Source organism: Mus caroli, unplaced genomic scaffold, assembly GCF_978045245.1.
Source record: "Mus caroli unplaced genomic scaffold, Mus_caroli_1 scaffold_52, whole genome shotgun sequence".
Classification (NCBI taxonomy): Eukaryota; Metazoa; Chordata; class Mammalia; order Rodentia; family Muridae; genus Mus; species Mus caroli.
Window position 1 is genome coordinate 52,198 of NW_028227307.1, and position 70,303 is coordinate 122,500.

Consider the following 70,303-nt stretch of genomic DNA (forward strand, 5'->3'; position numbering starts at 1 on the left):
TGCATTTTTGACAAAAGCTAAGTATTTGATTAGTTTGAAATATTGCACCTAATTCACTCTTCTAAGAAATGATTTATCTTATGTAGTAATAATGTTACTTACACATATATTCACCACTGAAAAGAATGCAACATGAATGTTACATGTGAGGTAAGTTTTGTTTGACACAGAAGCAATGTGTGAAACAGATGAGAGAGAGAGGGGTATGCCAATGTTTAGGTCACTTGATCAATCTGGACATTGTGTTTTAGTATTCAGGAAAATTTAACACAATCTACATGGCTTCAAATGATTTAAAGAAATTGGTGAAAATGGGAGTGTGGGTATGCTTATGCGTAATGTTACATTTTTAAGGAACTACAAGAAAATGACAATGTCTTACTACACCAAGTAAGTAAAAGTTATTTAAAGGGGAATTATAAACAGAGTCTAGAAATCTCTAGAGCCTCATTCAGTCCTACAATGGGCAGAATGTCTATCCATTCACCAAGAACTCTATAGCAAACATAATCAGATATACTGAATTCTTACATCTAAAATACTCACAGATTTTTCACTGTCATGCCTGGGAATTTTAACAAAGTAAATGTTTCTAGTAATTGCTTTTACAATCATTGTTTTTAAGCTTAAGTTAGTGTTCTTGTACTGAGAGCAGTAGAGACTAGCAAGCAGGTGTTATAGAATACTTGTGCCTGTACATATATGGATGAATTACTTATTTCTAGTTGACAATTGGATATGGAAAGAGTACCTTAATTGAAACAAAAAAAATTAAAAAGAATATACTTACATAGTAGGGAAGTCACCATGATCATGATTGTGTTTTATAAGGCAGGGTATATCCATTGCTCTCTTAATATAATGACTGTGTTCTTTTACCCATGAGAGAAATTCAGTAGTGTTGGAGAGTAGGAGACTGAGAGACTGATCCATTATTTACAACACAAAAGGCAAAAAAACTGTGAATGTCAAATAATCAAGATTATGTTAACAAGAATTTCTGAGTAAATATTTTGAGCAAAGACCCATGTCTATCAAGCAATATTCAATATAAATTTGTATATGGAAAAGCCATTAATCCCTCTATCTATCTCTCAGTGTTCCATCTATGGTATCTCTGAGCAATGCCCATGTATACTTTGTTCTTGAATATAACCAAGTGTTTCTATACAAAACTCATTGTAAAGAAGTGTTTTTCTAAAACTGTGTCACCGTTGAGATTATTGTTATTAGCTGTCTCATTCAAATTCAAAGTAGTCAGTCTTCAATATATATCCACACAACAAATATAAGCAGGGTAGCATATACACATATATTTTTATATATAAGTATATACAATTTAATTGCATTATATAAGTTACATATTTTATCAAAAGGATAGTTATATATTCTAAGTGTTACAGAGAGGTACATGGACAAACCTGATGAAAAATGGAAAAATTATTCCTATAATTTTATTTAAATTGAGACTTTAATATTTTTATTTATTTATATGTAAATAAATATGCTCTGCTCAAATGTAAAAATCCACTTCATTCTTAAGAGTTTTATAAGAAAACATTCTGTTCCACACAATTGTGTACTACAATTGTCTGCTATGGTGCATCAACAAAGCAAGAAAATGTTTGTAACTCTTGTAGTGCTACAAGTACCTGTGCTTATTTACTGGGACAAAGTAGCCTGATATGTGCAAAAGGAATTTATTCAGGCTCTATTCAAAGGACCACATCAAGACTGAGGGTGTGATGTTATTAATGAGAGCAATATGAATTTTTCAAACCTCATCAGAAATAGAATATAATGGCAATTGTCTCTATTTATACTCTTATATTTGCTAGGATAGTATGACATTTGAAAGTTTCTTGGGATACTCAAAGTTAGTGTCTATGACCAAATGTCTTTTGAGTTTGGCAACATTTGCAGTCCAGAAAGTATGAATCACAGATTCAAGACTGATGAAAACATATCCCTAGGATGCAAGTTTGTAACATATTTCCACATTATACTGTACACAACTGATACTATTTTAAATTTTTGTCTGTGAAGCAGAATTAGGAAGAGTGAGTTAATAAATGAAGTCATATGCACTTTGTGTAACTATTAATAACTAAGAAGTGCCAAAGGCATATTATATCAGAAAAGTATGTGTTTGACATCCATAAAATCATCTTATATCATTCACTCTAAACAGTATAGCTTCCTTCCACACAGACCCATAGATAATTACTCCTTAAAGAAAGAATTTTCTGTCCATGTTCCAATGTACTCATTTTGTCCTACTCTTCACACGTTAATTCATATAACAAAATTTACTCACAATAAAACCTAGAACATATTTGAAAATCTTGGAACATTCGGAGAGAAGCTCTTTAGCTTAGAATAGAAAGAGTAGAATGACAATGGTCTGGATTATTCTTATCTTATATATTTCAGTAGTAATCTAATATACTAACATAAAATTATATGTGGAATAATAACTGGTGATGAATATTATTTTTCTTTATATTTAGAAAACATGGGAAATGCCAACAGCACACATTTACTGCAGTTAGACCCAATTTTGCCAATTACAAAAATATATTTTGTGAGTATTGAACTTTCAGGACTTCATCTTGAGACAAGTATTAGTCTGGATGCACTTCTCTACATTATTTCTGTACTGGCTAGTTTTGTGTCATCTTGACACAGCTGGACTTATCACCGAGAAAGGAGCTCCAGCTGGGGAAATGCCTCCCTGAGATACAGCTGTGGGTCATTTTTCTCAATTAGTGATCAAGGGGGGAGGTCCCCCTATGGGTGGTGGCATCTCTGGTCTGGTAGTCTTGGTACTTTAAGAGATCTGCAAGCCAGGTAAAGCAAGCCAGTAAGGAACACCCCACCATGGCCTCTGCATCAGATCCTGTTTCCTGACCTGCTTGAGTTCTACTCCTGAATTCCTTGGTGATGAACAGCAGTATGGAAGTGTAAGCCGAATAAACCCTTTTCTACCCACATTGCTTCTTGGTCATAATGTTTTAGCAGGAATAGCAATCCTAACTAAGACACTTTCCTTTTGAAGAAAGTAATAAAATAGATAATATAAGCAACAATAGATTACAAGTTTCTTTTTCTCATTTTCTCAGTTTATCTCATGCACAAAGAATGCGAAGTTCATGATCCTAAGGACGCTATTATTGGTTACTGGCACTTGTATAATGTAAACCATTATTTCCCAAATATCCGTACCAACAAATACAAAAATGGAGACAAGATCATGGGTAGGTATAATTTCAAAACTTGGTAGAATTTACTCATCAATAGGAACCTCAGTTCAAATCTTTTTCAAACTCCCAACATTGTGCAAAATGCAATGAAATAAGCTATTATAGTCATGAAGTGCTTGAAGGAATAGATAACACAAGTATTTTAAACATTTGTTCTAATATTATGTAATATCTGAATCCAGAAATATTATGATACTTGATCGATCCAAAAGCTACTTTAAAAATTAAGTAAACGTTTTATACCTTTATATTAAACATATTTGGTAGTCATTTTTCTAATGGAGTGAACTAGGAAAAAATTAAAATATTTAAATGGAACAAAACATGAATACTTGTGATAGTGGGTTTTTGTGTATGAAAATGTCATTAATTTTGATTTAAGAAGCAATTTTTAGCTAGTATTAACAATTAGCCTATTTGACATTAACACATGGGTATATAAAATGAGAATTTTTCTGTCTTATATTTCCATACTGAATAATATCCACATGAGATGTGTAAGTTAAAAGAAAAAACAAAGTATGAGTTTTGTTTTCTAGGGGTTCAGTGATTGCATGCCATATTGAAACCAGCTTGGGGGTCTGGTCCTCCAGCTTAACAGTATATAATCACAAACAAATCTGGAATCAGATGAATTCCTATCTATTTTTGGATAAAAAATGATATGACCATGAAGCTGACTTACTCTAATTAGTTCATTGAAATTTACACTCCTCAGAACTTAAATGTAAAAAAAAAAAAAAAAATTGGTCCAATCAATTGGAATTTCGAACACATTCAAAGATACATGCATATTGCCTATGTAGTTATCAATGAATTCCTGTTTGAATGCTATCATATTTTTTTTATAATATACACAAAAATTGACAACAGTATTTTGTCATGTATTTCCTGTACAAATGATCCATAGTAGACTGCAATTGGTTGGTCTGATGCTGTTTGAATTCTAATAATAAATAGTGGTTCCTCAAGAGGTGGTTGCCCACCAAAAACAGATTTCATGTACTCAAGTGATGCCTTGTGAATTTTTCTCCCCAATTTAACTGCTCAATAAAAGGCTAAAGCCTGTTATTGGGCACTGGAGAAATGTGGGACTTGAGGATCATATGAAGGTTGTTACAGCTAGAAATAGGAGGAGAAGAAGAGAGGAGAGGGAGAGGGAGAAGGAGGGGGGAGACAGAGAGAAAAAGGAGAGGGGGAGAGAGGGAGAGGGAGAGGGAGAGGGAGAGAGAGAGAGAGAGAGAGAGAGAGAGAGAGAGAGAGAGAGAGAAAGTCTTCACAATATATGCATATGTCATAGACGTAAAATATCTGTATTGGATATTTTTACATGGGTTTATTAGGATTCTGAATTCCAACAAGATTAAAGTTTGATGCAAATGTACATAGATGATATTAAAATGAATTTATTCAAATACTAGTGTGTCATGAGAAAAATCACAACACTCCACTTTTCTAGATATGGGTGAAGTTTGCAAGTCTGTTTTTCATCTACAATTTACACTTTTTAAACTCAGATATAGGAAGTGCAAGATGAGTTAGACAACAATTATATTACAAATCTCTGGACCATTTTCCTATAACAGGACATTCAGATTTATTTGTCTCTCTATGTTCCAATCAAATATCTTCGATATGATATTAATTTGAAAGTATATGTGCCTAGTGTGTATTTATTTACTAGAAATAGCAAATGGGGATGACCATTGAGTAACTGTTTACAATCAAATAAACAGCTTTCCTAAAGTAATTGGATCACTTGGGACATTAGAACTTACATATATATACATATATACATATATACATATTTACATATATACATATATACATACATATATATATATATGTACTTCTACAAGGTAAATTTTAACATGTAATAAAAAAGGCTTTTGTTATATTTGAGCAAGTGTAGCTAAAATGGTATTTTATCTATTGCATTGTTGAGTATACAGTGCTTTTCTTATCATGATCCAATACTTAAACTTTAAGTGTAAAGTAATGTTACGGTTTTATATACTCTGGGATAAATATGTGTGTCAATAGAGAATGATACTTTGAGAAAAGACAACTTATATCAAAATGTTGTATCAATTAAATGACATAATGTTCTATATTCTTTTGACTGTTGCACTTACATTTGTACTTACAATTACTTATATATCAGATACAACAATGTTATTTAAATTACTGTATATTGATGTGGAATGGAGATGCATAAGAGTGACCATAGCATTGTGTAAGTACATCTGATACTGCAGGAAACAAAATTATTTTTTTCTTTATTTTTAATTAGAGTACAAAAGTTTAGTTTATATGCATCTTTAAATGCAGGAATTATCTTGGTATAATTTTTGTATATTTTTAAATACAATCATGAATTCATGAAGTTGACAGGCTCTCCTTTCAATACATATGAAACTTCTCAATACATATGCAACATTGAAATGGGAAAAAACAACATCGGACACTGACAGAGCAATTTAGATAAGAACATACCATGCCACCACATAGAGAAACTGAAAAAGGACAACACAAGACTGATTGCAAACCAAACATAATCTACCCTGTTTCTGAACAACACTAAACAGCATATAATAGGAAATCCCAAGGTTATGAAGAAATTAGAAGGGGTCCTATAGCTATATTAGACATGAGCAAATTAAGAGAAATGATTATTTTGTATGACATGCATTCTTCCTGTTGCAAGCAGATACTAAATACATGAGCAAATTAATACAGAATTATTCCCCAAGACTTGAAATATTTGACAGCAGCAGTATTGGAAGCCAGTCATCAGATACAATGACAAACAACGAGGAAAGAAAAAGCTATGACCATAGTTCTACAAAATAGTGATAGAGGTATGAATATTTACCAAGGTCAGTTGTTAGTTGAGGGTCATCTTGCACTTCCTATATCTGAGTTTAAAAAGGGTAAATTGTAGATGAAAATAAGACTTGCAAACTTCACCCATATCTAGAAAAGTGGGGTGTTGTGATTTTTCTCATGACACACTAGTATTTGAATAAATTCATTTAATCTCATCTATGTACATTCACATCAAAATTTAATCTTGTTGGAATTCAGAATCCTAATAAACTGAGTTACAAAGACATATTAAATTTCACTATCACACCTTGGAGTTATTCATTTAAAAGTATTAAATGCTTTTGACAAGGCTGAGGAATCAGGTAAAAATCTGAGTCATTTACTAAAATTTTATAAGGCAAAAATAGGCCTTCACTGATTTCTTGTAAAGATTGCCTACATTTGTAAATAAAATAGTATTAGGTTCAGAAGACAGAAAAATACTAAAAGAATCTTGGGCTACTAAAAATGCTACTTCAGAATGCAAAAGGCTGAGAGGACCTTTAAAGCAAGATCAGAACCAAGAGATGAAGGGATTAGGAGCACAGCCTATATTGAATCTCACATTTATGATGCCATCATGTTGGGCAAGAAGTTTCTCACAATTTTGAGAAAAATTCCAGATGGCAAAAGTTTGAATTGCAGTAAACAGGGTCATTTGAGAAGGGATTGTAGGCAATGCAATCATAGAAATAATTCTTTTTTATAGAAATAATATAAAAAGATGACCTCTCATTGGAGAAACAGCCACAGAACAATTAAAATTTTAAAGTCTGCTCTTTAAAAGAAGATTGTTCTAGATACAATCAAGGATAGGACAGCTCTAGTAGATAAAACAAAAAATTTATGAGAGACCAAAGAAACAAGTATTGTAACAAGGTCCCATAAATGCTAAGATACCAAAGCTAAAAATACCAATAAATGATATTGAAATAGAAGGTTTAGTAGACACAGGAACAGGTGTAACATTAAATTCACCTAAACCGTAGCATCTAGATTGGGCTTTTAAGGAAGTAGATATTCAACTTCTAGGAATTGGTGCTCCATTTTGGGAAAATAAACTGCAAGTTGATCTAAGATTATAGAGCCAGAAAGAAAAATAGAAAAATTAAAATCGCAAGTGGATATAAGAGATGGGAATTTGGCAGGGATATGGAATGGAAAACAAGGATAAACATTTCTGCAATCTCAGAAGGATGCCATAAAATAAAAAATGCTTTGAAGTAAAATATTAAAATCTATTATCAAGAAAATTTACTGACTGCCCAGAATGACCATTAAAATGCCACAACAGCTGTTGGCCTTCCCAAAAAATCAAATGGTGCTACCTTTAAAATTGTTAACTGAAAAACATCTGTGGGTAGAACAATTACCATTAATATCATCAGGATGTAAGATACTGGAAGAGCTGTTACAGAATGAGGTAAATGCTGAACCCATTGAAGAATCTATGAGCCCAAAGATAGTTTGTTTCTTACAAAAACAATTAAAGTAAAGGGAAAATGTTAACTGATTCAAGAACCGTAAAAAAAAAAAAAAAATCATCCTATATAAATATTTTGCTCAAGAACTGTTATAATAAGTAATTTGTAATCAGTTTCTGCAGTCTGAAATTTACCATTATGTGGATGATATTTAATGGTTGATTAGACAGAAATACCATAGAGATAAATTATTAAGTAGCTAGGATTTTACCAAATGGTAATAAGGAATTACACATGATGATATATAAAGAGGGTATGCTGTAGGTTATCTAAGACATAAGATAGGTTTGCAGGAACTTTGCAGGCAGAAAGTAAAAATCCAGGAGATATCATTTATAAACTATTAAGCATTTTCAAACGTGCTGGGTCATAGTACTGGCTTTGAACCATAATTGAGTAAACTACTAAAGAGCTAAAGAATTTCTTTCAAATGTTTTGTGTTGATGAGGAATAAATTGTCTGAGAAAATTATCAGCTGAAGCTGAGAGAGATTTGGCTGTAATACAAAAGTAATTACAGTATCCAAATCTTAATTGCATTTTAATTATTCACCCTCTACTCACTCTCACTAATTTTGGATATCAGAATCATTGATAAATTGGCAGCTGGTGATTCTTCATGGAAAAAAAAATGTCCACCAACATTTGCCTCTTGGCATCTACTGCAAATATGTTCCATTTCTGGAGCATATATATTATCTACTTGAGAAACAAATCTGGACTTCTTTGATTGTTTTATTGGTTATTTAATTTATTTGCATTTCACATGTTATTCCCCTTCCTATAAAACAAGGAAGGCAAATACATTATCTCTATCATCTCCAACTCATGTCTCATATAATAAAGTCATCAAAACAGGAAAAGTAACTGCCATATAATTGGTAAAGATCACTGTTCACTGGAGGCATTAATGGAAATGGCCAATCCTAGCAAAACTTAGCAACTACACCAAATTATACAAGCAAGAAAGACAAAATATCTAAACAAATTGAAAAGGGTGGGGGAATTGGCATCAAGCTTAAATAAGAAAAATTATTAAAATTTGCCATGGAAATTTTTCAAGAAACATCAACAAAAATTGTAAATTACACATTATTTCTTTTTCTTTTATTGGATATTTTCTTTAGCGACATTTAAAATGTTTTCCAATTTTCAGGTCTCTCTGTCAGGAACCTCGTATCCCACCCCCCTCCCCTGCCTCCAAGAGGGAGCTCCCACTCACCCTCCCACCAACCCTCCCACCCACCCACCTGTCTACTCCTCTCTTCCCACACTGGCATTCCATTACACTGGGTCATCAATTTTTCACAGGATCAAGAGGCTCCACACCCATTGATACATGACAAGGCCAAATTCTGCTACATATGCAGCTGGAGCCATGGGTCCTTCCATGTAAACACTTTGGTTGGTGGTTTAGTCCTTGAGAGTTCTGGGGGTACTGGTTGGTTCATATTGTTGTTCCTCATATGGGGCTGCAGACCCCTTCAGCTCCTTGGGTCCTTTCTCTAGCTCCTTCATTGGGGATCCTATGCTCAGTCCAATGGTTGTCTGTGAGCATCCACCTTTCTATTTGTGATTCTCTGGCAGAGCCTCTCAAGACACAGCTATATCAGGCTCCTGTAAGCAAGTACTTTTTGGTAACCTCAGTAGAGTATGGGTTTGGTGACTGTATATGGGATAGATCCCTAGGTGCTGCTGTCTCTGTATGGTCTTCAGACTCTGCTCCACATTTTGTCTTAATATTTCTTCCTTTGAATATTTAGTTCCCTCTTTTAAGAATTGCTTAAGCATCCATATTTTGGTCATCCTTCTTGAACTTCATATGGTCTGAGAATTGCATCTTACCTATTCTGAACTTTTTGGCTAACATACACCACCTATCAGTGAGTGCAAACTGTGTGTGTGTGTGTGTGTGTGTGTGTGTGTGTGTGACTGAGTTACCTCAAAACAGGATGCTATTTTCAAGTTCCATCTATTTGCTTATGAATTTCACGAAGTCACTCTTTTTAATGGCTGAGTGTAACTGTGTAATGTACCATATTTTCTGAGTATCCATTCCAACCTGTCACTTCTAGTATCTGTGATTCTAGGTGCTTCATTTCCCACTGAGGCCAGTCAAGGAAGCACAGCTGGCAGAATATATCTGACATTCAGCAACAGCTTTTGGGATAGCCCCTTTCCTGTTGTTCAGGACCCACAGGAAAGTGAAGCTGCAAATCTGCTACATATGAGCAGAGAGTCCTAGAGTCATCCCTTGTATGTTCTTTGGTTGGTTCAATTCTGAGAGCACTGAGGATTTGGTTAGTTGACTCTCTTCACCTTCCTCTTTTGTTTCTATCCCCTTTGGGGCCTGCATTCCTTTTCCATTTATTTCCATAAGAGTCCCCATGCTCCATCCAAAATTTGGATGTGGATGTCTGTATCTTTCTGAGTCAAATCATGTGTGGAGACTTTCAGAGGTCAAAATTCTCCTGTATGAAAACATAACAGAGTATCATTTAAAGTGTTAGGGATTGGTGAGACCTTCAAGATCATTCTATTTAGCATAAGCAGGATTAAGTAAAGTCAACATTAGTTCAAGAGGTGGTGTAAGCATCCAGGTGTCAGGGAGTAAACTGAGAAAAAGTAGGATAATGGGGGACCTGGAGGACACATAGAGAAATTCACAGGAAGTAGAAGGTAGGGGCATTTAGTTTGTGCAGATTTTGAGGTGAGTTTGTGAAGGTTTTTGTGATGTTGTGGAAAGGAGAGATACTTTTGTGATGGTGGGTGATGTAGTAGATCATCAGGGTGCTTTCTGCCTCTCTGAGTTTGCAGGCTTTCAACTGAGCATCTCTATCCTGAGACTCTACTGGTAAAATTAAACATTTGATGTTTTGTGGAAAACAACAGATAGAGGTTATCACAACTTCATCAGACAACTATCCATCGTTTCTGCTATCACATTAATGCCAATAAGGATCATGTAACTTTGCAGGAAATATTTACCATCATTCAGTAGAATTCATATCCATAAAAAACCACAAAAGTTATTAATATTTTCCTTTGGTCATATCTGTAATCTAATTGATTTAATTTTCCTAAAACTTAATATTGTCAACATTATATGTAATGGTTTGAAAATTATTCAGGTCCATAAGACAGGCAAATCTGTGAATGATCTTTGCTAAGTGATCATTTCACTGAATTACTGTGTCTTTGGTTTTGTGACACATATATTTTGTGTTAGTTTTTTCATGAGAGAAAGAAGTATCATGAATGTCCTAATATTTCACTTTTGGAAATTTCACAGAAATCATTGACAAGTCCTGAATGGTGTTTAACTGCTAAATAGTTTATAAAATAAAAATACAGAAAAATCACCTTGCAAGATATCAATTTACTAGGAGCAGAAAAAGGAATATAGTGATAAATTCTGGGTGTGTCCTCTGTTCTGTGACACAGTTTTGTTAAGATTTTCATGACTAGCATGAAAACAGTAGGCTAGAGCTTGCAGAAGGATTTTCCCTTGGAAAGTTCGATGAATAAACACTTGAGGCAAGTTCTCTGGGCTATCACGTTTATCTTTTCCCCCCTTAAATATAGCAAAAGGAACAAATCTTACTGAAGAAATGAAAGAAGTATATATGAAACTGACAAGAACAGTTGGAATTCCAATAATAAAAATCAGAAATCTGTACCATACAGGTAAATTTACTGTTCTTTGTTCATAAAAAATGAAGAGAAATTACTAGCCAAGAATCTTCAATGTCCCTCTACATGAAAATATTAGCAAATAACTTCCTTGAAAATGATATGATCAATTTCTTATTTCATTCTGTCTATTTGCTATATTCACAGACATGTGTCCTAAGTAAAAACCTAAACCCAGTTAAACACTACTCATCTTAACTAATTTTAGAATGTAACTCACTCATGTAATCAACAATAAAAAGCATTCATGATTGAAGAGTGGATTATGTTTTGCTTTACAACAATGCACAAAATTCATACAAAAAAAATAAACCCAATTTTATTAAAAGATGGGCTTTTAAAATCATTATTTTTTATAACTGCTTTCTTCATAATAAATAATAAAACACAACTATCTTCTCTTAATTTTATCTTCCATCTACTTCATAAGTCTTAACACTACATCATCATAATAATAATTAGATTCTTCACTGATTTATAATAAAGATTAACAAGAATATTTCTATATTGTTCACCTAGCCTTTCACAAGTTCATGCACTCCAAACCCTACTCCTGAAGAAATTAATCATCAATTAAGTACAATCCCAAAATATAAGTAAATATCAAATAATCACCCTTATATGAATTTTTGCAATGAACTCTATTTTTGAAAATTGCTTCAACCCAAATACATTCAATAATTGTTTTATAAAGGCCTTTGATACCATACAATTTAATTTAATTTTTATTACACAGGAGTAAGATTAAGAGGATTAAAAATATGTGTATGAACAATGTCTCCATAGGATCACAACCATACACACACACTTGGAAGAACTTTTCTTTCCAAATTGTACTTTCATGTTTCTATTGGAATCATTATAGTTCATTTTGGTTTCATCATCCCATGTCATTACTAGGCCGTAGATTTGTGTGTGTGTGATTAAGTGCAAAAATATAATAGTACACCTGATTACGCCAGAGGTGAAAGTTAAAATCCCAGTTAAAGCTGAAATATCATGAGCTTTAGAAATAGCCATGAAAACTTTGAGCTGAAATTGACCTCAATTCCTCCCTTTTGAAAACTAACTTCCAAGGTAACAAACAAACTTCAATGGATGCAAGCTTCGAAAGGAAGAAGGCAGCCAAAATTCCTACTCAGCTGAGAAAACTATAAACTATATACAACCATATACAAGACCAAATTGACACAAAACCCCTAAAGATGCTATAGTTATAGGGGTTTTGTAGTGGAAATAAAACAGTATGCTCTTATTTCATTTAAGTTTTGGTAGGTTTTATTTCTCTGTTTATTTTTTATTTTATAATTCATATACATGTCAAATGATATCCCCTTCCATGTCACCCCTCCACAAACCGCCCATCCCATCTATCCTCTCCATACTCCCCTTTACTACTATGAGGTTGATCCTCTACCCACTCACACTCTCCTTCCTCACCACTCTAGCTTCCCCCTATTCTTGGGCATCAATCCTACACAGGAACAAGGGACTCCCCTCCCTCAGATAAAGCCATTTTGTGCAAGATATGTATCTAGAGTCATGGGTCACTCCACCCTTTGGCTGGTGGTTTATTCTCTGGAGGCTCTGAGTGGTCCAATTAGTTGAAACTGTTCTTCCTTTGAGGTTAAAATTCCCTTCAACTGCTTCAGTCCTTCCATTATCTACACTTTTATAGTTCCTGGATTCAGCCAGATGTGAATACCTGCATTTGTATTGGTCAGGTTCTGGTAGAAGCTCTCATGGAACAGCCATTTGTAGCTACTGTCAGCAAGTGTTTCTTGGAATTAGAACTAGTGAGGGGTTTTGATGTGTGCAAAACAGATGGGATGGGTACCTATGTGAGATGGTCTCTGGATGGTCTTCCCTTCAGTCTCTCTTCCCTTTTTCGTCATTGTCTTTCCTTTGGACAGAAGGAAGAAACTGTTTTAGTGGAACCTACAGTTAAGAGACTTTTAATTGCAAAAATACTTTGGATTTTAAAAGAGATGGATATTTTAAAGAGATTGAAATTTTAGGTTTGAAGTTCTGGTCGTACAGATATTTCACTTACATGGTGTGTTGGAAATTTGGACCTTGGAGCAGCCTGTTCTTTCAAAACTAGTCAGACAGTGCTTATCACTGTGAGCCCAATCCTTACTTTTTATTCTGAGAGTGGAGGGAAACTGGTCTTTCTTGTAGGGTCTTGCAATTAGATATTCTGGTGTCAGCAGGGCTTACTTGTCCCCTATTTATGTTGCTCATCTGTAATAGCAAGGGAAGGGGAGAGGGGCATCAGTACACTGGTGGCTCAAAAGAAGTCTAGAACACACTGAATTCTGCCCCATTGTGGGTGCCATCCCTGTCACATTTTGAAGAGAAACGGTGCTCCTCTAGGAAGCTCCAGGCAATTGGACTGCATTGCTCTGGATGCTGTCAGACCCAGCCCCAAGGACTGGACTGTCTATCCTTAAGGACAGTCATTATCCTCCAGGACCCTGTCCCTGCTTCTCTCTCAGTTCTCCACAAAACAAGAGACTTTCTTTATCTTATGTGCTGAGTGATGTCAGTCTTGCTTCACATGTACTGATTAGATTAGTTGGGCCTTAGAAGAATTTCTTTCTCTCAACTGTTTACCAGGAAAACTCTCAGTGAGAATGGCTCAGACATCTAGTCTTAGCGTGGTTCTTATAACTAAGGGCAGGGAATATGAAGATAAGGCAGACTTATCAATATATTTCAAAAGTCTAGCTTTAATTGACATCTCTAATGCTTTGCACAAGAAACAGGAAAGTGTAGGTGGACTTCAAAGAGTAATATATGCGGTCCATGTGAAAATCAGGAGATTTCTATTGAGAAATGTGCTGGACTTTAAAGAATTTCTTCCTCCATGTCAGTCCCACTATGTTCCCATCTTAACAAGTACATTGTGAAGGCAGAGGTGGTATAAGAGTGTTCTCATAAGCATCTAGATCTCCAAGAATGCTTGTCCACTCTGTGACTTCAAGATATCTGTGTCACAGTGGTACCTGGTTAGCAACGAATTCTTTGTAGTACCACAGAGCAGGAAGTAGTGGCTCAAAGCAAGGAGTAGGAAGCATGACCATGGCCGTCCTTTCAGGATTTACACTTTAAAGCTGAGACACACTGTAAAAACTCATGTCTTTCTGACATTTAACCAATGGAATGTACAGAGATTATCTTAGTCCCTTGGTGTGATGGTTTTAGACATGACAGGAAATGCTTTATGTTAATCTGATTGTGCTAGTAATCTTATGCCAACTAGTTAAAAACCTATAGTCACTTATGAAGAGGAAACATCAAATAGGATCTGCCTACATTAGATGGTCTATAGGAATGCTTGTTGGGATTTAAAAAAAATCATTTAAATTTTGTTCATATAATATGGTTTTAACAAATTCTTTCCCTTCTTTACCTCCCTACCATTCAACTCAGAGACACAGTGAAAATTATAGAAGTTATGAACCAAATGAATTTAACAGATACCTATAGAACATCTCACCCTAAAACAAGATTACAAATGATATGCACTCACTGTTAAGTAGATATTAGATAAAGAACATGGAATACCCATGATACAACTCATTGGTACTATCCATCACCTACAACTCTGATCAGGATTGTCTTTCTGACTCATCTTTGCATAGATTCTTGAACCTTGAAAGGGAGAGCTTGATGAAGAAATCCTTTTTAAGCCCTAACATTCCAAGTATCTCACTCTCTGTGGATTGTCAAGTTGTGGCTATCTGTGTTTATTGCCACCTTCTGTAGAAGAGTCACCTCCGATGAAGGCTGAGTAATATACATAAACATATGGGTAGAGCAATTAGGATTCATTAGAAGTCATTATACTGATGTGTTCATTTAGCACAATTAAAAATAGCAAAATTTCAACTAGGGTTTTATGAACTGTCTAGTGTCAGAGGCTTGCCTGAGATTCACTCCCAAATTAACCCTTCTTTAGTAGTTTCTTTTTTATTCTTTATACCACTGTACTCTATTTCCCTTTCCTTAGAAGAGCTCCTCCTCCTTCATGTTCCCATACTAGATAGCTCATCTCTCTTACTCTAAATGAAACACACACATAAATAAAGCTTACAAGCTAATTCCATACATAAGTGAAAGCAGGCATTTTGTGCCTTTCTGGGTCTGGTTTGCCTATTGGACATTTTCCTGATTAACAGTTGATGGGAGAGGATCCATTATACAGTGAGTGGCGCTATCTCTTCAAAGATGTTGATAAAATAAATAAGAAAGCAAGCTGAGGGTGGGGCTTGAAAGATGACTCAGTGTTTAAGAGCACTGGCTGCTCTTTAAGAAGGCCAGGGTTTGAATCCCAGAACTCAGGTGGCAGCTCATGTGTAGCTCCTGTATCAAAGGACCGTGTTCCCTATACTGGTCTGTGAACCCTGGACAAACAAGGCCCACAGATATCCACCCTAGCAAAACACTCTAATAATGTATATGTACATTAATGTATATATAATGTTATTAAAATAAAAGTTAAAAGTAGCTTATATATTTTGTAAGAAGAAAAGCTGAGAAAACTGTGCTGAGAAAGCCAGCAAAAAAGTAGCCTTTATTCATTTGCCCTTCCTATTGTCCGACATGAGTTCCTGCCTTGATTTCTCTTAGTGATGGAGTGCAATGTAGAAGATTAACACAAACTAAGCCTTTTTTCAAAGGGAAGGGAGGAAAGGGTGGATGGGATGGGGATTTGTTGAAGGCAACCTGGGAATTGAGCTATCATATAAAATGTAAATAAATTCCAAAATTAATGAAAAAAATTAGTCCTGTGCAGAAAACCAAGGTGCAGAACACATGAAATTGCTTACCTACAAACTCCTAAACTCACATGTGTGGAGCTTGGGCATGCATGTTTTCCATCTGTACCTGTAGGCCACCGAAATCCTCATCAATCCTGTGGAGTTCAACCCTGACTTTCTGGCACAGACGCTCCTCAAAGTGAAGTGGGCAGTGCTTGTGCAGACAGCAGACACCTCAGTATTGGCCGAGGTACTAAAGAGCCAGCTGACAGCTATGAAACGGACAAGATGTTTTTGAGGAAGGTGTACCCACATGTGACTTGAAATTGATGTCCTGGAGGGTGCCTCGCAATGCCCAGAATCTGGACATCTTTTCCCCATCAGCCGCAGGATCTGCAATATGTTGAATGATGAGGAGACAGAGAAGTAACCTTGCTAACCACCACACTGATAGGTGGGAATGGGTGCGCAGGTGGAGGAACACGCTCATGGAATCAGAGGCACAGGGGATGTGACAGGGGGTTTCTGGGAAAGTGGGAAACTGGGGAAGAGGTCAACATTTGAAATGTAAATTAAAATATATATATACAATTAATAAAAAAGACCAACCAAATAATACACAGGGAGGGGCCCATGGCTGCAGCCGCATATGTATTGGAGGATGGCCTAGTTGGACACTAGCAGGAGAATAGAAGTATGGCCCTGGAAGACCCCATGCCACAGTGTAAGGGAATGCCAGGACAGGAAAGCAGGAGTGGTTATATTGGTGAGTAGGGGGAGGTGGGATGGGATAGTTGGTTTTCGAAGGGGAAACCAGGAAAGGATTTGAAATGTAAAAATAGAAAATATTTAAGAAAAGAAAAGAAAAGAAAAGAAAAGAAAAGAAAAGAAAAGAAAAGAAGAGAGGAGAGGAGAGGAGAGGAGAGGAGAGGAGAGGAGAGGAGAGGAGAGGAGAGGAGAGGAGAGGAGAGGAGAGGAGAGGAGAGGAGAGGAGAGGAGAGGAGAGGAGAAGAGAGGAGTGGAGAGGAGAGGAGAGGAGAGGAGAGGAGAGGAGAGGAGAAGGGAAGAGAAGAGAAAAGAAAAGAAAAGGAATGAAAATTAAAGAAAAGAAAAGAAAAGAAAAGAAAAGAAAAGAAAATAAAAGAAAAGAGTAAAATAAAACAATGAAATTAAATAAACCACCTTGGGAACAATAAGTTAATACCAAAATAAAAAATCAAAGACGCTGGGTGTGGTGATATAAGCCTTAATCCCTGTACTTGGTAGGCAGAGACAGGCGAATTTATGAGTTCCAGGTTAGCCTGATCTTCAGAATGAGTTCCATGACAGAGCGCTACACAGAGAAACCCTGCCTCAGAAAAAAAAGAAAGAAAATAAAAAAGAAAGAAAGAAAGAAAGAAAGAAAGAAAGAAAGAAAGAAAGAAAGAAAGAAAAAGAAAGAGAGCAAAGCACCAAAGCACTCACATGCATGCAGAGTAGCACTGGTTCCAAAGACAGCCCTGTCCTAATGATACTATAGCACATGGTTTCACAAGATGGATTCTGATCATGTTCTCAGATAGGGCATTTTACTATACTATCTAGGTTATCCCCACATGGTCACAAGAAACAAAAGGAAGCCAAGATCAGAGTCAGAAGCAGGCCTTATACTGATGCCAAGCGCAGGCTGTGAGGCACACCATGCTTTCTGTTTTCAAGCTTCCAGAGAATGGTTCTCAACCTTCCTAATGCTGTAGTTCCTTCACATATATACTTCCTTAAGCTATGGTGAGTCCCTCAATATAATTTTTTTTTGCTACTTTATAACTATAATTTCCTACTGTTATAAATCCTAACATAAATATCTGACATAAAGATAGTTTTAGACAACTCCCATGAAAGTGTCACAAGGACTCACAACCTACAGGTTGCCATTCAAGGTGCCAGGCACAAGTAAAACTAGCCAGTCCCTAGATTTTCACACTTTCTGCCTTCCGGAACTGTACTAGGATAGATGTGCTCTATTTTAGTTGTCTAAGAATGTGATCATCTGTAACACTACCTGGAAGCACACATGCCCAAGTGGATGAGGGAGTCTCTTTTCCTGTCCTGGAATCTTGGCAGTGTTGAGTCAGTTCTAATCAAATAGAAGAAAAAGGATACTGGATGAATTCCTACTCAAAGGCTTTGGAGACAACAGCGATTCAGTTTTGTTCTTAAGGAGAATGGAAGAGGATTTCTGCTCCATGAAAATGGTCCATACATTCACTAATTTGATGCCTACCTGTCTATTTGTGTGTGCTTTGTACTTTTGTCTGCTGTGTGTCATGCTCTGTGTTCTTGATTATTAACTCTAGGGTCCTCACAATACCTTCAAAATGAAACTCTTCTCAGTATGAAAAACTTTCATACTTGTCCTCTGTTTACAATATGACTCTTTAAAAAATAAGTTTCTATGTCCTTTGTACAAACAATAAGATCAACATTTCTGTGAAGACGCTTTTAATTGAAAATACATCTTTTCATTCAATACATTCTGATTACAGTGCCCCCAAATCCTTCTACATCCTCTCCATTTCTTCTCTCACCCAAATTCACAGCTTTTTCTTTCTCCCTTTATTAAAATACAAGCAGGCATCTAAATAATAATGATACTAGTAATGATAATAATAACAACAATAATGATGATTAAGATACAATAATAAAAAAAAAGAACCAGAATAGAAGAAAGCAAACAGAATAAAACTAGCCAAAGAAAAAGCACAAGAAATACACATGTAGACACAGAGATATACATGTTCACAAACACTCTGAAATCCCATAAAAAGATAAAACTGGTAACCATAATATATAAACAAGTGGCCCTTAATGTTTTCTTTAAAGAACCCTGCCAATACTTTATTACATAAAGAACTCCAAGATTGTCATTAAGTTTGATTTGCATTTGACAGGTAATGCTGAACTAGAGGCTTAGATTTAAGAATGGTTTGCATACCCAGTGATACCCTATCACTGAATATGCAAAAAATGGGGAAAAAAATGGAAGAACATTTTTTTTTCCTTTCCAAGCTACAGACTGGAAATAATTTCTGAATTAAAGGTAGGGGCATTTATCCCCTTCCCTCTCATTGCTTGGACTCTTTCTGTCGGAGACCTTGCAGGCACTGTGCATGCAGATGCTGCTACAGTCTCTTTGAGTTCAATGCACCTGTGCTTAGAAGGCCTTGGGGTGAGAGTTTTAACCACATCCATCTATGAAAGTAACAGGATGATAAGAAATATCAATGGTTCATTGAAACTTTGGTTGTTTCATTTTCTATTCTCATGCTGGCTTGCAGCATGACCACCTTCATAGTCTCTGTGAGTTTTGACATGATGAATGAACAGGTAATCTTCAGAGAATATATAGAAGTAAAGCTCAAGGAATGTATGAGATGGATCACTGTGAGTGCCTGAACTTCATCTTTGAAACATAGACATGGTAGAAGAAGAGGATTGGTTTTTCCACATTTTCCTGAAATCTCTACAAATATGCAGTGGTGTGTGCACAGTTACATACATATGTACACACTCAAACAGGTGTACACACAATGAGAATACATTAAAATGTATAAAATAATATAAAAACAAGCAGACCTCCAACCGGAAGTTTCAGAGCGACTATAGATATTGGAATTAGAGGGTGTTTGTTTCCCACAAGCCTCCATGCAGACGGGAGGTTTTACACCTACTTTCCCACAAGTAAGACTTGCCTTGAAGCACTTGCTTGAGATTCCTAAGAGTTCGTTTTTCTCGCCACATCTGCAGAAGACTCTGTATATTCTGAGTGCCCTAGATGCTGGAGAATCAGGAAAATGCACATGCAACATAGACTTCCCACAACTGCTGAAGGCAGGACCTCCTTTCTTTCTTTTACTGAAGAAGTGTCTTTTCCATTTTCTGAACAACAGACTGTAGTAGTTTCCTTGCTAATGAACATGGCTCTGGTTTAGTTAAATAGATTTATTAGTTTCAAATCAGATAATACCATACAAGTTTATTTCCAGAAGGGTTAAGTGGAATAGAATTTGTGTTGTTTATTGCTAACTTAGATGCCAATTTATAACCACAGAGCACTTTGAGGTGAGTGGAAAATATTTTAAAATTATAAAATACATAGTATTCCATACCAAATTTTAGGTCAAATTGACTTTTTATGTAAGATCAACCAAAAAATAACAGACAACTATCAAACAGACAATATGGAAACAAATTGAAATAAAATGCTTATTTAGAAATGGTAAAAGATAAACAAGCTTTTATGCAATCTGCTTAATAGTATAAGTAAGAGAAACATCAGTTTTCTTGACACACTCAGAATTTAAGAGGGCGAAAACATCCATGTGATAATGCACTTATATATAAACAAAATTAAGCAAGATCCTCATAATTAAATTATGGGTGAGTACACAATGCCTGACTCAAATTCTGTCACGGGAGCTAAATTCCTGTCACTGCTGGCTTATCAGTCTCACTGTATTATTATTATTATTATTATTATTATTATTATTATTATTATTATTATTATTATTATTATTATTGTTTGTTATTGTTATTGTTATTGTTATTGTTATTGTTATTGTTGTTGTTGTTGTTGTTATTGTTATTGTTGTTGTTGCTGTTGCTATTGTTATTGTTATTGTTGTTGTTGTTGTTCTTCTTCTTCTTGTTTTTCTTGCTCTTGCTCTTCTTTTCTTCTTCTTCTTTCTTCTTCTTCTTCCTCTTCTTCTTCTACTTCTTCTTCTTCTTCTTCTTCTTCTTCTTCTTCTTCTTCTTCTTCTTCTTCTTCTTCTTCTTCTTCTTCTTCTTCTTCTTCTTCCTCTTCCTCTTCCTCTTCCTCTTCCTCTTCCTCTTCCTCTTCTTCTTCTTCTTCTTCCCCTTCCCCTTCCCCTTCCCCTTCCCCTTCCCCTTCCCCTTCTCCTTCTCCTTCTCCTTCTCCTTCTCCTTCTCCTTCTTCTTCTTCATCTTCATCTTCATCTTTTTCTTTTTTTTATTAAATAATTTAAACTTAAAATTTATTAAATTTCAGTAGATGACATTCAAGAAATGTATAAAACTTTTCATATTCCACAGGGACAAATGTCTCTCCTCTAAAGCACCAGCTCTTTTTTTTTCCATTTTTTTTTCATTATTTTATTTATTACCATCCACAGAAACTGTGACTAGGTACTGTGTTTTTACTTTATTCCTCACGATGAAGGAACAGCTGAAATTAAGAAACTGATGATCTAAAGGGCTTACCAAGATACCTCTCTGGGCAATACTGTTATGAAAAAGTTTAATTTAATTAAAGAGCACTGTTTCAACCAGGCTTGGAAGATGTAGAAACTTTAATTAGATTAAAGAGAAAAATGTAAAGCTGTCCTTGAAATATAATTATGAGTGTATGGTTACCGAGGGTAAATTTTTGTTAAGATTTGTTCACCTAGCCTGCATTCCACTGTGTTCTATTTCCATAGCAAATGGGATGCAATTCTGCCAGGCCTTTTCTATCATCAATAGGAGAGGATGAGTAGTCTTACTGCAACTACAATTGCCAAGACTGGGTGTTACTATGGGAGATCTACTCTTTTCTGAAGAGAAAACGAGGAAGAGTGGATTGGGGTAGCAGGAGGGGAGGAGATAACAGGGAGCAGAGAAGAGAAGGAAAACTAGGTTTGGGATGTTAATTGGATAATTAATTTAAAAAATTCAGCTCCAGAACAGATTTTTTTTTCTGCTGTTAGAGAAAACTCATCTCACACAATTATTAATAAAGGAGCTTATTATTCTCTGAGTTCCTAGAGTGAATTCACAATAGTGTGTGTGTGTGTGTGTGTGTGTGTGTTTGAGTGTCTCTGTGTGTCTGTGTTTCTGTGTGTCTGTGTGTCTGTGTGTGTGTGTCTGTGTATGTGATGTTGTGTGTGTCTGTGAGTCTGTGTGTGTGAACCTACCCTGTCACTTAAAGTATCTAGCACAATATAATTCATCTTTCATGAACTCACAAGCCTGGATTCACTTCCCTGACTCCATGGCAATCTTTTGAACAATCCTCCTGGCCAAGCAGTTACTATTTTATCATAAACCTGGGATTCGATCTACCCTATTTCTAATGGGGATCATAAGTATAAGCTACATGTGTTTTTCTACCAGACTACTTGTGGATGAGCCCTTCTAGTGTTAGATGCATAACATGTTGGAGAGGGTACATAAGCTCCCATGCATTGCCCTTATCAGTAACTTAAATGCTAAAACTTTTCTATAGACAAACCTTCTATTCTCCTATAGAATGAAGAAATCACAAAGTGGATATCCCATTAGTAACAGGAGTGGTATGCACATGTTTAAAATTTTTCATTGTTTGTATTAAAGGTCAAAATTTTCAAAGTAACTTTACTGCTTTCTTGTTTTTCCACACACATGGATAACTAGTGTTGACAGAACTGCAAGTGGACTTCAAATGCTTACATGTTTCTTACGTTTGTGTTGGCTTTCAGATCTTCTTGTGTTCCTCAAGCTTCCTTGAAAATAATCAATGTCACAGGAAAAACTCTGGTTAACAACTACAGTGGTAACACTCAAGGAAGACAAAGTCTTCTCATTTTGTACATAAAGTTACCCAATTCTTTGTTTTGGTCTTCTATGGCAATCAAAATTATAGCCACTGAAACTATGCAATAAATACTAATTCTTTCTGAATTCAAGGGCCCTTCTGAGAAAGAGTGTAGAATGATACCTGACACCAGAAGATAGGGTCTTAGAAAAGCATAGATATGGACACAGATTTCAAACAAAAACATAACACCAGAGGATAGGGTCTTAGAAAAGCATAGCTATGGACACAGATGTCAAACAAAAACATAACTATGGACACAGATGTCAAACAAAAACCCATTTCTTTTATTCCTAACACAAACAAAAATTGTGTAGATAACACTGAAAATGAAAGACAGTGGGAAGCAGCATAGATTTTCTATCATATCATTTTTATGATATGAATTATAACTCTTCCAAATTTTCTAGACTTTTAACTTTCTTTACATTCTGTCCCTGCAATATGCTAATTTTCCTTAGTCTGGGAATTCTGAGTTTTCTGACTATGTATGTTCATAGTGAGAAGGGTCCATCATCTGTTAAATGTATTCTCACACAGGTTACATGTATAGGGACTGTCAGCAATGTGGGTCAGCTGGTGTTTATTGAGGTGTCATTTCTGAAGGAATAGTCTCCCACATTCAATACTGTTAAAAGGCTTCTTTCCTGTATGGAATCATTGGTGTTTTACTAAGTTTGTATTACGACTAAAGGTTTTCTGGGCAGTAAGAACACTGATGTATTTTTATTTATTGGTGAGTCAGGTAATTCATTTTAAAATCTGTATTGTGTTCTTCTGCATGTGTGTATGTGTGTGTGTGTGTGTGTGTGTGTGTGTGTGTGTGTGTGTGTGTGTGTTTAATATGTGTGCACGGCCCAAGGAGAACAGAAGATCTGGAGATACAAGTGGTTTTTATGTCTTTGTTTTTCGTCTGTTTGTTTGGTTTCGCTTATTTTTTTCTAGACGAGGCTTGTTTGTTTACCCCTGGTTGTCCTAAAACTCACTCTGTAAACCAGGGTGGCCTCAAACTCAGAAATCTCCCTGCCTCTGCCCTCAACAATTCCTGGGATTGAAGTGTAACCACTGCCTAGCATCAGGTAGTTTTATTTTATTTATTTTTAACTATATTTGGGGCTATAAAAAGAACAGGAAATTTAACATGTACTGTTGACCATTGAGCCGTCTCTCCCATCACAATGCAAAAAATAACAAGGATGAATCAGGTAGAAAAATTATGTATAATGGATATGAGGGCATATAAATAATTGTATAAGAGTTCTATAATCACAACAAAAAGTAAAACATCTTAGTCTAGACATATATATACAAGATGCCAAGTAACTTTCAACAAAACACACAAGAAATTCAATGAAGGAAGGCTAGAAATTTCAATAAATGATGAGGCGCCAATTGGAAACGGGGATGAATGTTCTTGGTTTTGAACTTGACTACATCTAGAATTAACTAAAACCCAACTGACTGGGCAAGACGGTAAAGGAATTTCTTCTTTATAATTTGAAATGGTAAGATCCACTTTGAATCTGTATTTTTCAAATGGGAAAAGTTACCTTCAACCTGGCACACAGCTATATAAAAGTCCTGCAGCCTATATAAAAGACATGGAAAAAGAAAATTATTTTGTTGTTGTTGTTGTTGTTTTTGGTTATTTTTTTTTCTGGTTTTTTTTTTTTATTATTATTTTTTTATTTTATTTTTTTTGCTTGTTTGCCCTCATTGGCAAGTCCATTTCTTCCATGGTATTACAGGCCATTTTTCAGAATTACAGAAGACACTGAACATGACCTGAGACATCCAGCCTCATTGACTGAACAACTATTAGATTTTTTGAACATCATTTGGTAGAAAGCAATTGTTGATTCACATCATGTAACTTTAAAGTATATTTAAAGTATATGTAAAGTATATTATATAACAAAATATTACAAATGGTAGAAAATATTACATACCTCTAAAATGCTCAGCATCCTTAATCATCTGAGAAATGCAAATCAAAACAAGCCTGAGATTCCATATCACACCAGTCAGAATGGCTAAGATTAAAAATTCAGGTGACAGCAGAAGCTGGTAAGGATGTGGAAAATCTGGAAAGAACTCATATGCACCTCAACAGAGGAATGGATACAAACAATGTGCTACATTTACACAATGGAGTACTCAGCGATTAAAAAGAATGAATTTACGAAATTCCTAGGTAAATGGTTGGACCTGGAGGGCATCATCCTGAGTCAGGTAACCCAATCACAAAAGAACTCACACAATATTTACTCACTGATAAGTGGATATTAACCCAGAAACTTAGTATACCCCAGATATAAGAGACAATTTGTAAAACACATGAAACTGAAGAAGAACGAACACCAAAGTGTGGACACTTTGTCCCTTCTTAGAATTGGGAACAATCACCCATGGAAGGAGTTACAGAGACAAGGTTTGGAGCTGAGACAAAAGGATGGACCATCTAAAGAGTGCCATATCCAGAGATCCATCCCATAATTAGCCTCCAAACGATGAAACCATTCCATACATTAGCAAGTGTTTGCTGAAAGGACCCTGATATAGCTGTCACTTGTAACACTAGGCCGAGGCCTAGCAAACACATAAGTGGATGCTTACAGTCAAAAATTGAATGGATCACAGGGCCCCCAGTGGAGGAGCTAGAGAAAGTATCCAAGTTGCTAAAGAGATCTGAAACCATGTAGGTGCAACAACATTATCAACTAACCAGTACCCCGGAGTTCTTACTCTAGCAGCATATGTATGAAAAGATGACCTAGAAGGCCATCACTGGAAAGAGAGGCCCATTGAACAAACAAACTTTATATGTCCTAGTACAGGGGATGCCAGGGCCAAAGAGTGGGAATGGGAGGGTAGGGGAGTGGCGCAAAGGGCATGGGGGACTTTTGAAATAGCATTGGAATTGGAATTGAGGAAAATATGTAATAAAAAAAAAAAAAAGAAAACAAAACTGCCAGTTGAGGTTGAGCATCTATTTAATATTATCTCAAGAGAACTCTACAGAGGAAAATTAAAAATAAATAAATAAATAAATAAATAAATAAATGAATAAATAAATAAGTAATATATAATATATACATCATAGTTTTATAAAACCATACATATATATATATATATACATACTATATATATATATATATATATATATATATATATATATATATATAATTTTTATTTTTTATAATCAAACTCAGGGGTTAAATCAACCAAGTGGAAACAAGAAGAACAATTCAAAGAATCAACCAATCGAGGAGCTTGTTCTTTGAGAAAATAAACAAGATAGATAAACCCTTAGCCAGACTCACTAGGGGGCATAGGGAAATTATTCTAATTAACAAAATCAGAAATGAAAAGGGAAACATAACAACAGACCCTGAAGAAACCCAAAACACCATCAGATTCTTCTACAAAAGGCTATAGTCAACAAAACTGGAGAACCTGGATGAAATGGACAAGTTTCTAGACATATACCAGGTACCAAAGTTAAGTCAAGATCAGGTTAATGATCTAAACAGTCCCATATCCCCTAAAGAAATAAGAAGCAATCATTAATAGTCTCTCAACCAAAAAAAGCCAAGGACCAGATGGGTTTAGTGCAGAATTCTATCAAACCTTCAAAGAAGATCTAATCCCAGTTCTTCACAAACTATTCCACAAAATTGAATCAGAAGGTACTCTACCCAACTCTTTCTATGAAGCCACAATTACTCTGATACCTAAACCACAAAAAGACCCAACAAAGATAGAGAACTTCAGACCAATTTCCCTTATGAATATTTATGCAAAAATCCTCAATAAAGTTCTCGCTAACCAAATTGAAGAACACATCAAAACAATCATCCATCCTGACCAAGTAGGTTTCATCCCAGGGATGCAAGGATGGTTTAATATACGAAAATCCATCTATGTAATCCATTATATAAACAAATTCAAAGACAAAAACCACATGATCATCTCGTTAGATACTGAAAAAGCATTTGATAAAATCTAACACCCATTCATGATAAAAGTCTTGGAAAGATCAGGAATTCAAGGCCCATACCTAACCATGGTAAAAGAAATATACAGCAAACCAGTAGCCAACATCAAAGTAAATGGTGAGAACCTCGAAGAAATCCCACTAAAATCAGGGATTAGACAAGGCTGCCCACTCTCTCCCTACCTATTCAACATTGTACTTGAAGTCCTAACCAGAGCAATTAGACAACAAAAGGAGATCAATGGGATACAAATTGGAAAAGAAGAAGTCAAAATATCGCTTTTTGCAGATGATATGATAGTACACATAAGTGGCCCTAAAAATTCCACCAGAGAACTCCTAAGCCTGATAAATAGCTTCGGTGAAGTAGCTGGATATAAAATTAACTCAAGCAAGTCAATGGCCTTTCTGTACACAAAGGATAAACAGGCAGAGAAGGAAATTAGGGAAACAACACCTTTCTCAATAGTCACAAACAATATAAAATACCTTGGCGTGACTCTAACTAAGAAAGTGAAAGATCTGTATGACAAGAACTTCAAGTCCCTGAAGAAAGAAATTAAAGAAGATCTCAGAAGATGGAAAGACCTCCCATGCACATGGATTGGCAGGATCAACATTGTAAAAATGGCTATCTTACCAAAAGCAATCTACAGATCCAATGCAATCCCCATCAAAATTCCAACTCAATTGTGCAACGAATTAGAAAGGGCAATCTGCAAATTCATCTGGAACAACAAAAAACCTAGGATAGCAAAAAATCTTCTCAAGGATAAAAGAACCTCTTGTGGAATCACCTTGCCTGACCTAAAGCTGTACTACAGAGCAATTGTGATAAAAAAAAACTGCATGTTACTGGTATAACGACAGACAAGTAGACCAATGGAACAGAATTGAAGACCCTGAGATCAACCCACATACCTATGGTCTCTTGATCTTTGACAAGGGAGCAAAAACCATCCAGTGGAAAAAAGACATCATTTTCAAAAAATGGTACTGGCACAACTGGTGGTTATCATGTAGAAGAATGCGAATTGATCCATTCCTATCTCTTTGTACTAAGGTCAAATATAAGTGGATTAAGGAACTCCACAGAAAACCAGAGACACTGAAACTTATAGAGGAGAAAGTAGGGAAAAGCCTAGAAGATATGGGTACAGGGGAAAAATTCCTGAATAGAAGAGGAAAGGCTTGTGCTGTAAGATCGAGAATTGATAAATGGGACCTCATAAAGTTGCAAAGCTTCTGCAAGGTAAAAGACACCGTCAATAAGACAAAAAGACCACCAACAGATTGGAAAAGGATCTTTACCTATCCTAAATCAGATAGGGGACTAATATCCAATATATATAAAGAACTCAAGAAGGTGGACTGCAGAAAATCAAATAACCCCGTTAAAAAATGGGGCTCAGAACTGAACAAAGAATTCTCACCTGAGGAATAACGAATGGCAGAGAAGCACCTGAAAAAATGTTCAACATCCTTAATCATCAGGGAAATGCAACTCAAAACAACTCTGAGATTCCACCTCACACCAGTCAGAATGGCTAAGATCAAAAATTCAGTTGACAGCAGATGGCTGTGGAGGATGTGGAGAAAGAGGAACACTCCTTCATTGTTGGTGGGATTGCAAGCTGTTACAACCACTCTGGAAATCAGTTTGGCGGTTCCTCAGAAAATTGAACATAATACTACTAGAGGATCCAGCAATACCTCTCCTGGGCATATATCCAGAAAATGTTCCAACCGGTAAGAAGGACACATGCTCCACTATGTTCATAGAAGCCTTATTTATAATAGCCAGAAGCTGGAAAGAACCCAGATGCCCCTCAACAGAAGAATGGATACAGAAAATATTGTACATTTACACAATGGAGTACTACTCAGCTATTAAAAGGAATGAATTTATGAAATTCCTAGGCAAATGGATAGATCTGGATGGCATCATCCTGAGTGAGGTAACATGTTCACAAAGGAACTACACAATATGTACTCACTGATAAGTGGATATTAGCCCCAAAACGTAGGATACCCAAGATATAAGATACAATTTGTTAAACGCATGAAACTCAAGAAGAACGAAGACCAAAGTGTGGACACTGTGCCCCTTCTTGGAATTGGGAACAAAACACCCATGGAAAGAATTACAGAGATAAAGTTTGGAGCTGTGAAGAAAGGATGGACCATCTAAAGGCTGCTATATCCAGGGATCCATCCCATAATCAGCTTCCAAACGCTGACACCATTACATACAGTAGCATGATTTTGCTGAAAGGACCCAGATATAGCTGTCTCTTGTGAGACAATGCCGGGGCCTAGCAAACACAGAAGTGGATGCTCACAGTCAGTTATTGGATGGATCACAGGGCCCCCAATGGAGGAGCTAGAGAAAGTACCCAAGGAGCTAAAGGGAACTGCAACCCCATAGGTGGAACATTATTATGAACTAACCAGTACCCCAGAGCTCTTGACTCTAGCTGCATTTGTATCAAAAGATGGCCTAGTCGGCCATCACTGGAAAGAGAGGCCCATTGGACTTGCCAACTTTATATGCCCCAGTACAGGGGAATGCCAGGGCCAAGGGGTGGGGGTGTGTGGGTGTGAGACTGGTGGTGGATTGTATTGGGGACTTTTTGGATAGGATTGTAAATGTAATTGAGGAAAATAGCTAATAAAAATAAATAAATAAATAAATAATATATAATATATACATATACATCATAGTTTTATAAAATCATGCATTATATATATATAATTTTTATTTTTTATTTATTTACTTAATTATTTTTGCTGTACGTTTTGTTTTCCTAGAGAGCCATGACACATAATAGGTAAAAGAATCAGCCTCAATCTCATCTTCATACTGTTTGTAAATTAATTCACAAGGGCATGTATTTAAATGTAAGAACAAAATAAAAGATTTAGGAAAACTGGAAGATATCTATGACTAAGTGAATTAAGAGTTCTAGATTTTATGGAAGAAATATTCATTCTAAAAGGAATAATTTATCCTCATTAAAACTAAGAACTTTTATGCTGAGCTGGATCGTCGTGGTGGTGGTTGTGGTGGTGGTGGTGGTGGTGGTGGTGGTGGTGGTGGTGGTGGTGGTGGTGGTGGTGGTATTACATGTTTTAAACTCAGAACTTGAGAGGCAAAGGCAGGTGAGTTTGTAGTCATGCCTATGTACAGAGTTATCTTGAAGATGGCCAGGGTTATGCAGAGAAAATATATCTAGAAAAACAAACAACCCCCCCAAAAAAAATAACATAGAAAAGAAATATTTTTTTCTGTAGCAGTTCCTGATTCAACAGTGAAGAAGCAATCTAAATCAATTATAACCCAAAAGGTAATTTCTCCCAAGGTGTATTTTTCATGAGCACAGTCCAGGTTACACAGTGCATACACAAAGGAAAGGAGTTATTTTTACCTACAGAGGTGGTTAGCTTGTAGATGTCCAGCATTAAAGCACTGTATAGTGCCTCCTTGGATGGGTTAAGTATAGCCCATTCTTCCTCAGATAAATGCATTTGTATACCTTCAAATGTTAACAAGTCCTAAAGAAAAGAAAGGACTTGAATTTCGTACTGAAGCAGAAGCAGTTCTAGTACCTGCCTGTGAATCATGTCATAGGCTGCATGCTGAAGAAATTATCAGTAAAGGATTTAGGTGGAGAAATTGAGATGACCAGAGGTAGGCAAGTGGACAAGTTAATTGGTTGTAAAATACCCAGTTTCCACTCTGATCCTGCCAAGTATAGTCCCATGGAGATCAGTAAGGTCGAATGTACCCGATAACATTTGGTGTCTTAGCAGCAGGGAAAAACTAAATGAGACTGCCTGAAAAAGGGAAATGTTAAAATAAAAGAAAACAATAACAAAAAGCAATCTGACTTTCTCCAGCCCCTCTAAGGTCCAGTAGCCTTCATGGCTACTTAACACCACCAAACCACTAGGAAATACTAGTGTTGGGCACATTGTTGTGTTGCCATAAAGCTGCCCTGATCATTTGCTTTCTTGGGTGTTATCCTTCATGAAGTGATATCTCTCTTTTCCTTCTCTGTAAAATATAAAAGACTGAACTTAAAAGCACTATCTGAAGTGATACATGCGTCCCAACCTCTCTCTATAAGATCCGGTTACCATGAGTCAGCCAAAATAAACTCCGCCTGACATTCTTAGGTTAGTTTATGAAAGAGGTGGTTTCTGTTGTCACTTAGTTCCTCCATCACTAGCAGCACCTAGAACATGGCACTAGGGTACACAGGCCAGTGGAAGTCCTCCTCTCTCAACTCATGGATGTATTTTCATAAAAGCATACGAATCCCAGTATCAGTTCTGCCTCTAGAGAACATAAATCCTAGCCCATGCTCCTATACTGAAAAAAACTCTCAATCACCATAGACAGAGAAAATAATATATTCCATGACAAAACCAATTTTACACATAACGTTTCCATAAATCCAGCCCCAGAAAGAATAATAGATGGAAAACACCCACTGAAGGAGTGAAACTACACCCTAGAAGAAGCAAGAAAGTAATCTTTCAACAAATCCACATAAACATACTTCCACCTCTAACAAGAAAATTAATATGAAGTAATCATATACCTTAATATCTGTTAATATGAAAATTAATATTACCAACATAACCTAATTAATTGAAATTCATAAATGTGAGTATTTAGAAATTAGCCGTGTGTCATTCTGTTGTCCCTAATTTGGAAAATGGGATTAATAGGTCCAATGTTGTACAATCCATATAGTCTTTCTGCTTTTTTGTACATAACACAGTCTTGCTGTGTGCCACATAATGGTCTTGAAATTATACTTCTCCTATCTCAGCCTCTCTATTTGTAGGATTGTTTATCTGTTGTTTTTACACTATACTATGGTTTTCAAAACAGGTTATATATTTCAAAACTGTTTATAAACCAAAATTAATGTAGACAATTAATTTGGGAGGTGGCTTATAAGAGAAAAACAAAGAGTGAGACTGAAGGTTTTGCTTGATATTTATTATTATTGTATCAATTCTGAAGAAGAGGACTTTATAAGTTACTACTATTCTGAGATGAATGCTTTTGAAAACAAATCACATCCAATGAAACTGAATCCTACCCTCAACTAACTTCTGTGACACCCTCCAAGCAGAACCATTCTTCATTGAAACAGTTGATGAATGACTTCAGGGATAGACCATCTTAATACACACACCATTCCTTAAGTGAATGTACCCTGTAACATGTATTCTGAGAATGACAACAATCACTCAAGTCAAATAGCTTTGACCATAGCAGGAAATTAGTATCCAAAATCATGCCTTCAATTCATTCCTTGGTGCAGCAGAATTGTGAACTCTTATCTTAGCTACTATGGAGGTAAAATTCTTTGGTGATGTGAGGGAAATTCAAGTAGATCCTTATTACAATGAAATCCAGTGTTCATAAACTGTTCTTATTTTGTTTGAATCACAGTAAGCCAAGATTTTTTTTTAATTTCATTTTTTGTTAGATATTTTCTTCATTTACATTCCAATATTCCCCTACACCCTTCCCCGTCCTTGCTCCCCAGCCCACCTACTCCCAACTCCTCTCCCTGGCAGTACTCTGTACTGAGGCATATAACCTTCTCAAAACCAAGGGCCTCTCCACCCACAGATGGCCTACCAGGCTATCCCCTGCTACATATTCAACTACAGACACAAGCTCTGGAGGTACTGGTTAGTTCATAATTTGTTCCTTATTTAGGGTTTCAAATCCCCTCAGCTCCTTGTGTACTTTCTCTAGCTCCTCCATTGCAGGCCATGTGTTCCACTCAATAGGTGACTGTGAGCATCTACTTCTGTATTTGCCAGCCACTGGACTAGCCTCACACAAGACAGCTTCAGAGTCCTCTTAGCATAATCTGTATGTCAAGATTTTTAAGCTCAACTAAATACAAAACAAACAAACAAACAAAAAAACAAAAAAAAATACTATTTATGTTCATTAAAAAAACCAATAGTTATATATTATTTAAAAATATAATACAGTTAATATATTTGGAGTTACTTATAATTTATATTGAGAAAAATGTATTTTCAGTATTGCTGCAGACAAACATCTACATAAGACTATTCAATTGATTGTTGTTTTATATCAAAAAAACTTTATAATATTCATTTTATTGTTACAATATTTTATAAATATTAAGGAATATGATAAAAAATGAAAGGTTTAATAGGTTTTGAGTGGGCATCAGCTAGAGGAGTTGTGGTACAAAAGAAAAATAAGAATGTGATGTAAGTCTGTTTACTTAAAATATGCTTTTAGATGTTAACAAATTCAGATAAATTGAAATTATGTATATTTTCTTATCATAATGCATTAAAATTTAAATCAAAACTATTTCTAGAACTGGTGGGATTGCTCAGCAGTTAGGAGCACTGGCTAATATTTTACAGATCCTGGGTTCATTTCTCAGCAAAAACATGGTGGCTTACTACTGTTTATAAAGTGATCTGATGCAGCCTTCTGTCATGTAGGTGACCACATAAAGAGAGTACTCACACATTTTAATAATGATAGACTTAAAAACTTTAAAATTTTTCTATTATTGTTTTATTATTATTATTATTATTATTATTATTATTATTATTATTATTATGCCTAACTTCTTCCTTCCATTTCTTTCCACCAAACCACCCCATATATCCCTCTTTCGTCTTTTTTAAAGTTATAGCCTTTTTGAAAAACTAATATACAAGTAGGAAAAGATTGAAAGTAAATGGGCAGAATGCCCTAGGATGCATGAAATACAGACTAGTCTAGTTGAAAAAAAGAAAAGAAAAACTAGCTATTAAGAGCAACTGTTGTTTCGGCAGTAGTGGTTCATGCCTGCATTTGGGAGGCAGAAGCCAAAGATTTCTGAATTCAAGGACAGCCTGTTGTAAGTTCCAGGAAAATCAGGGCTACAGAGAGAAACCCGGTTTAGAAAAAAAATAATAATAATAAATAAAACAAAAAACAAAAACAAACAAACAAACAAAAAAAAGCACCTGTTCTATGCAGAGGACGGGGCACAAAGCACCCACATAGTGGCTCACAATTTGTGCACAGTCACGTTTTCAGAGAATCAGTGCTCTCTTCCAGCCTCTGTATGCAACAGAGGCATAAGTGAGAGAGAGGGACTGCCCAGTCAAGCACATAAGTGAAAGAGAGGGCCTGCAAGGCCTAATGTATGAGTAAGAGAGAGGGCCTGAGAGGCTAAGCACATAAGTGAGAGAGAGGGCCGGCACTGCCTAGCACACTCTTCTAATACAGCTCAATACTAGGAAGGTGGAGACAGGAGGGTACCAGAGGTTGTAGGGATTCTGGATGCTCCTTTCTGAACTCTTAGGACAGCATAGACTCTTCTGGTTTGCGTATGTACATGCAGAAGTCCACAACATTAAATGCTTTCGCACATAAATAAATAAAATCCAAAAATGCTTACAAGAGCCTCTACAGTTGAAAATAACTAGTGTCATTTGCAGTGTTTCATATGTTACACATTTGTTCAAGTTTTTCAAGTTTGTAAGGGCTTATCAACCTATAAACAGGAAATCATTTGTCTTAAAGCCAGCAGCTTATTCCCACCTCCTGAAAACTCCCTTCAAAATGATGGTACCTGGTACTCAATGTACGCATGCGCAGGGTATATTCAGCCAATCAGAGCAGGCCTTGGGTGAGACCTTTTTTGTCCATTTGGCATCACAAAGGGTCCTTAGAGACCTCCATCCGGGCCTGGCTCCTGACAACGGTTTTTTTCCTTTGAGGCTCTGATCACGGAAGGGTGCGGTTGGAAGGTGTTCATCTCTTAGATGATCTGTAAGTGATAGTTGGCTCTGATCATGGTTGTTGGACAGTTAATCGAGGTGTTACGGGGTGGGGCATCTCAGGCCCAGGTGGCCATTATGTGAGGAAAAGGCTCCTCATAGTCATTTCCTCTGGGATCTGAGGGTGAATGGAAGGTGGAGGACCGTATTCATGGAAGAGGATTGAACAGGTCAGGGGCATAGAGGATTGGGAACCCTTTGAAGAGAAAAGCTTGGGGCCTTGGGATAGGATCAGAGAGCTGGCTGCAGGACTAGGGGTCGGGGGCCAGGGAGCCATGGGTGAGAAGCCTTTGCGCTTGTCCTGTGTGCTGTTCAGGATCCATTAGAAACACACTGAGGATTCCTCCCTCCTCGTTGTCTTCTCTACGGTGTGTTCCTTTGATATACACTTTATGGACATTGCAGACAGTAGAGTTGTATAAGAAGAATGAATGAAAAGAAGAAGAGGAGATATTGCAAGAGATTCATAAGTCAACTGGGATGGATTCTGACCACGGATCCTTCCATCTCAATTGCCCATTTATTGGGATTAAAGACTTGCACTACCATGTTCAGCTTTTTCTCTCAATTTTATTTCTGTAGGATGGGATCTATCTTTGTAGTTTCGGCTGCCCTGTCTTGGGCTGACCTCGAACTTACAATCTTCAGATGTTTGAAATCCTCGGCTTCCCCAAATCCCCATTTTCTCCAATATAAGGCCTTTATGTGTGGGTGGTGGTGGTGAGTGTTTCTTGTAGACTAAGCGTTGGGTCTTTTTGATATGAACATACAGTTACCATGTTCGTTATCTTTCTGGATAGAACTATGAGTTTACCTTAGACTGAGATAAACTGATAAACAGAATTGCTATGTTTCATTTAAAAAGAATGTATGGGAGATACGACCAAAATTCAGATGCCTCAAAGATTACAGGCGAACAAATTTTGCTCATCGTTTTCTGGAAGGAGGGGAGGAATCACATATTGAAGTGTGGCAAGGTTATGTCTTTTTTAAACTGAGAAATGGCAGATTGTTAACTTTGGTTCTGAAGGAGGTTTTTTTTTTTTTTAAATAAGTTAAAGAAGTTTTTGAAACAAGTTGTGAGGGAAAGGGACATGATAAATAGGATACATGGAGAAAATGTTCCTGGGAAGTATATATATATATATATATGTGTGTGTGTGTGTGTGTGTGTGTGTGTGTGAGTGTATGGGTATATGTGTGTATGTATGTGTGTGTGTATGTGTATATTTGTGTATATATACACACACACATATATATGCATCACCATATTGAATATGTATACAGAAGTCTCTGATAAAGACAAATGATTAAAAATACTATATGTTAAAAAACAAAAGAAATGATCTTTCATTGAGCTAAGATAATTATTTGATTTTTTGTCATTTTAATTATTTAAATGATACCTTTTATTCAGATAACTAAGTTCTTTTTTTTCTTTTAATTTTTTTTTTTAAACTAAGAGGACTATTAAGTTCTTAAGAGAAGAATGGCACTTAAGAAAATGATGGTGATACCAAAGGAAGGTTACTTATTACTTTTGGACTGTGATGATGAAGAAGATGACATAAGTGTTTCAGAGGAGTCTCTTACTAAAGGTATAGCATATCCAGTGTTGGGCATTAATTGTGTCCTGCATTTCATTAGACCTTTACCTAGTCTCCTAAAATGGAAGAAATCTTTGTTAAGAGTTTTCATAGACTTCATTTCTAATTTTACCTATATTTATCTATTCTTATACATGAGTTTTAGCAGCACATATAGCTACTCTTGAAACTATAGTCACAATATGTTGAGAAACAATAACTTGCTATGATTTTGCCCCAGGAAAAAACCTGAACATAGTTCCTATAATATGTTTGCCATACATGAATTTATTTCATAATACCTGCAAATAAATTATTTCATTTCTTTTTCTATTATATACTTACTTTATTTACATTTCACATGTTATCCCCTTTTCTACTTTCCCTTCCAAAAATCCCCTGTCCTCTCCCCTCTCCCCCTGCTCCCCAACACACCCACTCCCAATTCCTAGCCCAGGCATTTCCCAATACTGGGGCATAGGACCTTTATAGGAACAAGTGGCTCTCCTCCCATTGATGACCAACTAGTCCATCCTCTGCTACATATGCAGCTGGGTCCATATGCCCCATTATTTCTTTTCTTTGATTGGTGGTTTAGTCCCAGAGAATTTTGGGGGTACTTGTTAGTTTTTTGTTTTTTTTTTCCTCCTAAGTTCCTGCAAACTCCTTAAGCTCCTTGGGTACTTTCTCTAGCTCCATATTTGGGGATCCTGTGCTCAGTCCAATGGATGTCAGTGAACATCCACTTCTTTATTTGTCAGGCACTGGCAGTTCCTCTCAGGAGACAACTATATCAGTCTCCTGTCCCCAAGCTCTTGGTGCATCTTCAATAATATCTGGATTTGGTGGCTGTTTATGGGATGGATCCCCAAGTGAGGCAGTGTATGGATTCATTCAGTCTAAGCTCCAAACTTTATCTCTGTCACCTCCCATGGGTATTTTGTTCCCCATTCTAAGAAGGAACAACATAATCACACTTTGGTCTTTCTTCTTGAGTTTCATGGGTTTTGCAAATTTTACCTTGGTCATTCTGGGATTCAGGGATAATATCCATTTATCAATGATTGCATATTATGTGTGTTCTTTTGTGATTGGGTTATCTCACTTAGGAAGATATCATCCAGATCCATCCATTTGTCTAAGAATTTCATTAAATCATTGCTTTTAATAGCTGTGTAGTAATTCATTATAGAAAAAGTACCATATTTTCTATATTGATTCTTCTAAAGAGAGTCACCTGATTTCTTTTCAGATTCTTGTTATTATACATAAGGCTGCTATAAACATAGTGAAGCATGTGTCCTTATTACAAATTGGAACATCTTCTGGGTATATGCCCAGGAGGACTATTGCTGGATCTTCTAGTAGAATTATGTCCAATTTCCTGAGGAACCACCAGACTGATTTCCAAACTGGTTGTAACAGTTTGCAAATCCACCAGCAATGGAGTGTTCATATTTCAACACATTCTCGCCAGCATCCGCTGTTATCTGAATTTTACATCTTAGCCATTCTGACAGGTGTGAGGTGGAATCTCTGGGTTATTTTGACTTAAATTTCCCTGATGATTAAGGATGTTGAATATTTTTAGGTGCTTCTAAATCATTCGGTATTCCTTAGTTGGGAATTATTTGTTTAGCTCTGTCCCAATTTTTAAAAATAGAGAAAATTGATTTTCTGGAGTCCAGATTTTTGATCTCTTTATATGTATTAGATATTAGACCCCTATCTTATTTAGGATTGGTAAAGATTTTTTTTTCCCAATCTGTTGGATGCAGTTTTGTCCTATTGATAGTGTCCTTGACCTTACAGAAGGTTAGCAATTTTATGAGGTTCCATTTTTCCATGTTTAATCTTGCAGTACAAGCCATTGCTGGTCTTTTTTTTTTTTCTTTTCATCAAGAATTTTCCCCCTTTTCCCATGTTCCATGTTCTTCCCCACTTTCTTCTCTATAAGTTTCAGTGTCTCTGGTTTTATGTACAGTTCCTTGATCCACTTAGACTTGAGCATTGTACAAGGGATGAGAATAGATCAATATGCCTTCTTCTACATGCTAACTGCCGATTGAGCCAGCACCACTGTTTGAAAATGCTGTCTTCATTCCACTGGATTGTTTTAGCTCCTTTGTCAAAGATCAAGTTTCCATATGTGTGTGGGTTTATTTCTCTGTCTTCAGTTCTATTTCATTTATCTACTTGTCTATCACTCTACCTGTACCATGCCATTTTTATCACAATTGCTTTGTAGTACAGCTTGAGTTCACACATGGTTATTCCACAAAAGGTTCTTTTATTGTTGGGGATAGTTTTCCTATCTTAGGGTTGTTTTTTGTCTTGTTTTGTTTTTGTTTTTGTTTGTTTGTTTGTTTTGTTTGTTTGTGAATTTCAGGTGAATTTGCAAATTGCCCTTTCTAACTCAGTGAAGAATTAAGTTGGTATTTTGATGGGGATTGCATTGAATCTATAGATTCCTTTTGGTAGGACACCCATTTTTACTCTATTAATCCTTCCAATCCATGTGCATGGGATATCTTTCCATTTTCTGAGATCCTTTTGGATTTCTTTCTTCAGAGATTTGAAGTTTTTACCATATGTATTTTTCTCTTCATAAGTTAGATTCACACCAAGGTATTTTATATTATTTGTGACTATTGTGAAGGGTGTTTTTTCGTTTGTTTGTTTGTTTGTTTTTTGTTTAGTTTGTTTTTCATCCTGCTTTTCCTTTGTGTAGAAAAAGGCCATTGACTTGTTTGCGTTAATTTTATATTCAACTACAGCACTGAAGTTGTGTATCAGGTTTAGGATTTCTCTGGCAAATTTTTGGGTCACTGATACATGCTATCATATCATCTGGAAATAGTGATATTTTGACTTCTTCCTATCCAATTTTTATTCATTTGTTCTCCTTTTGTTGTCTAATTACTCTGGATAGGTCTTCAACTACTATATTGAATAGGTAGGGAGAAAGTGGGCAGACTTGTCTAGTCCCTGATATAGTGGGATTGTTTCAAGTTTCTCACCATTTAGTTTAATGCTGGCTACTGGTTTGCTGTCCATTGTTTTTTTTATGTTTAGATATGGGCCTTGCATTCCTGATCTTTCTTGGATTTTCATTATAAATGGGTATGCATTTTGTCAAATACTTTCTCAGCATCTAATGAGTTGAGCATGTTGTTTTTGTCTTTGAGTTTAATTCTATAGTGGATTAATTTGATGGATTTCCATATATTAAACCATCCCAGGGATGAAGCCTACTTGACCATGATGGATGATCGTTTTGATGTATTCTTTGATTTGGTTTGCAAGGATTTTATTGAGTATTTTTGCTTTGATATTCATACGGGAAAATGGTCTGAAGTTTCCTTTCTTCATTGGGTCTTTGTATCATTTGAATATAATTGTAATCTCGCTTCATATAATAAACTCAATAGTATTCCTTCTCTTGATTTTGCATAATAGTTTGAAGAATATTGGTAATAGTTCTCCATGTGTAAGACCCCCGAAACTGGACCTCCACTGAAGCCCATTCAAGTCCTGGAATGAGGTGTCCAGCACCCCAATGACTCAAGAGAAAACTATACCTGATACAAACAGAAAGAGGTTTTATTTTCAGCTAGCTGAGGACAAACTCCTTCCACCGTGCAGGGCAGGGGATTTTGACCCTGAGCTGTGACAGAAGGGGGCTTTTAACAGCTGGCTGAGGAATTGGGATGAAAGTTCAGAGGAGTTGGGAACAGATGGGAGGAGTTGGAAGAAGAGTTGGGAGGAGTTGGAAAGAGTTGGGAGGAATGTTGTTCTCTGCCCGGATGTCTTTCGTAAAGTTACAATTATAACATCTCTGGCTGTAAGGCTCAGAAACAAAAAGGCTTTTTGCAGGCTATAATAACAAAGAGCTTCTTTCTGACTGCATTTGTAGAGATCAGGGACAACAAGCTTGGGGAATATCCAGGGGCTTTACCTTCCAGGGAGAACCACTCTAAGTTGGAGTCTCACATTCCCCACTACTTCTTCTACATAGTTCTAGTCTTAAAACTAGGAAAAATAACCCAGCTGCCAAACAAAGCCAACATGAGGTCACAGCTCTAGGATTTGTAACCTTGAGAGCCTCAAAATGCACTTGAATGAGACAAAAGTTTCTCTTGCCATGGTACAAGGGAGGGAGGAGGTTCCTGTTCACTGCTTGGTGAATGTGAGCAGCACTGGGCCAGTGAGCCATGGTGGGCTGGGTGCAGGAGCCTAGCACATGCTGGAGTAGCAGTGGTGGGGCTTGCCAAAAGCAGCAGGTAGGTGTTTTTTTGTTTGTTTGTTTGTTGGTTGGTTGGTTTGTTTGTTTGTTTTTTGTTTTTTTGTTTTTGTTTTATTTTTCAGCAATTCCAAGGCATTTTTCTGACCAGTTCTAGGGTCTTTAAGCGAGCTAGCAGGGGTTCAGAAAAAGGAACATCAGGGTCAAACATTCCCCTTGCTTCTGTTAAGGAAGGTGGTCCCCAACTGAGGAGTTGGAAGGGTGTAAGTTTAAATTTTCCTGTAGTGTTCCATACTCACAATAAGGTGAAATGAAGGAGAGCTTCATAATCTTTTCTGCATGTCTCTAAAGCCGATTTAGTCAAGGTTTCTTTTAATTCTCTATTCATCTGCTCTACCTGTTCTGATGTCGGGGGTCTATAGGGACAATGTAACTTCCAATCGATCCCCAATTTTCTGGCTAACCCTTGGCTTACCTGGGCAATGAAGGAGGGGCACTTGATTGATGAAAGTACCTTAGGGATGCCAAATGATGGGGATATTTCCTCTAATATCTTCTTTGCCACAACATTGTCGGTCTCCTTCTTGGTGGGGAAGGCTTCGACCAAGCCTAAAAAGGTGTCTACAAAAAGTAATAGATATTTATTACTGTACTTGGCAAAATTAACTTCAGTGAAATCTACTTCTCAGAATGTACCAGGCCGTAACCTCTTAACCCCCCCTCTGGGGAGCATTATTCTGGTGCCTGACATTGGTGAGGGCACAGGCTTGGCATTCATTAACAAACTCCTAGGCAACATCTGGCAATCTAGTAACATAGTAGTTTGAGCTCTTAACAATTTCTTTAGCTTCTTAGTTTCCAAGTGGGGGAGCCTGTGTAGATTGGCTACATATTGTATCACTTCTCTGGTGGGCAGGATCCAGTGACCATCTTGGGTCTTAGCCACTCTTTGGGTAGTATATACACATATCTCAGGTATTTTTTTTTCTGTTCTTGATCTTCTAGACTGTAGTCCAAGCCTGCGTCTTTGAGTTTTTAATTGTTTTTAAGTCCTTTTTTTTTTTTTTTTTTTTTTTTTTTCCCTTAGGGCCGCATGTTTGGCAGCAAGGTCAGCCATCTGATTTCCCTTCACTATGGCATCATGAACTTTTTGGAGATGGGTGCAATGTATGATGGCCAGTTAGTTTTTTTTTCGAAAGTGTTTGCCTTCTAATAGGTTCAAGATTTCTTTTTTATTTTTAATATCTTTCCCATCAGATGTGAGTAACTCCTGTTGTCTATAGATCGCCCCATGTATGTGAGCAGTGGTGAAAGCATACTTGCTGTCTGTGTAGATATTGATGTTTTTCTCTTTGGCCAGCTGCAAGGCTTGGGTGAGTGTGATTATCTCTTCTCTCTGGGCTGTCATGCCTTCAGGCAAGCTGCTGTCCCCGATGTTTTTTTTTTTTTTTTTCCATTGACTACTGCTGCCCCTGCTTTTCTTTTACCCTCAACCAAAAAGTGGATACCATCTGTGTACCAGTTAGGGCAGCCTGGCCATGGCTGGTCAGGGAGGTCTTTCTTAATTTCAGTTTTTTTCTGCCAGGATATCTATACCTTGGTGTACTTGTAGGAAGTCGTAGGCTTCCGGCAGCAAGGTGGCAGTTTTCAGGATAGGAAGGGGTGCAAACTATACTCTTTCAGTCAGTAAAAGGCTCTGTTAATGGGTCCTGAGAGCAGTAGTCATCCAGCAATCAGGAAGCTGTCTAATGATGATTTCTAAGGCATGGGGATATAGGGGCTACTACTATAGTTCATTGACCTAGAGTCAGTTTGTCAGCCTCTTTGAGAAATACTGACACAGCAGCAGCGATAACTTTTAAGCAAGATGGTCATCCACTAGCCACTGGGTCTAATTTTTTTTTTTTTTTTAACAATTGGGCCACAGGTCATTTCTATTTCCCCAGATTTTGGGTCAGGACCCATCTCACTATTTCTGCTGTTTTGTCTACATAGAGAATGAAAGGCTAGGTCAGGTCTTGCAGGACTAGAGCTGATACACTAAGCAAGATTTTTTAATCTCTTTAAAGGCTTCCGCTGTTTGGGGGTCCATGAGAAAGTCACAGTCTCTTTAGTAAGGGGGTATGGTAAAGAGTGCCAGTGTGGCAAAGCCTGGCTTTTTAACTGGTAGCAACAGAGTATTCCAGGAAGACTGACAAGGGACCAAAACACCAAGTTCTAAGAGACTATGAATGTGAGGTCTCATGCCCTCTTGGGCCTCTTTGCTCATGGGGTATTGTTGTATCAGTTTCCAGTGTCACAAGGATGGGGTGCACCCTCTTTGCCTCTCTTATATCCCAAGTCTCTGCCCAGCATTTAGGATATCTCCCTTACCTGGTCCCTTCTAATACTTTTCTTGACAGGGATTGAGGCTCATGTAATCTATATTCTTCTTCTAATTTTAAAGTTCAAATTATAGAGATAGAGGCTTGCCAAGGGATTGAAGTTCCTTCAAAAGAAAAGCTTATTTAGACTTTTAAATTTGCTACTATGTCTCTTCTCAACAATGTGGTGGGGCATTCAGTAATGATGAGGAAGGAATCATTTACTTGGTTTACTCCTAGATTAATTTTCTTATCAGTGGTCCAAGAGTATGGTTTCTGTCTTGTGTGTGTGTGTGTGTGTGTGTGTTTTCTAGACAGGGTTTCTCTGTGTTGCCTTGGCTGTCCTGAAAGTCACTCTGTAAACTAGGCTGGCCTCAAACTTAGAAATTCGCCTGCCTCTGCATCCGGAGTGCTGGGATTAAAGGTGTGTGCTACCCCGAAAGGTGAGAATGGTTTCTGAACAGTAGCCCCAATTACTTCGTTTTTCTGGTTACTCAATTTCTCCAGTGACTTTGTCAGGACTGAAAAAACTGCTCTGATACCAAGAAGGGAAGCCGTAGGGGTCTCTTCCACAGTTAGGTTTACACTAGTCTCAGGGAATGGGTCTGTGCCCCATATCCCCTAGTCATTATCCTCTGGAGTAAGGACTTAGTTGTTCTGATATCAGTCTCTTTCATGGCACAGTCTCTTGCCCAGTGTCCCTTTTCTTTACAGTACCCACATTGGTCCTTATGTAGAGGTGGTCATAAAGGTCCTATGGAGTTCTGAGGTCTTTTTGGCCCTGTGTTGCCCAGGTACCCTGTCTGCCTTCTCCCTCCAACTTTTTTATAAACTTCCTTATCACTTGCAAATGTATCCAAAATCCTATTTAAAATTCTTGCCTGCCTTCCATCTCATCTACTTTCTCTTGCCTCAGCTGCTCTCTATTCTCTTTCTCCTATTTCTTTTTAGTCTCTCTCTTATGGTACACTCTCTGCCTCCTTAACCAGATCTTGCAAAGATAGTGTTTACAGACTCTCTAGACACTGTAACATTCTCCTAATGGCAGAAGCAGACTGCCCAATGAAAGCCATGGCCAGAGCGGCCTGCTGGCTCTCTGACACAGGGAGTGTAATGCCAGTAAGCTTCTAAGAGGCACTCTAGAAACTCTGCTGGTAGCTCCTTTTCCTCTTGTAGGATCCCTCTTACCTTGGCCACATTGCTGGGTTGTCTGTCAGCTCCTCTCATTCCTGGTAATGTATCCCTGCGCCAAACTGTCAACTGCTCACTACCTTCAGGCCTGTTAGGGTACCAGTCAGTATGTGTCAGAGGGGGAAGCATGCATCTATTTCATTTGGAAGTTGTGTCAACCATCCATTTGCCCCCAGCACATTCATTCTTACCACCAGCAGAATCCTTTTCTTCTCCTGTGTGATAAAAATAACCCTTAAAAGCTGTTGACAGTCATCCCGTGTGGTCTGATGAGAGAACATGAGAGATTCCAATAGATTTGTAAGGGTAGAGGTGTTTTCAGAGAAGGCGGCGTGATTTGCCTTCCAATTATAGAGATCAGAGAAGGAAAAAGACCAGTAATGAAGAGGCTGAAGTTCCGGGGTCTGCTGGAGTAGGCCATAAGTACCTAAAGCCAGCAAGGTTGTTGAGTCTGGTCTCTCTGGGCTCCATGCTGATTTGTCTTGTGTTCCATCAGCTGGTCCCTCCCCCGTGTCTCCAGTGGTACCTTGGTGAGGTATCTGGGAGAGACCGGTTTGTGATATGAGGGTGTGGTGTTACAATATTCTGGAGGTTCTTCTATCTCTGGATAGATCTTGGGAGGAGCCAAGGGTTGCAGTTCACCCCCCAACATATTTATCTTAGGGTTTTTTTTTTTTTTTTTTTTTTTTTTTTTTTTTTTTTTTTTTTTTTTTTTTTGGTGAGTGGTGGAAAGCTAGGACTCGGGAGTCCAGCTTGTTCTTCTGAACCCAAGGCTTCAACCAGGATGGGGTCAGGGGAGGCTTCCTGCACGGAAATTTCCGAGATGTCAATGTAGGGTGCTTGTTCTGGTTGAGACCCTAGTCTCTTCTGTGCAACAACATCTTTAACTGCAGAAATCACAATCAGTTCAATAGTGCCCTCTGTTGGCCAACTAACACTAAAAGCCGGCCATTTCGTTGAGAAGAAAGTTCTCCAAAATCTCTTTCTGACATCTACAAACAGAATGTGAATCCTAGTAGTAATTTCAGTTCAATTCTCAAGAGTCAGTCCAAGAGGAGTGCTAATAGTCTGTCCCATCATCAGAGTCACATACAGGGAGACAAACACTATATATATATATATATATATATATATATATATATATATATATATATATATATATATAAACAGAAACAAACAGCTTCCACATGCTCACTTGGGACCCAGTAACAGAAACAGACAGCCAAGTGAGCACACTCTCATTTGGCACCTCGATTGGAGATCTCCATGCATCCCTGGAGCTCCCTCAGACCTTCTGGGACCTCTCCCGGTGCAGCAAGCTGTTACGACTAACATGTCTGTCAGTATCCCTGCCCTCCATCCAGAACAGGGAGTTCATTGCTCTCAGGAGTGCAGACAACTGCAAACCATAATGCTGAATTCAAACACAGCCGACAGACAAAGACATAGCAAAGACAGGATCCTACCTCCAAGTGGGGTCTCTGAGAACTGGGGTAGGCCTCCTGGTGTATGAGAACGCACATGTAAGACTCCCGAAGTTGGGCTTCCACTCATGTGCCGGAATGAGCTGGACTGCAAACTCGAGAGATAATCACACCTGATGCAAACTACAAGACGTTTTATTATCAGCTAGCTGAGGATGAAGTCCTTCTACCGTACAGGGTGGGGATTTAAAACCCGAGTGGTGACAGTGGGGGACTTTTAACAGCTAGCTAAGAAATTGGGAAGAGTTGGGAGGATAGCTAGGAGGAGGTGGGTAGAGTTGGGATGAATTGGGAGGAGTTGGGAGGAACTGGGTGCAGTTGGGAGGAGATGGGAAGAGTTGGGAGGAGTGTTCTTCTCTGCCCAGATGTCTTTGGTAAAATTACAATTATCACATCTCTGGCTGTAAGGCTCAGAAACAAAAAAGGCTTTTTGCAGGCTATAGTTAACAAAGAGCTTCTTTCTAGCTGTATGTTTAGAGATTAGGGAAAACAAGCTTGGGGAAAGTCCAGGGGCTTTACCTTCCAGGGAGAAACGCTCTAAGTCGGGGTTTCACACATGAAGATCTGATAGAAATCTGATGGGTTCATCAGATCCTGGGCTTTTTTTGGTTGGGAGACTATTAATGACTGCTTCTATTTCTTTAGGGGTTATGGGAGTAATTACAGGATTTATCTGATACTGATTTCAATTTCGTATCTATTATCTGTCTAGATAAGTGTGCATTTTTTCCTTATTTCCTTATTTTCCTTTTTTTTTTAATATATGCTTGTTTAATAAGATCTGATCTGGATTTCCTAAGTTTCTGTTGTTAGGGCTCCCTTTTAAATTCTGGTTTTGTAAATTTGGTTACTGTCCCTTTGCACTGTAGTTAGTCTGGCTAATATTTTATCTATCTTCTTGATTTTCTCAAAGAATCAGCTCCTAATTTGTTTGATTTTGTGTGTGTGTGTGTGTGTGTGTGTGTGTGTGTGTGTGTGTGTGTGTGTAGAATTCCTTTGTTTCCATTTGGTTGATTTCAACCCTGAGATTGATTATTTCCTGCCTTCAACTCCTCTTGAGTGAATTTACTTCCTTTTGTTTCAGAATGTTTAGGTGTGTTGTCAACCTACTCTTGTATCCTCTGTCCAATTTTTATTTGGAGGCATTCATAGCTATGAGTTTCCTTCTTAGATCTGCTTTCATTGTGTCCCATAATTTTTAGTATGTTGCAGATTCATTTTCATTAAACTCTAAAAAGTCTTAAATTTATTTCTATTTCCTCTTTGCCCAAGTTATCACTCACTATATTGTTGTTCACCTACTATGTTTATGTGTGTTTTCAATTATTTATAACATTATTGAAAATCAACCTTAGTGATCAGGTAGGATGCATGGGATTATTACAACATTTTTATATCTGTTAAGGCATGTTTTGGGACTGATTATATGGAGAAGGCATCATGAGGTGCTGAGAAGAATGGGCATCATTTTGTTTTAGGGTAAAAAGTTCTATAGATATCAACTAATCTATTTGTTTCATAACTTCTCTTAGGTTCGCTGAGTCCCTTTTTAATTTTTGATTCCAGTATCTGTCTATTAATGAGGGAGGGGAGTTCCGCTATTATTGTCTTGGGTACAATGTGTGATTTGAGCTCTACTAAAGTTTCTTATAGGAATGTGAATGCCATTGCATTTGGTGTATAAATGTTCAGAATTGGGAGTTCATCTTGGTAAATTTTAATTTTGATGAATATGAAGTGTCCCTCCTTGTATTTTTTCATAACTTTGGGTTGAAAGTCAAATTTATTTGATATTAGAATTGCTACTCAAGCTTGTTTCTTTGGACCATTAGCTTGGAAAATTGTTTTCCAGCCTTTTACTCTGAAGTAATATCTGTCTTTGTCCCTGAGGTTTGTTTCTGGTATGATGGGTCTTGCTTACACATCCAGTCTGTTAGTCTATGTCTTTTTATTGGTGAATTGAATCCTCTCATATTAAGAGATACTAAGGAAAAGTCTTTGCTGCTTCCTGATATTTTGGTGGAATTTTTTCATGTAGCTATCTTCTTTTATGTTTGCTTCAAGATAAATATCTTGCTTTTTCGAGAGTGTAATTTCCCTATTATATGATGGCAGGAATTTCTCTTCTGGTCTAAACTATTTGGAGTTTTGTATGCTTCTTGTATATTCACTGGAAACACTTTTTTTAGGTTAGGGAAATTTTCTTCTATAATTTTGATGAATATACTCACTGTCCCTATAGTTTGGAAAAATTACTTTTGATCGATACCTATTATCCTTAAGTTTCGTCATCTCTTTGTGTCCTGGATTTCATCGATGTACTTATTTCCTTTCTAAAATCTCTTTCAAAAACTTACATGGGCAGTTTCTTGAGAAAAATTCAAATCGTTAGTACTTTATTAACTATTACTTATATAGCATCTATTCAAATGTTTCTATTTTCTCTTGTCAATACAGTAAAGAAGAGCCCAACATTTGACAAAGATGAGAATATATCGACTCACGTAAAAAAGGATGGAGATATGGGGTAAATTTTTCAATAGATTATTTCAATAGAGTTCAATAGAGTACTTCATAAGTAGTGTTTGTGTTGTGATCCCTTCACTGGAGAAGTAGATTCAGGAAGATGAACAATTCAAAGTCAGACACTGCTATATGTTGTGTTCAAGCCCAGATTGAGGTTCTTGAGACATTGTGATCACAAACACATAGCAACTCATACAATAGGACCACCTGCATGAGATCTTCCCAGATATACACAAAAAGAAAAGGAAAAACATCAAAAGAATAAGAGGGGGGCCATCTGGGAAGAAGAAGGGTCTCAGCAAGAGTCGGAGAGGTATGAATAAACTACTGTGGGGCGTAAATGTATGAATTGTAAAAAGTAAATCATACAAGTTCACTTTGGTAGTCCACCATGTATTTTATATGTATATGTCATTTGTTCCGAACCAAACATATATTTATTATAAATAATTAAAAGAAGGTTCTGTTTAAAGTTTTCTGTGGGGAAGAAAAATGTCCTACTAGTTCACGATATTTCTTACATTAATTTTATATTCCTTTCTTAACAGAGGTGAACTAGACAGTATGTTGGATAAATCTGGAGGTATGTGTTTTTGGAGGTTTTTGCCTGGTTTTTGAAGAGGTCAGAAGAGGGAATCAGATCTCTATAACCCCTATACCATAGGGGATAATTTTAGATTTCACAGTAATTGTAGTTCTCTTTAAAACCCATATGAGATGACTTCTCAACCAACATTCAGAATGAATGATTAGCTGAAGATGTCGCTCAGTGGTAAAATACCATGTAAAAGTTATGAGTTTCATCTTCAGTGGGCAAAACAAAAAAAAAAAGAAAAAAACAAAAACAAAACAAAACCCAACCAACCCACCAAATTAACAAAAAAAAACTACCAAACAAACAAAACTCTGCAATAAGCCTCTCAAATGAAATGTTAGTTTGTGCAGTTTTCCAAATCAACTTCAGATTGTAAAGTGAGCAAGAAACCTAATTTGTTGTTGTAAGGAAACGACCAAAACCAGCATTAAACATTTTAGGAGCCTAAACTTAGGCATGATTAGAGAGAGAGAGGAAAAAAAAAAGAAGAGAGTGGCTACAAGCTGTTTTAGTAAAGTGCTTGCCTTGAAAGTATATGGAGTTAAGGTGGGGACATAGAATCCACTTAAAAAATGCAGGCTGCAACCCAGTGTTGAGTAGGTGGAGACACCTTGCTGGCTAGCAAGGCTAGTGGCATTTGTGAGCTGCAGATTCTGAGAGACTATGTCTCAAGTTTTAAGTTTGGTCAGCTAGTGATGTCACATGCCTTAATTCCAGCAATTGGAAGGCAGAGGCAGGGAGATTTCTGAGTTTGAGGCCAGCTTGGTATAAAGGGTGAGTTCCAGGACAACCAAGGCTATACAGAGAAACCCTGTCTTGAATAAAAAAATAAAATAAAAGTAAGTTGGAATATGATTAGAATGCAGTAGATGTCTATTTGTGGCTTTCTTGTGTACACTCATACTGAAATATATACACATCATTTTTTTGCCGAAACTCTTTTTAAGATTTACACAATCCAGTAAAATTATGGTGTTTTCTTTTCTCTACCTTAAAATAGATAATATTAAGAAAGTGTCATAATTTTTTGATCTCTCCTGTATAGTAAAAATGAACATCTACCGAGAGACATGATCCAGCACACCTTAAAACATGCAAAGGACAGGGATGGAAAGATGGCTTAGAAATTAAGAGCACTTGTTGTTCTTGGACAGAACCAAGTTTTAGTTCCTAGAACCCACATAATGGCTCACAACCATTTTTAATTCTATATCCAGGGGTTTTGGAATTCTCTTCTAGTTTCTATGAACAACATACATGCAGGTTGTATAAATACAAACACGCAAAAACACATTACATAAAAAATAAAACAATTTAAATTACAATCAAGAGGCCCTTCATCTGAAAAAAAAAGTAGGAGAGATTTTTGAGGGGTTCATTTATTTTAACTTTCAAGTTAGTATTGCAAACTTGGAAAATGGAAAGCCTCTGGGTATTAGTAGCAGCTAAAATACTACCTCCCTTTTGCTGCTTGGATGACAGATGAGTGATAGAGCCTAACTCGCCCTTAGTACACATGTGAAAACACGGCCAATCAGCAAGGGGCTTTGCTGAGATTGCTTTCCTGCTATCCAAACCCTGTTACCCAGTATGCTTTGTAGTGGTCATGAAGCCCAGTTCTTGAGGAAGAAATGTGCTTGAGGAAGCATGGTAGGGAGAAGTCTCAGTGGAGGTTGTCAATTGTCTGTTGAAAGATGGTTAATCCTGTTTGATCTGGAGGTCTGTGTTGGGATGAAGGTGGAAGGATGGACATGTTACTTCAGGAGTAAGGAGAGGAGGTGACTCTCGCTGGACTCAGGAAGTTACTGCTTCCAAGTTCACAATTGACTTTCCCATCGGCATCTGCTGAGAAAAAAAGAGAACGTCACTAAGGGCAGGAGTTTGCACAGAATAGCTCCTAGCAGAAAGCAGGAATGCCAGGGTATTGCAGACCATGAAAGTCTTCTTGGGGCCTGGAGATGTAAGGTGTGAGTAAACTGGATGTCAGTTAGTGGCATCAACAGACTAAAACCTTCTTTTTGCTGGTGCTGCCCAACAGGAATTCATTATAAATAAACTAAAGACCAGTCTTCATTTTCTTCTACCTGTTGTTAAAATGCCAGATTGCTGAAATTTCTATATATAGTCTCCAAACTGCCTCAAAATACAGAGGCTGCTCTCGGCCTCAGAAGTACTGGGACTTCAGACATAATTTAGGCCAGGCAGTCTTTCTTTATATGTTGTTTTGGTTTAGGGAAGTAAGCTGTAACTCTATATATCAGGATTGTCTGAATCCTCAATTGCAGCTTGGACTGGCCTTGAACCTAAAGTCCTCATCCTTACAAATGTACCTGGACCTGAGGAAACATGTATATTTTATTTTTTTATATTTAATTTTTTTATCCTTTTTTTTTCATTGTTGAAGTTTGAAACCAGTAATTCTTGCTGTAGCAGTAAAATATTTGTCCAACCAGGAAGAACTTTATATTTTAGATCTGCTTTAGGTTTGTATTGTGATGAAAAAGATTGAGTAGCTTAGTTGTGATAAAAGCAACCATGATTTCATTTGGAGACTGAGATGCAGAGACATTTACTCTAATTTATCAAAAACTTAGCAGGAATGGTACCAAAATTTATATCATCCTGAGATTACATATAAACCTACTTGAAGTCACAGTTAAAGCCATCATTGTGTGTGTGTGTGTTTGTGTGTTTATTTACATTTCAAATATTAGCCTTTTCCTGATTTCACCCCAGAAAGTTTCTATTCCATTCTATTCCTGTGCTTCTATGAGCATGTTCTCCCAACCACCTTCTGCCACATTTCTACTGTGGCAGTTGCCTGCACTGGGGCATACAGCCTTCACAGGATCACAGGACCAAGGACCTCTTCTCTCACCGATGTCTGACAATACCATTCTCTAATATATATGTAGCTGGAATCATGGGTCCCCCTCTTTGTTTGGTGGCTTAGTCCCTGGGTGCTCTGGGGGGTTACATGTTTCATATTGATGTTCTTCCTGTAAGGTGGCAAACCCCTTCAGCTCCTTCAGTCCTTCCTCATTCCCTCCACTGGAGACACCATGATCAGGCTGTGACAATCACCCTCTGTTCTTGCCAAGCTCTGGCACTGCCTCTTAGAAGACAGTCATATTCAGCTCCTGTCAGCAAGCACATGGTATTGACAAGAGTGAATGTGTCTGCTGTCTGTGTATGGGATGGATCCATATGTTGGGCAGACCCTGGATGGTTTGTTTGGTTCATATTGATATTCTTCCTATAAGGTTGCAAACCCCTTCAGCTCCTTCAGTCCTTCCTCTAACTCCTCCACTGGGAACCCCATGATCAGTCTGATTGCTGGCTGTGAGATTCAGTCTCTGTTCCTACCAAGCTCTGGCAGAGCCTCTCAGGAGACAGCCTTATTAGGCTACTGTCAGCAAGTACTTGTTGGTATCTACAATGGTGACTGGGTCTGGTGTCTGTACTGGGTCTGTATATGTGATGGTTCCACAGGTTGTGCAGATTCTGTGTGGTCATTCCTTCAGTCTGTGCCCTGAACTTTGTCTCAATATTTCCTCCCAGTAGTATTTTATTCCCCATTCTAAGGCCCGAAACACCCTCACTTTTGTCTTCCTTCTACTTGAGCTTCATGTGGACTGTGAATTACATTTTGGGTATTCTGAGCTTTTAGGCTAATACCCAATTATCAGTGAGTGCATACCATGTTTTTTACTTTGGGGTTTTGTTACCTCATATAAGATGATATAATTTAGATCCATCCATTTTCCTGTGAATTTCATAAAGCCATTGTCTCTGTACCATTACCATACACTTTTTTTTTTTAATCACTATTTTTGTATAATACAGATTGAGGTCACGGATGATTCCCCCTGAAGTTCTTTTATTTTTGAGAATTGTTTTTCGATATTCTGGGGTTTTGATATTCCAAATGATTTTGCATATTGCTGTTTCTATCGCTATGAAGAATTGAATTTGAATTTTGATGGAGAGTGCATGGAATCTGTAGATTGATTTTGGCAAGAAATCCACTTTTACTAAATTAATCGGGTCACCAATCTATGATGCATGGGAGATCTTTCCATCTTCTGAGATTTGTAATTTCTTTCTTCAGAGAATTGAAGTTCTTGTCATGGAGATCTTTCACTTGCTTGGTTTGAGTCACACCAAGGTATTATAATTTGTGACTTTTGAAGGGTGTTGTTTCCATAATTTCTTTTCAGCCTGTTTATCCTTTGAGTAGAGGAAAGCTACTGATTTGTTTCAGTTAATTGTATATCTAGCCACTTTGATGAAGTTGTTTTTAAGTTTTACAGTTTCTCTGGTGGAATTTTTGGGGTCACTTAAATATACTATTTTATCATCTGCTAATAGTGATATTTTGACTTCTTCCTTTCCAATTTTTTATTCTTTGACCTCTCTTGTTGTCTATTTGCTCTGGGTAGAACTTCTAGTACTATAGTGAACAAGTAGGGAGAGACTGAGAATCCTTGTCTAGTCCTGTCTTGTCTTATTTTAGTGGGATTGCATCAAGTTTCTCTCCATTTAATTTTATCCCAGAAGTTAGAGTCACGCCAAGGTATTTTTTATTATTTGTGACTATTGAGAAGGGTGTTGTTACCTAATTCCTTTCTCAGCCTGTTTATTCTTTGTGTAGAGAAAGGCCATTGACTTGTTTGCGTTAATTTTATATCCAGCTACTTCACCGAAGCTGTTTATCATGTTTAGGAGTTGTCTGGTATAATTTTTAGGGTCACTTATATATACCATCATATCCTCTTCAAAAATAGATATTTTGACTTCTTCCTTGCCAATTTGTGTCCCCTTGATTTCCTTTTGTTGTCGAACTGCTCTGGCTAAGATGTCAAGTACAATATTGAATAGGAGGGAAGAAAGTGGGCAGCCTTGTCTAGTCTCTGATTTTAGTGGGTTTGCTTCCAGCTTTTCACCATTTATTTTGACGTTGGCTACTGGTTTTCTGTAGATTGCTTTTATCATGTTTCGGTTTGGGCCTTGAATTCCTAATCTTTCCAAGACTAATAACATGAATCGGTGTTGGATTTTTTTCAATGCTTTCTCCGCATCTAAGCAGATGATCATGTGGTTTTTGTTTTGAGTTTGATTATATAATGGATTACATTGATGGATTCACATATATTAAACCATCCCTGCATCCCTGAAATTAAACCTACTTGGTCATGATGGATGATTATTTTTAATGTGTTCTTGGAATCAGTTAGCAAGAATTTTATTGAATATTTTTGCATTGATATTCATAAGAGAAATTGGTCTTAAGTAATCCATCTTTGTTAGATCTTTCTGTGGTTTAGGTATCAAAGTAATTGTGGCTTCACAGATTGAGTTGGGTAGAGTACATTCTGCTTCTATTTTGTGGAATTGTTAGTGAAGAACTGGAATTAGATCGTCTTTAAAGGTCTGATAGAACTCTCCACAAAACCCATCTGGTCCTGGGCTATTTTTGGTTGGGAGGCTAATAATGACTGCTTCTATTCCTTTAGGGGATATGGGATTGTTTAGATCATTAACTTGATTCTGGTTTAACTTTGGTACCTGCTATCTGTCTTGAAATTTGTCCATTTTGTCCATGTTTTCCAGAGTATAACCTTTTGTAGAAGGATCTGATGGAGTTTTGGATTTCTTAAGGATCTGTTGTTATGTCTCCCTTTTCATTTCTGATTTTGTTAATTAGGATGCTGTCCATGTCCCCTCTAGTGAGTCTGGCTAAGTGTTTATCTATCTTGTTGATTTTCTCAAAGAACCAGATCCTCGTTTGATTGATTCTTTGAATATTTCTTGTTTCCACTTGGTTGATTTCACCCCTGAGTTCAATTATTTCCTGCATTCTACTCCTCTTGGGTGAATTTGCTTCCTTTTGTCCTGGAACTTTTAGGTGTGTTGTAAACTACTAGTGTGGGCCCTCTCTAGTTTCTTTTTGAGGCACTCAGAGCTATGAGTTTCCCTCTTAGATATGCTTTCATTGTGTCCCAGAAGTTTGGGTATGTTGTGGCTTCATTTTCATTAAACTCTAAAAAGTTTTGTATTTCTTTCTCTATTCCTTCCTTGACCAAGGTATCATTGAGAAGAATGTTGTTCAGTTTCCACATGAATGTTGGCTTTCCATTATTAATGTTGTTATTTAAGATCATCCATAGTCCATGGTGGTCTGATAGAATGCAATGGAGCAATTGCAATATTTTTGTATCTGTTGAATACTGTTTTGTGACAAATTATATGGTCAGTTTTGGAGAAGATACCATGAGGTGCTGAGAAGAAGGTATATCCTTCTGTTTTAGGATACAATCTTCTGTAGATATCTGTTAAGTTTATTTGTTTCATAGCTTCTGTAAGTTTCATTGTGTCCCTGTTTAGTTTCTGTTTCCACAATCTGTCTATTGATGAAAGTGTGTTGAAGTCTCACACTATGCAATGTGTGCTTTGAGCTTTACTAAAGTTTATTTAATGAATTTAACTGCCCTTGTATTTGAGCATAGATATTCAGAATTGAGGGTTCCTCTAGGAGAATTTTACCTTTGATGAGTATGAGGTGTCCCACCTTGTCATTTATGATAACTTTGGGTTGGAAGTTGATTTTATTCAATATTAGAATGGTTACTCCGACTTGTTTCTTCAGACCATTTGCTTGGAAAATTGTTTTCCAGACTTTCACTCTGAGGTAGTGTTTGTCTTTTTCCCTGAGATGGGTTTCCTCTAAACAGCAAAATATTGTGTCCTGTTTTTATAGCCATTCTGTTAGTCTATGTCTCTTTATTGGGAAATTGGGTCCAGTGATATTAAGAGACATTAAGGAAAAGTAATTGTTGCTTCCTATTATTTTTGTTGTTAGAGTTGGCATTCTGTTCTTGTGTCTACCTTCTTTTTGGTTAGTTGAAGAATTACTTTTGTTGCTTTTTCTAGGGCGTGGTTTCTGTTCTTGTATTGTTTTGTTTTGTTTTGTTTTGTTTGTTTGTTTGTTTTGTTTTATCCTGTTATTATCCTTTGAAGGGCTGGACTGGTGGAAAGATAATGTGTGAATTTAGTTTTGTCATGGAATACTTTGGTTTCTCCATCGATGGTAATTGAGTGTTTGGCTGGTTATAGTATCCTAGGCTGGCATTTGTGTTCTCTTAGTGTCTGTATAACATCTGTCCAGGATCGTCTGGCTTTCATAGTCTCTGGTGAAAAGTCTGGTGTTTTTCTGATAGGCCTGCCTTTATATGTTACTTGACCTTTTTCCCTTACTGCTTTTAATATTCTCTCTTTATTTTTTTGTTTTGATTATTATGTGTCAAGAGGAATTTCTTTTCTGGTCCAGTCTATTTGTAGTTCTGTAGGCTTCTTGTATGTTCATGTGCATGTCTTTCTTTAGGTTTGGTAAGTTTTCTTCTATAATTTTGTTGAAGATATTTGCTGGTCCTTTAAGTTGAAAATCTTCATTCTCATCTACTCCTATTATCCATAGTTTTTGTCTTCTCATTGTGTCCTGGATTTCCGGGATGTTTTGAGTTAGGATCTTTTTGCATTTTGTATTTTCTTTGATTGTTGTGCCAATGTTCACTATGGAATCTTCTGCACCTGAGATTCTCTCTTCCATCTCTTGTATTACGTTGCTGATGCTCGAGTATATGTTTCCAGATTTCTTTCCTAGGGTTTCTATCTTCAGCGTTGCCTCATTTTGGGTTTTTTTTTTTAATTGTATCTACTTCTCTTTTAAGGTCTTGGAAGATGTTATTTATTCCATCACCTGTTTGGTTGTGTTTTCCTGCAATTTTTTAAGGGATTTTTTTTTTTTTTTTTTTTTTTTTTTGGTCTTCAACCTGTTTAGCAGTGTTCTTCTATATATCTTTAAGTGAGTTATTAAAGTCCTTCTTGATGTCCTCTACCATCATCATGAGATATGCTTTTAAATCCCGGTCTATCTTTTTGGGTTTGTTGGGGTGCCCAGGATTGGGTGGGGTGGGAGTACTGCGTGCTGATGATGGTGAGTGGTCTTGGTTTCTGTTAAAAAATTCTTATGTTTGCCTTTTTCCATCTGGTAATCTCTGGAGTGAGTTGTTATAGCTGTCTCTGGTTAGAGCTTGTTCCTCAGGTTATTATGTTAGCCTCTATCAGAAAACCTGGGTGTCTAGCTCTCTCCTGAGTTTTAGTCGTCAAAGTACTCTCTGCAGGCAAGCTCTCCTCTTGCAGGGAAGGTGCCCAGATATGTGGTGTTCAAATCTGCCTCCTAGCAGAAGTTGTGTTCCACTCACCAGAGGCCCTAAGATCCCATGGAAATTTCTCTGGGGACCTTGGGGGTGTCCGTAGACTCCGAGCCCATGTTGCCCCAGTGCTAGTGCCAACTGGAAGGGATTTGTGACTCTGGTCAGGCCGGGTTTTCTGCTTCCCTCCTTAATGCTGTCTCAGGTCCTTCGAGATTGGATTGGAGCAGAAGTTGTGTTCAATTCACCAGAGGTTCTAAGATTCTGTGGAGAGTCCTGTGGGGACCTTGGTGGTGTCTGCAGATTCCATGCCTAAGTGCCCAGGTGCTGGCTTCAAGTTGCCTCTTGAATCCTGAAATCCTGGTGTGAAAAATCTCCTGAGATCCTGCTGTGTCAGAGCTCCTGGGAGTTAAGCTTTCTCTGTGTGTTGCAAGGTTTGGTGGGGTGCCAGATCCCGAGGTTCTCTCTGGACAGAGATGCAAGCCACAAGGAACCCGTGCCTCTGCTTGGGAGGTTGTTTTTGTTGCCCTGGATCTTGTGGTGGTCCTAGTTACACAGGGTGCTGCAAAAGATGCTGAGTCCTCAGCTGTGATCTTCTGTCAGAACTCCAGTGTTCCTGGGTGTGTTTTCACATCTCTTGAGAGTCAAGCTTCCTTTGTGATCATGTGATCTTGGGCACTTCAGAGTACATTGGAGTGGGACTCCCTCTGGATGTCTTAAGAGTGGTTTCTGAGCCAGGACCTCAGGTCTGCCCTATGTACAGGTTCAGTCAGGAAGAAATCCAGGCCACTGGCCAGGCAGGATTTCCTCTGTCCCTAGATCTTTTGGGATTCAGTTACTCCTGTTGTGGGGGCCTTTCCTATGATCCTGCGAGTGGTAGAGCACCTGGAAGTTGAGTTTCCTCTGGCTCTTGTGGGATTAGGTGCAGAGTCCGATCCCAAGGTCTACTCATGACACAGACTCTTGCAAATATTTTTGATTTAGCATCATGGAATATTTTTTTTTCCTGTGATACAGAAAGTGAAAATGGTGCTTTGGTGTGACATTAATGAAACTTAATTTTTATGTTTTGTATGTTTTTGTCTGTGGTACATATATACACATGTGGAGGGCAGAGGAGGATGTTGGGTGATGCTCTATTACTTTTCATCTTATTTCCTTAAGACAGGTCTTTCACCAAACATGCAGGTAGACAAGCATCCAGCAAGACCTAGCAATTCTCACTCTGTCAACCACAGTGCTGTTCTTGTAGAAACAACCATCCATGGTTGGTTTTGTAGATGGGTACTAGATTCTAATTTGTGAACTTCCTCTTTTCACAGTAGGCCCTCAAGTATTGAGGCATCTTCATAACTTCTTTGAAGGGATTTTAAGAGGAAAAAAATTGATGTAAACAATTTTACAGTTCCATGTACTTAAACCTAAATGATATGTATAGAAAATTATGTACATGAAACATATTTTCATTGACCCAGTTTTAATTTTATATTTAGTCAGTTCCTTTTCTAGGACGCCTCTGTGCTTCTTTCTTTATATGGCACAGTGGAAAACTGAATTCTTTAAAGTAACCCTTATTACTTTTTTTTACAGTTTATTTTATAGGTTTGGTTGTTTTGCTTTCAAGTGTGTATGTGTACAACATGTGTGTCTGGTACCTGTGGAGTCTTGATGAAACCATTGAATCCCCTGCATCTGAAGTTATATGCTGTGAGCCACCTTGTGGGTGCAGGGAATCCAATCTCAGATCTCTGGAAGGGATCCAGTGTTCTTAACTGCTGAATTATCTTTCCAATACTCTCATTGTTTTTATGGTGCATGCAGAATTTAGAACAGGGCATCACATCCTCTGGAACTGGTTGGAGATATTTGTGCACATCATGTAGGTGCTAGGATTCAAACTCAGGTTTGATTGTGACAGGGTCTCATTTTGTAGCTCAGGCTGTCCTGGAACTCACTATGTCGACCAGGTTAACCTGGAACTCACAAAGATCTGCCTGCTTTTGCCTCCAGAGTACTAGGATTAAAATGGGACCAATATGCCTGGCTGCCATCTTATTTAAAATTGAATATTTTAAATAATGAGTCTAACAGTTCCACAGTCAAGTTTGTTCTTTCAGTTGCATCATCTTTTGTAGATTCAGAAAAGAATTAGCCTGTATTAAAAGTGTTTCCCTATGAAGAATTAAAGCCCACATTTGATCCTTTGTTTCGTGCATTTGTTCTTTGGAAACTGTTCTTGAAGCTTAAAATTATTTTACTTACAGAAATTAAAATTCAGATAAGATTAGATATTTCTTGTCTAAAATACATGGAGTGTTTTTTTTTGTTGTTGTTGTTGTTGTTTTGTTTTTGTTTTTTTTTTTTCTGTGTTGTGGAACATTTCTGTAGACTTTACTGGTTGAACATCCTTCATCTGAACATACAAAACCCTAAAGTATTCTAAAGTATGAAGCATGTTGGTGATATATTTCATTTAATTTTAAGTTTTCTTGGCATTATTGAATTGATTTTATCTATTATCTATATCTATTTTTATGAATACTAGGAATCACCTAAAGTTTCTTCAAAATGACCCTTAATTTTTAATATAGGTGACATTTATAAGAAGCTTCACATAAAGAAAAAATGGATGAAAATGTATATGAAAGATTCTTTCAATGGCAGCAACCAGAAATTAGAAAGGCTTTGCAAAAAGAAAAATCGAAAGAGGTAGAGTTGTTAGATTTGTAGGACCACATGTGTATCATTTGAAAAATTATATATGGCTGAAGTTTAAAAAAATATATCACATCTGATCCTTTAGTAAAAATATGTGGCTTTGATTTTGTCTAAACAGTTAACCCTATAACTTAATGCCTTCAAGGAAACTAAATCAAATTCTTAGAAATCTGTGAAAATTATATTTTCTTCTTTAAGTAACTGTTAATGAGATTTTAAATTTAATTTACATTCATTGTGGAAATACAGAAGTCCTGCACATTGTCTTAGAAATGTAATTATGGATTATTATGCTTAACAATATGGAAAAACAACAACTACAGTTACATATGTGGGCATTTTTTATATTTTAATGGAATTATGTTTTACACTAAGTCTTAACTGAGGCAATATATGAAAAATAAATTAGACCTTATATTTGGTAGGAAATAATGAAAAAACACTGTGAAATATAATTATTTCTCATATATACATATTATTTATATTTATATTCATTTTTATTTATCATTATATTCATAGTTATATTTATAGTTATATTCCTATTCATATTCATATTTTTAAATTTATATTTATTTTTATTTATATATATTTATATTTATATATACACACACAAACTAATTGAATTTTGAAAAGCTAAAATATAAAAGAATACTTCTCTCATAATATGTTATGGGAAAAAATCTATAATGATTTCCCATTAGATAATTTTATACTGCTATTTTTCTCTTTATAATATGAAATGATCAATTTAATTTGTTTTGAGTGTTCTTTTTCATATTGGTATGAAATATGACTGCTTTCATTACTGTGCTTTACAGGAAGAACATCAATAAAAAATTATGTGATCAGTATATAACTACATTTCAGAAGTCTGATATGGATGTATAGAAAATAAATGAAGAAAAAGAAAATCAACTTTTGGTACCATAACTAACTTTATATTTAACCTAGTATAACTAAGTATCAAGTAGGAATGGAGAAACAAGCCTTGATTTGGGCACATGAAACTAAATTAAGTTTCACTATCTATCTATCCTTGGCTCTGTTGTAGTCCTACTGAGATGTAAACCACTGATCACATACTATATCAATGAAAAACACTAGGCGTTTTATGGTAGACCAGATCATAAATTTTCAAGAGGCAGACATTTGCAGAAAGATGAAGAGAGGATTACCAGTGTCTACAAAATGAAGCACAATACACCAGAGCTGAAAGGAGAGAGAAAGCTTATTTACTGTTGTCATCTGGACTCTGTTGTTAATATTAGAAAACCAACTAAAATTGGCAAATACGTTCTTACAATCTTAAACTTAGTACAAATTTAGTAACAACAGTGAATGGAAACAACCTTTCTCAACAGTACTGGCAGAATATTCCTTTGGAAGAATATCACCAAAACATTTTATATCATCTCTCCAATACTGTACCAATCACTGCAGTCATCATATGGTTTCCAAGTAAGATCTGAGACAACTATGATCTTATTAACTAATTTTATTTTTTACTTGATTGGTTAATAGTTTGGAAAGTATTCAATTGGAAAAGAACAGTAAAACAATTCTTGCCTCTGAAGGAATTGTTGAAGGTACCATTATGAGTCAGTCCAGGAAAGTGATGGGAACTAAAGACAAAATAAATAAATAAATAAATAAATAAATAAGTAAATAAATAAATAAATAAATAAGTAAATAAATAAATAAATAATTACTCCAATTGAAGGCAATTTTTAAACATTGAACTCTGGATGAAATTTCAAGGATGAGTGATCATCCATGTAAATGAGGAGTCTAAAGACAGCCCCTCAGAGTACATCAATATTTGTAACTCTGCATGAGGCAGCTGGTGAGTGGGAGCCATTAATGGAAGAGAACAATTGGTAGAAAGAAAACTACCGTGAGTGAAGGAAAATTTTGAGGAAGAAAAGATCACTAACTGTGTCATATTCTGCAAATGGGCCAAATAAGATTGATTTTCAGGCCTGGAAGATGGTTTAGTTGGTAATCTTTCTCCTGTGTAGGCATGGAGACCCGAGCTTATATTCCCTGATCAGCATGCATGCACACACCACCACCACCACCACCAACACCACCACCACCAACACCACCACCACCACCACCACCACCATCACCAAAAACAACAACAAACTAGCAAAACTTAAAAAAGCCACCACCAACACAACAACAACAAAATAAAAGTTGGTGTGTTGGTGAGCATTTTACTAAGACCATACTCAGATTTAATTCAGAGATAAGAAGAATCCCAGATCTTCGTAGCAACCAGGTGTAGTGTAATGGATGAATTCTAGGTTCAGTGAATTTCTGTCTCCAAAAGAGTAGCGTGCAATCAAAGAAGACACCCAATATTAACCCTTTGTCTCCATATGTATGCAGGTGCATTTTTTTTTAAGATAAACTTAACAAATTAGAGGTCAATTTACTTAAAAAGATGATTTGAGTGGAAATGTGAGGTACAAAACTGATCACAGTGAATAAAGGACAAAATAGGTATGTAGTAGCCCAAGGAGAAAAGGTATAAAGGGCTTGTCTTAATATTTTTTTTTTAAATGAAAATTACCATGGTTGTGTGCCAACATAAAGAATACAAAGAGAACTTTATGTTACTACTTCCCTGTATTACTTGAGATTGGAACCTAGAGAAAACCAATCAGCAACTAAAATTTGTCCTTAGACATATTTTTATACTTTATTTTGAGGCAGTGTATCTTTATTGATCATGAGTATTCATGACCTTGTGATCATTCTAAATCAAACTTTATAAAACTTAGTTCTATAGGCATTACATTGACGGCCAGCTAGTCATAAATGCAAAATCAAAATTACAATTGCTGTAACTTTTGACAATAGTTGAGACAAAGGAAAACCTTGGACTTAGTAAAAAACAAGTATATGTCATCCTTAAGAATGGAAGAGAAGGTAGAAGACATGGCACATACACATGTGTGGGGGGGGGGGGAGGTAGATACGGAGATGATGTAGTGAACTACCTCCTAGGATTGCTTGTGCTATTTAGCAAAATGATGACATTATATGGTAAAAGCATTAACGCTAGCTAGAGTTAAGCTTTCCAGACTAGGATATTTCCAAGTCCATGTTTGCATGGTGCATGCCTATAAATATAAGTATTTGGGAGGCTAAGGTCATTCTGTGCATTATGGAAAATTCTTTTTCATTAAAAAATAGTTTTCTTACCCCACAATTGGTAGCATAATTTTATTTCGTGTTATTTTAAAAATATAAGTATATTTAGACATAATCGCTGTCAAAAATTTAAGTCAGTTGGAAGATTATTCCTTTTATGTTTCATATGGAATTATTTTTGCTCATGTAAATATTTTAGTATTGGAGATACATAACTGCTTGATTGTTAGCCTAGCATTCATGCTACATGGCAGTAACACCAAAAATAAACAGAATTGTTATAGCAATGTTTTCCTTTTACCTTTGTAGAACAATTATCAAAAAGAACAACAAGCATTGAAAGTAACCCTAATCCTAATCCTAACCCTAACACTAACCTAATCCCAACCCTACCTAACCCTTACCCTATAAATCATTTTCACAGAATCTTTCATATTTGTATTCTTGGGAGTTTATTTAATGAAGTTCTTTTCTGTTTTAGGGTTTGATGAACTTGGGGACCAACAACTAAGATATGCTTTTTGATACAGATGGTGAACGGAGAAAAAATGTCTGTGTTTAAAAGAGACATCATGGAGAATACTCTGAAGTACTTTTCTAATTTCCAATCTTCAGACTAATGAAGCATGCACATTTTTCACTTGCATTTGTTACATTGGTTACATTTGTAACCAAATTAAAAAAAAATGCTAACTTTTTTGTCTCCTATAAAACAGAGTTTGAAAGGTTCTTTAATCCTTGTTATTCTGATGCTTCTCTGAAGGAAGTTAAATATCAATGATGTGATTACAAAGTTAACTAGGAGGTATACCTTTAGAGTCAAAATACAACTCCTTTATTTTTTAACATCTCTACTCATTTTCTTGTTTAATTATAAGAGCATATTTATATTAACTTCCAAATAAAATCTAAAAGAATATGTGAATGGAAAATAGCCCGTTGGACCAAACTTCCCCACACTATTCTAGTGAGTTATTTATAATTTATTCTTTAATCTTTCTTCTAAGTCCAGACTTTATCGCCCCCCTTGTCCACCCTCTTACTGTTACAAATCCCATACCCCCTTCCCATATGCCCCCATACCCCCATGCCCCCAAGCCCCCACTCCCCATCTCCAAGAGTATGTCCCCACCATCCTGCCTCTACCCCACCAGACCTCCCTGCTCCCTGGGGCCTCAAGTTCCTTGAGGATTGGATGTACCTTATCTTACTGAGTCCAGACCCGGCAGTCCTATGCTGTATATTTATTGGGGGCTTCATATCAGCTGGTGTATGATGCCTAGGTGCTGGCTCAGTGTCTGAGTGATCCTGGGAAATCTGAGACTGTTGGTCCTACTACTGGGTAGCCCTCTTCCTCAGATTCTTCCAGCTTTTTTTCCCAATTCATCCACAGGGGTTCCAAGCTTCTGTCCATTGGTTGCATATAAATTTCAGCATCTGACTCTTTCGCCTGTTGGTTTGGTCTTTCAGAGGGCAGTCATGATAAGCTCATTTTTTGTGAGCATATGATAGCATCAGTAATAGTGTCAGGCCTTGATGCCTCTCCTTGAGCTGGATTTCAATTTGGTCCATTCACTGGATCTCCTTTTCTTTAGGCTTTTCTCCATTTTTTCCCTACAGTTCTTTCAGACAGAAACAATTCTGTGTTAGAGCTTTTAACTTTGGGATGATAATCCCATCTTTCAACTTGATGTCCTGTACCTCCACTGGAGGAGGACTCTACAAGTTCCCTCTCCCCCTTGTAGGGCATTTCCTCTTAGGTCCCTCCTCCAGGTCCTTAGGGTCTCTCACATCCCAGGTCTCTGATATATTCTAGAGGGTTTTTTCACTTACTATCTGACAAAGTTGCCTGTTTCCATTCTTTTTGCTTGTCCTCAGTACTTCAGTACTGTTCAACACCCCAATACCTGATCATGTTCCTTTCTTCACCTTCTTGTCCCCTTTCCCACCCAGGCTCCTCCCTCTCCATCACTGTCATGTTTTTTTTTTTTTTTAACTTCTTAACATTTCTTATTGTTTTTATTCATACAGATAATTGAAATTTGTTTTTGATTCATTATCTTATTAGTTTCCAAAGGTACAAGATACAAATATAGAAGGTAAATTGGATTGATTTATTTCATTTTTGAGATAGGCACTTAGTATGTTGTGTATTGTCCAGGGTGGTCTAGAATATTTAGGGTCAACGTGATCTCAGCATTGCATGTAGGTGTTATTACAGGTATGTGACAACATACCTGGCTTATATTGTTCTTAAGAAATTAGTCCCACCAAAAAAAAAAAAACCCAAAAAAACAACAAAAACAACAACAAAACAAACTTATAAAATCTATAAAATTAACACCACCAGCTCTGAGAGATGAAAATATTTTCTGTTTACTTAAAAAATTCATTGAAAGAAATTATATTTCTTTCTTGAAACAAACTAAACTACTAACTGTGGGGCAGAATAAAAGAACTGATTAACCCCCTTCCTCTGTTCCAGGCCCAGCCTCTCTATGCCCATTTTTCTTGTTTCTGTAGCTCTCTGGCTCTCTCTTTGTTCCCAGCTTCCCCTCTATCTATTCTCTGCTCCACTTTTTTCTGACCTAATGATTTTGCTTCTGTCTGTATGCCTTTTTATCTCTCCCAGTCCTCACTCCTCTACCGTCTCCCAATAAATCCCTTCATACTAGGTCTGTTGCATGGTGTAATTTCTCAAGGGCAACACTTGCATAAGCCCACCAAAGGTATTCCTTTGCAATGTTATAGTTCATAACACTAACACATTAAATGCAACTGACAAAATCTATAAATTTTTGTTTGAGACATGGATTTTTGTATTCTCATAAAAGCATCAAAACATCATTTCATTTGGTTTGGCCTTCAGATAAATTACACCTAAACTTACCTAATCATTAAGGATACTTCACATGGGTCTTCAAACATAAATGATCAAGGATGTCTTCTATTTCGATGTTCAGCAAACATATAGAAATTTGGTTTTTGAATTCATTTTTTTTGGATTAGTATTTTATTTATTCAGACACATTCAACATACATATTATCCAACATACTGTTCTGATAATTGAAAATATATCATAATTAAAACACAATTATCACACACTGTGTCAGTGGCCTATTCAATGTATTTAGATCCTTTCTTAAGCTGTTAATCTTCATTCCCCATAATGTCAAATATACATTTATAGATAGAAAGAATTGAAATATTTGTTTTATAAATTATTCAATGTTTAAACATTTTTACAAATCAATTATACTGTTTTTCTAAACTTTCTTAAAGGAATTAATCATTCCAGATAAGCTGGAAAGATAAGAGTAACTTCCTCTACTGCTGTCCATCTTATTTTGAGATTGTTGTTATCATTGAACCTGGAGCTGACCATTTCAGCTACACAGGTATGTCAGCAAGCCATGGCATCTATCTCTCTCTACTCCTCCAGGGCTCAGTTACAGACAAGTGCTGGCATATTAGAATTTACTGTTAGTGCAAGTAAATTACCCAGTTAGCCAAATACCTAGCCCCTATCCAACTATTTTTTAATTAGCATTAACATTTTTTAAATTAAAATAACTCCCTACTTGTGCGTTCAAATATGCACTTGTTTTTCTCCTTTAAACAATGTATGTCTATCAGTGCCTTAGACCCTAATAAACCCACAACCTTGCTCCATTGTTCATTTAATCCAATGACAATAAAAGCAGATGCAGCAGGAGCAGCAGCTGCCCCAGGTCCTCTGAGGAGCTATTTCATTAATACTCTCTCAAGAATCACAAGAATTTCAAACATAAACCATGTGCAGTAGGAGACACACATGAGATTAAAACAAAACAAAGCAAAACAAACAAAAAAAAACATACTCATATAACATTACTGGGTTTTTATAGAAAGCAAAATTCTCACACATATTTTTTCTATAAGGATGGAGGATCCTACAACTCAGAAGCAAACAAAACTTCCAAGATTTGGGAAGCTCAGAAAGTTTTAAGGTTTGCTGAGGCCTCTCAAAAGGTAGAAAAGAAAAACACAATTACTGGGTTCAATAGATTTTTTTTTTTTTTACCTTCTATGGAAAGAATACATAGCCACTACTTGCTAGGAATGACCTGCTCTTGCTTTATGGGCCCAGCTTGCTTATTCTGTTATCTACTGTATTTGCCTGACTCAGTTAGGCCAAGGAGTTATTGGAACCCAGCTTTATTTACCACATACACTTTTCAAGTATAACAAAATTGCCTACTCCAATTACCAATATAGGAGACTCTATATTTTGATACACAGTTTCCCCAACAGTGGAATTACAAGAAGTCCAGAGCTGTCCCTTAGTACAGGGACAAATGATCCAAAAGGCACTATTCTCTAACCTAGGACAACCAGTGTCAATATTTTTATGTGTCTCTGCAAACATTGATTATGGCTGATCAACTTCATTGACCCTTTGGCAGGACTTGGAGTGGAAATACAGGCTAAATGATAAGTACAGATGTGAACATCCTTCAACTCTGGCCAGATGTACCCCTAAAGCCTATTCTTACTGTTCCTACGAGGAGCACATCTTATAAACCACCTGGGAGGAAAAGTGCAAAAAGGGTGCTCCTTCAAAAGGAGCCTGCTGCATCAGACTGTCAAGTAGGGACATGATAACATTCTAATTTCAATATCACTAACTTAAGAAACCCCTGCCAGAAAACTGGGTGGCAGATTGGAAAGGGCATGAACACAGGGACTGTGTTATATTTCAAGAGAGTTTCTATCATGCATTAAGCCACATCCAGAACTTCCATTTTTTTTTTTTGAGGAAATAAAATTAGCCCACTTCTCATTGCTCCCATTTCAAGAAATCTGTTTTTGGTCCTGGTGCCGCAGACCCTCTGGGTCCCTTTGTCTGTGTGGAACGGGTCACTGGTCACAGAAAATGACAGACAGACAAACACATGACATTTTGTAGCATCTGAATGTAATTTGTCAAGTTGAGGATCAAACATTTTATACAGAAAAAAGAGGGAAATTATGTGAGACATCGGCAAGGCACAAATGAGATTACTGAATGCTTAATGGCTCTTACACAAATCAGAGGACTGGAAACAGAAAGACTGGCAGGAACTGGGCAATATAACAACTGAGCCAACTCATCCCTATCTAAGTTCAGCTACAGCCTTAGAAGCCAGGTGTTAGGTCTTTACAGTCCTAGGGCAATTGCTTTCACACCCAGTCATATTTCTAATTGGGGGCTCTAGGTAACCATCTCATGAATAATGCATTACCCAAAATCCACAGCCCAATCTTCTTCCTAAACCATTGTAAATTCCTGTATATGGGAGCGACATGGCTTTTATTCTAAGTGATAGCGTAATACCAGAGGCAATTCTGAATGTCACTGAATAGGCAAAATTGCATTCCAAGCCCTTGGTCAGCTCAAGGACTTTCTAGTATGTTGGAACACTGGTGAAGTCTTAGCTATATCAGAATTCAATCTTTAAAGGCACTTATAATAAGATAAATCTAAAAGAGAGCATGTGGATCCATACACCAGACTAACACGTGAATAGTTTATGAATATATGGGTGATGAGAATGCCAAAGCTCCAGGAGGTGAGTTCCTTTTGAAATTCTTGGCCTCATGAGTGCTCCCAAGTCTCTCGGCCTGCCAAGCTGACTTCACTGGAGTATGCATTCTTGACATCCTGGTTGACACTAGAGCCCAGAAGCTAAGGGTCTATTTTTGCCATGCATGTGAAGAAACTAATATAGAAGGTCAATGGCCTGGAGAGACAAAAAAGAACTGGATTCAGGTAATCCTTTGAATAAGACAAGGCTCCCTAGTCCTGCTACAAAAGTTTGACTCCCTAAAACTTCAATTATTGGGGCTAGGAGTTGTAATAGCACATGCCTTTAAACCTAGCATGCCAGAGTCAGAATCCTCTGTGAGTTTGAGGCTAGGCTCGTCTACACAGTCTGTTCCAGGTTACTCTGAGCTACATAATAAGACCCTATCCAAAACTAAAACCAAACTTGAAATAATACTTCAGTTCTGGGGAAAACTGACCTACCTAGTGGAAGTGTGATTTAAACTTCTGCTTGAAGCCCCAAATGCCTGAGCCAAAGAGTCTATAATGCAGTCACTTAGGAAATCCAATGATGTGGATCCCCAATCAACTTTGAACAAAACATCTATCCCGTGTCTAGTTTCTCTCATCTCTGACAGGACTGAAAAAATGTCAATGCAGATATCAGGTACCATGCCCTTTGTGGGCTATTCTGGATAGCCCTGTGGGGGACACAGCCTAGATTTTACTTTCTCTCACCTAATCAGGATTGTGTGTGTTGGGAACAGGGTGTACAATTTTCTTCATATTCCAACTTTCCAGAGCAGACGGTTGAGAAATCTAAAGTACTAGCCAGGCGGTGGTGGCACACACCTTTAATCCCAACACTTGGGAGGCAGAGGAAGGCAGATTTTTTTAGTTCAAGGCCAGACTGCTCTACAGAATGATTTCCAGGACAGCAGGGGCTATACAGAAAAAAAAAAAAAGAACAAACAAAGAAAGAAAGAAAGAAAAAAAGAAATCTAAAGTACTGGAAGTTTCAATGTAAATGGTTTATGCTTCAAATTGGAAACTAGAAATAAAATGAATGGCCATCTGAGTGTAAAATCCATTATCATGATCCACCTGCTACCATACTCCCATGTATATGTGAAACCATGTTAGCAGTGTAAGACACAGTTGAAATAATTATTATTATAATATTATATTGTGACATAAAATTGCTAACTATACAGTACAGGAAATATTAAAATTATAACTATTATAACTCCAAATGTTCTTAATATACAGTTGTATAATGGTGTCCTCAGAGGATTGAAAACTTCCATCCTGCAGGAAGCTCCTTAAGCAGCGAGATAAACAACTCAAAACAGCTTCAGGAAGCTCTTTAAGCAGGAAGTCAAACACCTCCAAAGAGCTTCAAGGAGTCCCCCAAACTGACAAAAGTCACTAGGCTCCTCTGTGCAAAAGAAAGGAATAAAAGCTGAGAGTACCTCTCAGATGCAGAAAGATGAGCTACAAAAGAGGAGTTGTGAGATCCTGACTTATAGCATTTCCCCCTTTAAAGTAATGCCCCTGGAAGATCCCCAACCTGTTTTTTGTTTTTTTTTTCCTGAGCTCTAAAAATACAGCCAGAAAGAAGCTTTTTGTTATATATAGCCAGCTAAAAGCCTTTTTGATTCTGTGCCTTACAACCAGAGATGCAATAATTGTAGGAAGACCTAAAAGGATATGGAGATAGAGATGAGCTGCAGCTCATTCCACCAAACCCCAGCCCCAACCTCACCAGAAAAGAGCTATAGCCAACTCTCCTCCCAACTCCTCCCAAACCTCAGCTATCTGTTAAAATTCCCTACAGTTACTGCTTAGGGTCAAACTCCCCTTCCCTGCACAGTGGAAGGAGTTAGTCCTCAGATAGCTGATAATAAAACCTCTGTATTTGGCATTAGGTTTGGTTTTCTCTCGAGTGTTTGGAGTGCTGGCCAGCTGATACTAGACTTGATCAGATGCCCAACTTTGGGGGTTTTACATATGGGGGCTCATTTGCCCGTATTTGTACACTCCGCAGTTCTAAGAGACCCCTGCTTAGAGGTAGGATCCTTACTTTGTCTATGTCTTCGTCTATGTCTTTGTCTATGTCTTTGT

The 70,303-nt window shown here is 37.0% G+C and overlaps 1 protein-coding gene across 1 annotated transcript; it reads left to right on the top strand.

Moving 5' to 3' along the window:
• The first annotated feature begins 34,477 nt into the window (after positions 1–34,477).
• Positions 34,478–59,448, top strand: LOC146999712 (synaptonemal complex protein 3-like). The gene is made up of 5 exons (XM_085834458.1): positions 34,478–34,526; positions 35,998–36,132; positions 47,859–47,928; positions 48,476–48,510; positions 59,327–59,448. Exons 2-5 carry the CDS (start codon positions 36,024–36,026, stop codon positions 59,446–59,448), a joined length of 336 nt encoding a protein of 111 aa, XP_085690584.1. The 5' UTR covers positions 34,478–34,526; positions 35,998–36,023.
• The last annotated feature ends 10,855 nt before the right edge of the window (positions 59,449–70,303 follow it).

Bases quoted from the DNA above. Each gene is read 5' to 3' on its own strand.
- LOC146999712 (XM_085834458.1), top strand. From the start codon at position 36,024: ATGGCACTTAAGAAAATGATGGTGATACCAAAGGAAGGTTACTTATTA. The intron at 36,133-47,858 runs GTATAGCATATC...TTGTCAATACAG, and splicing joins AGAGGAGTCTCTTACTAAAG to TAAAGAAGAGCCCAACATTT. The intron at 48,511-59,326 runs GTATGTGTTTTT...TTTTTAATATAG, and splicing joins TATGTTGGATAAATCTGGAG to GTGACATTTATAAGAAGCTT.